This window comes from Salvia splendens, chromosome 17 (assembly GCF_004379255.2).
Source record: "Salvia splendens isolate huo1 chromosome 17, SspV2, whole genome shotgun sequence".
Taxonomy (NCBI): Eukaryota; Viridiplantae; Streptophyta; class Magnoliopsida; order Lamiales; family Lamiaceae; genus Salvia; species Salvia splendens.
The window spans coordinates 10,903,756-10,970,303 of NC_056048.1; the positions used below are offsets into that span (position 1 = coordinate 10,903,756).

The following is a 66,548-nucleotide window of genomic DNA, read 5'->3' on the forward strand; positions in this document are numbered from 1 at the left end:
TCTGTGACGTTCGAACAGTATTTCCTGATGTGTGATTGACCTATCAAATGGTCGAATTTTGATATAAAATTTTACTGAGTAAATTTCAAGGTGATTTCTGTGTCTCGTATAAATTTCAGCTCTTTTTGTTGAAAAATGAATTTTTGAAAAATGTTTGAAGTTGACTGCGCAATTCAGCCAGAATATTTTGTTCTCGCCCAGAAAGTTCCGTATTCTTTTTGACCGACCAAATGACCTCCGTTTGATGTGATTCTTGGACTAGATGAAAATTTGAAGTGTCTTCTGAGTCGTGAAAAAAATTTCAGTCTTATTGGACATCGTATGAATTCATGGTGAATTTTTCAAACGAACTGCGCAATGCTGCCAGAATATTTATGTTCCAACCAGAGAGTTTCATAAATGTTTTGACTGACCAAATGATATGATTTCGGTGTGAAATTTTAACTGGGTGAACTTGAATGTGTCTAATGTGTTGTGATCAAATTTTAGCATCATATGAGGACGGATGGATCTTTGGTGATTTTTACAAACCAACCGCGCAGTTCTGCCATATTTGTTGTTATGTGGAAATATCACTTGTTGCCAAGTTGAGTGAATTATACGATGCATGTATGTTTTAGGAATGTATCCTATGACTTGATGCATGTGTGATTTGAGAAAAGTATTATGACATGTCTTTCTTGTGTTGGTGAAAGTTGGGATGGGTAAGAGAACAAAAAAAAAGGGAACAATAGGACATGCATGATAATATAAGTTTACGAAAGGCTGATTTGTGTTGTCGTTGGCAAGGGTGATTGAGTATACGTGAGCTCGAGGAACGAGGGTTGCCTTAAATAGATATTGAATGGTTTAAGCAAACGAGGATTGCTTTCTTTTACTAAACCCTTTTTCGCTTTCAAACGTATGATTATGGTGTAATAAGGGTGGTTTAAAGTGTTATGTCATGCCATGGATTGTTTTGATTGAGATTGTGTGCCTGATGCCTAGTTCGTCTGAGTTTACTCCGTTAGGCTTTATGGCTGTGTAGTGAAACGAATTCGGGTCTGAGTAGGGCCGCAAACCCTATCAGGCTGTGTACACAAGTGGGATCGTGAGCCGTCCTTGCTAGTCGGCCGGTCTCGTGGGCGAATAGTGTGGCCACACTTTCGTCGCACTATGGAAAGAGAATGTGATTGAATGATTTATGAGAAAGTGGGGAGATTGACTGTCTGGGCAGACTTTGAAATGTTTTTGTGTTCTCGTGATATTTCTTAACTACACATAAAACTCGAGATCACTGGTATGGATGACATAACTGTTTTATTAAAATGTTTTCGGCATGAGCCCATTGAGTACAACAAGTACTCAGCCCTGCATGTGTTTTCCCTATGTGCAGGTTGAGCAGGATGTTGCGGTGGATGTTGAGTCGGTCTAGGGAATTTGGATGCGTTGTGTCTTCATACATAGGCGTCATCCTTGACTCTCTTTGAAACCTTATTTCCGCTGCTATATTTTTGAACTAAAATACTATTCTTTTAAGCTACTTGAGTCTTTCTTATAAACGGCTATCCTTAAATGTTATTCTTAAATGTTTGTCCCTGGGTCACGATCGCCTCGTTTGTAACACCCCTAGTATGGGCGGTCGTGACAATATGGAGCATGAGCAAGACTAGTATGATGACTAAGTATGTTTTATATGTGTGAAAGTACTACGACGTGAGCATGTGAACATAGGATGATGGAGTGTTTTACATGAAGGACGAAAGTTGATGAGTTGTTTTGAGAATGTTAAAATTTTTAGAAAATAAATGAGTATTCTAAGAATGTTGTTTCAAACATATATGTGAAATGCATGAGTGTTTTGTTTGGAATACAAATGTGTTATGAGTTTTGAAAGATTTGCATGGTTTGATATGTAAAAAAAAAAAATCTTTGAACTTTAAATGAAAACATGTTTCTTCTTTCTTTTGGAAAAATTAATTGTTCAATGGAAAATGTTGTGTTTATGATTTGTAAAAAAAAAATTGATTTACCTTTTTGATTGGAAAATTGAGCCATGGAAGTATGATGTTATATATGTTATGAGGTGCGAAGTATGAAGCGTTATTCTATGGAGTGTTTTATACGAGTGATGAAAGTTGATGTGAAAGTACGTTTTAGTTTGAGTCAAAACTTTTACTTTAAAAATGAGATGTGGAAATTTTTTTTTGGAAGGTGTGAAAGTGTAAAGAACTTTTGTTTCAAAAGTTAAAGAAATTTTGTTTCAAAAGTTTTGAATATAATTGTGAAGTTCGAAAGTGTTTTGCTATGGATGTGAAAATGTTGTGTGTTTATCTTGAGGTCTGAATGACGTAAATTGTGGTAGATGATGATGATTGAGATGACGAATTGTGTTGTGAACTTAGAATACCTAAAATATAAGCCTAGTTGACCGCGCGAATCGTAGTTCTAAGTTGAAAACTTAACTATTGCTTCTCTGAGCAATAAAACGTACGAGAACATGAAAGTTGAGGCAAACTCTTAAGTCAAGATGCGAGACAAGAAGAGCTGAAGCTAAGTGATATTTTCATGCAACGACGAGCGGTCATACTCGCGATTTAAATTAGTATAGTATAATCTTGCGTAAGTGGCAAAACGATGGAGATGATCTTCATACCATGCTAAGGAGCACGAGGATGACAACAATATCCTACGAGGATAATCATTATGACATGCAGAGAACTTTATGAAGATATGGACTCCGACTATCATTATTAGAGGCATTGACACGAAGAATCTCAACTTGGAATCCGCAGTTTCGTAGAACGATGTTACCATGTTCGGCCTCAGAAGGATGAATGAAAGAGTGTGACCTTCGTAGCTAGAATGAATGATTTTAATCAACAGTACTTACTTGGATTATAAGAAATTCTTTTTGGAATCTTTCAATTAACGGTGAGCCCTTGTCTATTTACGACCTTGTTTGACTCACAATTCGCAATTATTGCACGTTATTTCTTTTCCTATATCGAGTCATGACTCACTTTCAGTTCTTGAAAATTTGTGTTTGCCTTCGTCATTTTGGACATCTTGATTAGTAGTCTTCTTTGATTCATCTTTTGTAAGGACAATATTTTGACTTTATGAACTTCCGCCTTTGAACTTCATTTCTAAAGTTGTTTGCAGTTATGACCTTCAGTACGATCCCATTCCCAAACATGTTTCTTCCAAGGATGGAATATTCTTCTTGGAACTTTTGTACACCTTTTTATTTCGTAACTATACATGCGGCAAGTTCTTCCTTGCAGAAGTGAAATTTTTAGCTCAGTTTCACTACATATATTGTTTCATGCTCAATGATTTTCTTTCTGCAACACCAAGTTAAGGCTATTGTGTCTCTTTTTCCTTAACGTGGTTGATCTAGCCGATCTTCCTAAAAATTTCACTTCACGTTGGTTGCAACCCTGTGAATCCATTGATGTGACATCATTATTCAGTAACATGATGTCGTCGAACCATGATCAGTGCTACCTCATGACATTTGTCTATGATTCTAAATCCTCCCACGATTAATCATCTCATGTCATGACATGTTTGAACCATCATTCATTGATGCCAAAATTTTGCAAATTTGATTTGACAATTGAAATATCTTATTTGGCAGCCTACTATGGAATTTGAGACCTGATTCAGTTTCATCCTGTTTTCAAGGCCTATCTCATATTCTTTCGAGCTCTCGTCAGAAGTAAAGTCTCAACCTTTATGAGTTTATCTAAACCTTAATTCCCAAAATGAACATGATAAGTTCAATGGAACTTAGACCCTGCTTTATTTTTCTTCAAACCAATTTTTGCAAGTTAGTGATGAGATCTAAACGAGTCAAGCTAGAAATGTTGTTCTTGTTTTCGCTTCGTTAATTGGCAGCCTTTCTGATTAAGACACTTTCAGAAGTGTTGTTACAATTTTGAAATCAGTTCATATCTAAGTAAGACTGTTTGATCAATATTTTTGAGTTCTTGGTACTAGACTTTAGTGGAAGGATGAAGTTGAGCTGTTCAGATACTCATAAGGAATAAGTTTCTATAGTCGACATAATTTTGGGAATGGATTGGCTTGCCGAGAATCACGCGACGATCCACTGCAAAGAGAGACATAATTTCTTTCCAAGCCCCTGATGATGAGCCGACTATCTTGTATGGGATTTCTTTGAATCGACAAACCTCCATAATCTCCGCATTGCAAGCAACCACGATGATAAGGAAAGGGCGTCCGGCGTATCTTGTGTACTTTAAAGGAGAGGAAAAGAAGGATTTGAGAGTGGAAGACGTGGCAGTAGTATGAGATTTTTTTTCTCCCAATGTGTTTTCCCGAAGCTTTGCCTGGACCGCCACCCGACAGACAATTAGAGTTCAATATTGATTTGGAACCAGGGTCTGCACCAGTATCGAAGGCGCCATACCGAATGGCCCCTAAAGAGTTGGCAGAGTTGAAGATTCAGTTGCAAGAACTGCTAGATTTGGGATTTTTTTTTTCGGCCTAGTGTGTCACCGTGGGGAGCGCCAGTGATGTTCGTAAAGAAAAAGGATGACACGATGAGGATGTGCATCGACTATCGTGAGCTAAACAAGATGACCTTTAAGAATAAGTACCCACTGTCGAGGATTGATGATTTGTTTGACCAACTTCGAGGAGCGGGCATATTTTTGAAAATGGACTTGAGGTCGGGATATCATCAACTAAAGGTCCGACGAGAGGATGTACCTAAGACTGCTTTTCGCACTCGTTATGGCCATTATGAGTTCGTCGTGATGCCATTTGGGCTGACCAATACCCCGGCCGTCTTCATGGACTTGATGAACCGAGTTTTCCATGAGTATCTCGACAAATTCGTGTTAGTCTTCATCGACGATATTTTAGTATACTCGAAGAACGAGGAGGAACATGGAGGGCATCTGCAAACTGTGTTGGAAACATTATGAAGGGAGAAGCTTTATGCCAAGTTTAGTAAGTGTGAGTTTTGGTTGACTCGAGTGAACTTTCTTGGTCATATTGTGACGGAAAATGGGATTCAAGTAGATTCCGCAAGGGTCGAGGCTGTGCAAAATTGGAAATCACCGAAAACACCGAGTGAAATTTGAAGTTTCTTGGGATTGACGGGATACTACCGACGCTTCATAGAGAGATTCTCTAAAATCGCGAGACCAATGACACAATTGATGAAGAAAGGAATCAAAGTGGTTTGGACGCTGGAATGCGAGGCGAGTTTCCAACTCTTGAAAGAAAAGTTGACCACAACACCTGTTCTAGCGGTGCCGGTAGCCGAGAACGACTTCGCCGTCTATACTGATGCATCAAAAGTAGGACTTGGATGCGTGTTAATGCAAGATGGGAAGGTGATAGCATATGCTTCCCGACAGTTGAGACCGAATGAGCTGAATTTTTTAGACCTATGATTTGGAACTAGCAGTAGTGCACGCACTGAAAATTTGGAGACACCATCTCTATGGAGTGTGATGTGAGATTTATACGGATCATAAGAGTCTCAAGTACTTCGAGCAGAAGGAGCTAAACATGCGACAACGACGTTGGTTAGAAGTCATGAAAGACTATGACTGTGGTATTCACTATCATCCGGGCAAGGCGAACGTAGTAGCCGATGCTTTGAATAGGAAGAACCAACCGCAATTGGCTTATTTTCCTAATGCAAGAGGAAGCGTTGATTCGCGAATTCGATAGAATGAGATTGGAAATAGTAAAAGCACCCGAGACAGTAGGAGGAAGAATGGCGACGCTAGTGTTTGAGCCAGATTTGAGAACCAAGCTCATAGAAGCCCAACAGCGTGATGAGAAGTTGGAAGAATTACGTGTGAAGGTGAGAGCCGAGAAGCTCGATCATTATCATGAGGAGGTGGATAATGCTTTGACGTACGATGGACGATTGTGTGTGCCGAGCGATGAGGCGCTAAAAGATGAGATTTTAAGTGAAGCGCACGACACGCCTTACACTGCTCACCCCGAAAGCACGAAGATGTATCAAGATTTGAAACAACGTTTCTGGTGGAATGGAATGAAAGGGGACGTGGCATCGTATGTGGAACGATGTCTAGCATGTCAACAAGTGAAGGCCTTACACCAACGGCCATATGGGAAATTGTAACCGTTCGAGATTCCCGAATGGAAGTGAGAGCATATAGCCATGGACTTCGTGATGAGTTTGCCAAAGTCACAAAAGGACAACACTGCGATTTGGGTGATCATCGATCGACTAACTAAAAGCGCGCACTTTTTACCAATTCGAACTACTTATGGCGCGGACAAGTTAGCAAAGCTCTACGTGAATGAGATTATGTGTTTGCATGGGGTGCCAAAGACCATTGTGTCCGACCGTGATACGAAGTTCACATCAAAGTTTTGGATGAGTTTGCAACGGGAATTGGGCACACAACAAAACTTCAGCACTGCTTATCACCCGCAATCGGACGGACAGTCAAAGAGGACGATTCAAACGCTTGAGGATATGCTACGAGCCGTTGTCTTAGATCGAGGGAAAAGTTGGGAAACTGTTATACCGTTGGTGGAATTCGCCTACAACAATAGCTACCAAGCGACGATCGATATGACTCCATATGAAGCTTTATATGGCAGGAAGTGTCAATCCCCACTATATTGGGATGAAGTTGACGAGAGGAAGATGTTAGGACCCGACGCTATAAAGGAAATGACCGAAATTGTGCATCAAATCCGCGCAAGGATCAAGGAAGCTCAAGATAGGCAGAAGTCGTATGTTGACGTGCGTCGAACGGAAATCAAATTCGATGTTGGTGACAAAGTGTTCTTGAAAGTATCCCCGATGAAAGGAGTTGTGAGGTTTGGAGTGAAGGGCAAGCTGAAACCGCGCTTTGTAGGACCGTACGAGATTATCGATGAAGTAGGTCCTGTAGCGTATCGTTTGGCGTTACCTCCCAGTTTTTGGAATGTGCACAACGTGTTCCATGTGTCGCAGTTGCGCAAGTACGTGTTCAATCCCAAACATGTGATTCATCAAGAGGAAGTGATCCTAACCCTCGACATGAGCTACGAGGAAATGCCAGAGGCAATCCTAGATCGGAAGGTGCAAGAGTTTCGAAACAAGTCGATAGCATCCGTGAAAGTGTTGTGGAAACACCATGGTTCCGAGGAAGCCACGTGGGAGTAGAAGATAGAATGAAAGAAAAGTAGCCCGAGTTGTTTATGTGAGACGATCAAATTTCGGGACGAAATTTCTTTTAAGAATGGAAGAATGTAACATCCCAGATTTTTGTAACTTTTATTTAATAAGTTGAATTGAAATTTCAATTATGAAATTGATTGTTTCTATGTGATTAAGTGAATTATGTGAAATAATTCTCGTTGGTGATATGGAATGAAGTATTTGATACTTTTATTTTTAATGTGGGAAAATCGACTCTTTAGTGTTGTTTTTCATATCTAATCTCTTTTACCTCGCGTTGTGATCGAGTGTTATGTTTAAAGTAAGTATCATATAGTTCTTTTAGCATTGAAGAACTAATAGCTAGTTTGTGAGGTTCTTTTTACATAAATGTCCAAAAGCGTTTTTACAACGAGTTCGATACTAGAATAGAATAAGAACACGATTTCGGACATCACAAGAGTCGTGCCGGGACGGACTCGCGCCGGGTAGCCGTGCCGAGTGCCGGGTAGCCCCGGGACTGCCTGTCTTCTGTCCTCCGGGTCTTGCTCGATCACCACTTTTTGCACTCCCGATACCTACATGAAAGAATAGACCACGTATCAAATACACTTTTGACATCAAATCAAGACGAAAAGTTAGATAAGAACCACGTCGCATCATGCACGTTTTCCTAACGACGGCCGCATTAATTACTCGTCGTATCGAAACGAAAAGACGTGAATTTTTGTCTTTTATGAAAAATAATTTACATTTCCATTTTTTTTACTATCTCTTTGTCTATAAATATAACTTCCATCCACTTCAAATTATTTTACTTCACAACAAAGAGCTACCATCAAGATTTCCGACCCCTCTTCATCCTCTTCAAATTTTCCTTCCAATTCTTGTTCTTGCAACCATTGAAGTTTATTTTCAAGAGTCTCCGACGAATCGCATCGTTCATTGTTTCTACCGATTCATTTTTGTCAAAGAAGGTATATTTGCTCACTTTTCCTCATTCCTTTCGTTTGAACCATGTTCTTGAATCCTACATGCATGTAGTGGGTGTAGGAATCATAGATCGCAAAGTTAATCGGTGGGAAAGTGGGTTTGCTTGAGAACTTTGATAGTTATGCGATTTTTGATTGAGTTGTGTGAAGTTTGATTTGAATCATTGGTGAATGATCTAAGTTTATGTGCAAACATGTTTAAGAGAGTCTTATCAAGAATGATTGTGTGTTATAAGCATGAGAATTTGTGTTTGGATGATTGGGAAGAAACCCTAATTTCGAAATTTTGAGTATGAAATCTGTGACGTTCGAACAGTATTTCCTGATGAGTGATTGACCTATCAAACGGTCGAATTTTGATATAAAAATTTTACTGAGTAAATGTCAAGGTGATTTCTGTGTCTCGTATAAATTTCAGCTCTTTTTGTTGAAAAATGAGTTTTTGAAAAATGTTTGAAGTTGACTGCGCAATTCTGCCAGAAAATTTTGTTCTCGCCCAGAAAGTTCCGTATTCTTTTTGACCGACCAAATGACCTCCGTTTGATGTGATTCTTGAACTAGATGAAAATTTGAAGTGTCTTCTGAGTCGTGAAAAAAATTTCAGTCTTATTGGACATCGTATGAATTCATGGTGAATTTTTCAAACGAACTGCGCAATGCTGCCAGAATCTTTATGTTCCAACCAGAGAGTTTCATAAATGTTTTGACTGACCAAATGATATGATTTCGGTGTGAAATTTTAACTGGGTGAACTTGAATGTGTCTAATGTGTTGTGATCAAATTTTAGCATCATATGAGGACGGATGGATCTTTGGTGATTTTTACAAACCAACCGCGCAGTTCTGCCATATTTGTTGTTATGTGGAAATATCACTTGTTGCCAAGTTGAGTGAATTATACGATGCATGTATGTTTTAGGAATGTATGCTATGACGTGATGCATGTGTGATTTGAGAAAAGTATTATGACATGTCTTTCTTGTGTTGGTGAAAGTTGGGATGGGTAAGAGAACAAAAAAAAAGGGAACAATAGGACGTGCATGATAATATAAGTTTACGAAAGGCTGATTTGTGTTGTCGTTGGCAAGGGTGATTGAGTATACGTGAGCTCGAGGAACGAGGGTTGCCTTAAATAGATATTGAATGGTTTAAGCAAACGAGGATTGCTTTCTTTTACTAAACCCTTTTTCGCTTTCAAACGTATGATTATGGTGTAATAAGGGTGGTTTAAAGTGTTATGTCATGCCATGGATTGTTTTGATTGAGATTGTGTGCCTGATGCCTAGTTCGTCTGAGTTTACTCCGTTAGGCTATATGGCTATGAATGAAACGAATTCGGGTCTGAGTAGGGCCGCAAACCCTATCAGGCTGTGTACACAAGTGGGATCGTGAGCCATCCTTGCTAGTCGGCCGGTCTCGTGGGCGAATAGTGTGGCCACAGTTTCGTCGCACTATGGAAAGAGAATGTGATTGAATGATTTATGAGAAAGTGGGGAGATTGATTGTCTGGGCAGACTTTGAAATGTTTTTCTGTTCTCGTGATATTTCTTAACTACACATAAAACTCGAGATCACTGGTATGGATGACATAACTGTTTTATTGAAATGTTTTCGGCATGAGCCCATTGAGTACAACAAGTACTCAGCCCTGCATGTGTTTTCCCTTTGTGCAGGTTGAGCGGGATGTTGCGGTGGATGTTGAGTCGGCATAGGGAATATGGATGCGTTGTGTCTTCATACATAGGCGTCATCCTTGACTCTCTTTGAAACCTTATTTCCGCTGCTATATTTTTGAACTAAAATACTATTCTTTTAAGCTACTTGAGTCTTTCTTATAAACGGCTATCCTTAAATGTTATTCTTAAATGTTTGTCCCTGGGTCACGATCGCCTCGTTTGTAACACCCCTAGTATGGGCGCTCGTGACAATTTGGCTATTTCCACTCATGTGGGGGATTGTAGAAATCATGGTATTAAATATGCCCGGTCAATGGATTTTGACCAAATAATAAATGTAACGAGACATTTAATTTTATGAAATTAAATGACATAGCGTCGATCTACATTTTACGTAGATAAATGTAGTATATTCACTTTCTCAAATCCGATTTCCGGTGAGTGAGAAATAGTGGATTAAAGTTGGGCATAATTAGCTTTTAATTAAAGCTTGGAGTTGGAGCTTAGGGAATAATTAACTAGTGTTAATTATCCCACATAGGAGAAGTAACACATCTTTTAATGTGTATAAATTAAGTGACTTTATGTTACTTAATAATTATAGTGGACCAAGATGGGTGAAAGAGCCCACACGCGCGCGCCGCCGCCGCCGCCCGCCAGCCCGAGCCCGTGCTCGCGGTCGCGGGCCGCGGGCCCGAGCCCGATCTCGATCTCGATCTTGATCTTGGACTTGGACTTGGACTTGGATCTTGGCAATTGGTCTTTGGGTGGTCTTTGGGCTTGGTGCTTGGCCCAAACTTAATCTTTTTAGACCACCGCAGAGTCAGCAATCCAAGTGGCTTGGTGCTGCCACGTGAGAAAAGCACACGTTCCGCACGCGAAAGGCACACTCCTGCCACACGCTCGTAACCGTCGGCGGTTACGAATCTGCCATCATGAGCCTTCATGGCTGTTGACCCAAAGCAGTGGACTGAGCTCTCTCCCTCCCTGCATCTGCACGACAACATTCACAACTGTTTCACGGTTAAGAGGCCAAACCGAGAGCACTACCGGGGCGTATCTCGTCTTGCGGGAAGAGGCCTCCTCGACTCGGCTAACAACTGTTTCACGGTTAATCTGTTTCAAATTTCAGTTGTAATTTCATTTAGTTCAGTTTCCATTCTGTATTCCTTTTTTTGGGTTGTATTACGCCCGCTTGTTATCTCTTGTAATCCCCAGAAACCAACAAAAGTGTCATTCAAATCATAATTTTTAGTTTATTTTGATGAATCCCATTTTCAAATATTGTTAATTAAATTGTGATTTTACTTAAATTTGCAATTGCCCATTAGAGTAATTTTTAATTAAATTGGTGCTGACATAGGAGTCGAAATTTTCAATGAAAAACCTTTAATTCGCAACTCTGAAGCGAAATCATGGTTCTACTTTAATCCACATTAAATTCACATAAGTGTTATCTCATTAAATAAGAGCCACATAATGTCTAGAGAGATTAGTTTTATAGGATAATTGCTAATTGTAGTAATATTATGGTTTAAATTATTGATATTGAAAGTTATGAGATTTACCATAAGTCTACTGAATTACTCACTTTGTCGTATCACCGTGAAGGGATTATGTTGATGCGGACTTGGCGTGTTATGATCTTGATGGGGAAGAAGTACAACCGAGTATGGATTTAAGTATAGTGGTACTGCTATTTCATGGACTTTTAAGTTGCAGAAGACTATCGTTTATCTAAAACAAAGTAAGGAGATGGCGTGGTTGCAAAGTTTCTTAGATGAACTTGAGATGGAGAATAACAATAATACTACCTCGTTCCATAGTAGTAGAATCATTTTGCCATTTTGGTACGCTCCATGGTAGTTAACTCATTTATTTTTTTAGTAAAAGTCAACACATTTCTTCTCACTTACTTTTCCCTCTCGCTTACTTTCTTCTATCTACTTTATCATCTCTCATACTCTATTATCTTTCTATTTAATCTCCCATTACACACATTTTTCTTAATCTCCGTGCTGAAAAGAAATGCCTCCACTACTATGGAACGGAGGGAGTATAATTTACAATGACAGTCAAAGTATTATTTTAATTCTTGCCAAATAATCCAATGTTTCATTCTAAAAGAAAGCACGTAGAGTTGAAGTATCACTACATTCGACAGTTGTTGGAGACGAAAATCTTGCAATTCTTGAGAAGATACTTGGAAGTAAGAATCCAGCAAACACATTCACTAAGGGGGTGACCTTAGAGAAATTGAAGTTGTGCATAGCTTCGAATGGCCTAAGAACTTGGAGTGGAGATAAGACGATGCTAAGCGGATGCGGGGAGGAGATCACAAGGATATGATTGTTTGGAGTTGTCAGTATTCAAGTGGGAGATTGTTTATTATGGAGCTTGAATATCTCTTACCATATTTTAGTGTGAAATTAGGGTTTTGCTTATAAATGGAGATGGATTCTTTCATTGTAAAAGCATTATGAAAATTATATAGTGAAATTTCTAGCTTAACATCGTCCTCATGTGCAGCTACACATCATATCGAATTGGGTAAAAAGTTCTTGTGTTCTTCTCTTTTATACTTGTGATTATATGTGTTTATTTCTCAACACGAATGTGGAGATGAGCCAAACACCAAGTAGAAGTCATCTAATCAGGCAAACGCGGTGGTGAAGCACAAGGGGAGAAAAAGGAGACGACCACATCTTCGACTCCCTTGACTAAGAATGTATGTGCAGTGACAGTGGAAATGAAACGAATCAATAACATCGACTTCCTAGTTATGCACTAAACAATAATGACTAGAGATTTGTTTGGTATCAACGAAGAATAGATCGATGAATGCAATACATTTGCTTATACCATAAATGATCATTACCTGGATCCTATGACTATCTTCATTATTTAATTATGTATTTTTAGTTTTTTTCTGAAATTATGAAAATTTAGTTTTTGTTAATAAAATTTCACTAATATTTCGTAACATATATTTAAAATTAGAATTATAATAACAAAAAATAAATGTAAATAGTGTTAAGTACTTAAGATTTAAGTGATTTTGCATAGATTGAGATGCATAAAATTAGGGATGTCAATCGGGCCAACCCGTTCGGGTTCGGGCCAACCTGTTCGGGTTGTCGGGCCATTCGGGTACGGGCTATTCGGGTTATGATTTTTCGGGTTATAAAAGTTCGACCCTAACCCTAACCCTTCGGGTTTCGGGCTAACCCACCGGGTTATTCGGGCCAATGAGTATTTTTAATTCTTTTAATATTTTTAAAAAAATAATACTTATTTTAAATTTTCTTTAATTATATACATATTTTTAATTAATCATTCAACAATGAAATACGTATTTTTAATTTTCTTTAATATTTTAAAAAAGATTAAGTTATTTAAATTTAAATAACTTATTCATTACATAATTATTTACAAAATATCTATCAATAGTATGTTTATGTTTATGTATTTAAAACATAAATCAACACTTTGTTTCAAAATTCAAACATAAATCAATTCGTAGAAAATTAAATAAAATTTTCATAACGTTAGAGGTGCATCGTAGATGTAACAAAAATATTTTGAATTGTTAAAGAGTGAATTATCAAGATGCTAGCTAATTGGAGTAACTCTAAGTTTTCTTGAATTATGATTGGTCAAATTTAAGTTATTCCAGCTGTAAATAAGTCAAATAATAATTTATCTTTGTTTTAAGAATCATCAAAGTACGCATAATTCAATGACGAAGCGGTGTCAAAACACTTTGCACTATTATATTGGAAATATACTAAAAGAAAGCTTTTATATACTAGTATTTATGAATCCATGAACCACATCGTGATTTTTTTCGTGATCTTATATAGTCGGTTGACATATTTGGATTTTGCATGGTTTTAGAGGGTTGTCTTGGATGATTTTGATTATATTTCTATATTTTGGTATGTTTACATCTTTGTTGAGAAATGATAGAAAATGGATTAGAAAATGTACACAAAATATGTGGATGTGCAGCAGCCTTGTTTGAGTCAATGTTTCTCGCGATTTTGAAGTCTGATAAACCTCTAATACATATCTCTCTTCGTCTTCGAAAGAGCTTCGCGTGGATATATTGCACGCCTCAATCGAAGCTTTGTAGAGAAAGTTATGACCGTTACAAAAACTGCTCGTTGTGCAGAAGCCTTCAACTCGACGGGCCGACCCATAACCCGAACGGGGGTCAGCCCGCCTAACCCGACAACCCGAACGGGTCAGCCCGAATGGCCCGATTTTAAATTCGGGCTGCGAAATTACAACCATAACCCTGTATTTTTATCGGGTTATTCGGGCCGGCCCGAGGGTTCGGGTTACATTGACATCCCTACATAAAATAGAGATAAGCACTCAAAACAACTAAGTGTCACTTTAAAAAATTGGGCTAGAGATGCCCTAAGTCACCACTTGCGTAAGTGTACGGACTTGTAAATTTTTACCAGCGAGAATACTGTGATTAAGAAGTTTAAACTTGTTAATTTTGACATACATAATCATAATTACAAACATAATCATTTCCATTATCTAAAATGGAAGTTAGATTAACAAATACTCACATTGAATTCCCTATTTATATCATGTCATTGAGAACTACCTAAATGAAACAGATAGATATTTATAATTTTGAAGGATATGAATCAAATAATTATTCTTATTTGAGGTCTAGAGTCTAGACAACAATTATTTGAAAATGGAGTGAAATAAAAAAAATGTGGTTAGCTTACAAATCTCATTTAATCACAAAAATTAGAAATATATTCAATTCCTATTCAATACTACTGTGCAGTCTGAGCTAACACAATCAAACAAACTTTTATACTAAGATTCTAACATGATAAATTCCAGCTAACACATTTTATCTCTAATTTTGATTTCAAAAAGTGTAAATGGAGATATGACTAAAGAGAATAAACAAATAAAAAAGGTCAATAGAAAGAGACAGCAAATGTCCATTTCCAGTCCTTGACGCTTTGCCGTAGTTTGACTCGCCGCTACAGTAAGTTGGTGGTGGTCCCTACACATGAATTCATTCCACTCCTCCTATCCTATCATCATACATTCAAAAAGTTTGGCTTCCTCAATTTACTGCTCCAATAAATAACTACTAAAAACACCAATCCAAATTTCAATATTCATCCCTGTCTCACCAGCCCAGCTCCACCGTCCATCTCTCTAAATTCTAATTCTCTCTCTGCTGTCTTCTGATTTTGCATGATTGTGCCTGATCGATGATTGTGGAGCTCGCGATTTGGTGGTGCATAAATTTGGGGATTCTTCAGCGCGTTTTGTTTTTACGAAATGGAGAATATTGAGACTTTGCTAGCTGCTGTAGCAGCTCAGCAAGGGTTTGGCGACGACGATGACGACGATGAGGTGGGGAATTCCGCTGCATCGGTGGCGAGTCGACCGGTTCCGGCTCCGGGGCGGGCGATCGGCGGGGGGAAGCGGAGGAGAGGGCGGCCGCCCAAGCCACAGCACGCGCCGAAGCCTCCTCCGCTGCGTAAGCGGCGGAAGGTTGAGGATGAGGAAGACGATGTGTGTTTTATCTGTTTGAATGGTGGTTCTTTGGTGCTCTGCGATCGCAAGTGAGTTTATTTCGATGTGATAAATAAACTGTTTTCTTCTGATAATTTTGTTGAACAAATTTCTGCTGAGTTTGTGTTAATGTATATTTGGAGTTAGGGCGAGGAATGTGTGTTTTGTTGCTTTAATTAGATCGTTGTATTCTCTGGTCATTTATGGCTGCTTTCATATCAATGTGATTAGGGGCTGTCCAAAGGCATATCATCCGGCTTGTATTAAGCGGGACGAGGCATTTTTCCAGTCGACGGCAAAGTGGAACTGCGGTATGTTTGTTACCTCTTTTGTGAGAGCTTTAAGGAGTCTGTATAGGAGTATAACTTTTAGTAACTTCACATTCATAAAGATCGAAAATGTTGTCGAATACCCTAAACCCTAACATGCAGTTGCTGCAAAATCGAGCTTTTTGGCTTAGTTAAATGAATTAATTGATTCCGTAAATCTCACACTTGTCGACAAAGAGGTAGTACGTTGATTTTCGTTGTTTCGTGATGAGCTCTTTGTGGTATGGCGTTATTTACTTATTATTATGTTGATATTTCTTTCAGGGTGGCACATATGCAGTGTGTGCCGAAAGGCATCGTCCTTTATGTGCTACACTTGCACCAATTCGTGGTGCAAGTCATGTATTAAGAACGAAGAGTTTGTGTGTGTTAGAGGAAACAAGGGGTTTTGCTCGACATGCATCAAACCCATCATGCTGATCGAGAATAAGGAGCAAGCTACCGATGACTCGGTATGGTCTTGTTTCTTCTCATGTTTTCAAGTTTTAATGATTTCTTAATTCGAATTTCTTGCCTTCCTTGCATAACTTTGGTGAGTAAATGTGCTTCAGTTAGGGTAAAACTTCATTACATGTTACTTCTTCATTTTCCATCCTTCTGGTCCTGTTATGGTTATTATTTTCTTCTTTATACTCCTAGTTCTTACCAATCATCAAACTAGCATTTATGAGGACTTCCGTTCGTTGATCTTTCTGGTTTACTAGTTTATAATGGTAATGTCAAAAACTAGCTTTAGATATTCTAAAGGGCAGGGCAGGGCAGGGCAGGTATTAATTTTATTAGGACTCGATCTAGTTCTGTAGTTCTATTGCATCTTATGTCGTATTTAATATGGGAGGAACCAACTTAACTATTGACAGCATCTTAGATGTCCAATTTAACTAGCTGTTTCTTTTATGGAAATTTCTTTGGGTGAAAATAAAAGCGGAAAGCGTGGAATTATATTTGCTTTAAACCAACTTTTATTTGTCCGGACATACTATAGTGTGTATATGGCATGACGCAAAACGTTATTGACAGCGTGACATACAGAAGCCTTTTGTGTGAATCATACGGAAAGGCGTGACCTTTTACTCTCGTCTACCACGTGGAAGTCTTATCACATTAGTACTAATAAACAATCTTTTTGACATTAAATTAAACCTAGGGGTGCCATAATTATGAATCTTGGTTCTGGAAATAATATAAAGTTAAAAGTACATTTTGTCGTGTTGTATTTAGTTGAAATAAAATTTGTCACAAAAGGAAATCTGTCACAAGCCTCAAATACTAATTATTTATGGCGATTAAGCTTAAAACAAAAGACCCATTTATTGCGAATGAAAATCATCTGACAGCAAACAATAGTGTAGTTAGCTGGAAATTGGTGACATTTGTGACCTACTTTCATGCTAAGTTATTTTGACTATTTCGAGCTAGCTGGAAGACCTTGATTTCTATATCTAATTAAAGTAGACATAATGTTCCTATTATTCTTAATGTCATTTGGATGCGATACTCAGGTGATAATTACCAATTTCTTGCACAAACACATTTATTTCGGTGATTCATGATTCTTTTTTTTCGTACTGGGATTATCTTTGCAGAATAAAGTTGATTTTGATGACGAACTTAGCTGGGAGTATCTTTTCAAAATGTATTGGCTACTCTTAAAAGAGAAGTTATCATTAACATTTGACGAGATTAATCAAGCTAAAAACCCCTGGAAAGTTGTGGCTTGCAAGCCACAATTTGATAATGTGCTTCCTGTGTGTGTTAGTAGAGAAGTTTCTGCGTCAAATAAGACTACTGAACACTTGGAGCTGAACAAGCCCTGTGTAGATATTAATTTTATTCCGCATGATGGTTTGAGGACTTCAAGCAATGTTGACCACATCGAGAAACTACTCAGCAACAAGGAGGAAATAAGGTCACAGTGCAACAAAGATACTTTGAAGCCATACATGGACAAAGTCACGGTGCAACATGATGGTTTGAGGACTTCAATCAATGGTGACCACATCGAGAAACTGCACAGCAACAAGGAGGAAATGGGGTCACGGTGCAACAACAAAGATACTTTGAAGCCAAACATGGACAAAGTCACTAACCAGACAAACACTGAAAAAGCAACCGACGATACCAACATGCTATGCATCTCCCAGAACATGAACACCAGAGAGTCGGACAAGATTGCAGTTGACAGTGAATGGGCGTCCAAAGAACTCTTGGAGTTTGTTGCACACGTGAAGAATGGTGATACACAAGCTATAACACAATTTGATGTTCAAACACTGTTACTTGACTACATAAATAGAAACAACCTACGCGATCCCCGCTGGAAGAGTAAAATTATATGTGATCAAAGGCTAAAAAGTTTATTTGGAAAGTCACGTGTTGGTCACATCGAAATGCTGAAGCTTCTTGAATTTCATTTTCTCATTAAGGATGATTCTCTTAAAAGTTCTTTCATTCCTGCTGGATCTGTTAGTTCTGTGGAAAATGATGTGGAGAGTAATGGTAAAATGTTTGTATTGGCAATGCCGGCTAGCAGTAGAAAGAGAAAACATTGTAAAAAGGGTGAAGACAAAGGACCGAAGCATGATTTGAATGAATATGCTGAAGTTGATGTTTATAACATTAGATTGATCTATATGCGCCGCAATTTGGTGGAGAAACTTCTGGATGATCGTGAGAACTTCAATAATAAGGTTATTGGTTCTATTGTAAGGATTAGAATATCAACGAATGATCATAAGACTGAAATTCACAGGCTCGTCCAAGTTGTAGGTATGGTCTATTCATTTATCACATTCACGCTTTAGTTTCTTTCATTTAATCTTCCATACTGCTTATTTTTACCAGATTATGCTGACACCAATTATACGTTAATATCGGTGATTCAGGGACTAGTACGGTGTCTGAGCCTTATAGAATTGGAAATAGGACAGCAGATGCCATGCTTGAAGTTTTGAATTTAGACAAAAAAGAAGTAGTGTCAATTGATGGCATTTCTAATCAAGAGTTTACTGAGGTAACCAGGGATGATTGCTTTTTAGAGTTTTTTTTTTGGAATGTACTGTTATGGTACTAGAACTATTAGTTTCGTTAGCATTATAATATCTTTCTAGCATACTGGTTCCTTTATAAGCTCTGAAAATCATAAATTTGTAAAAATTGTAATGCATTGATCTGTTCTTTGCTCTTCATGATGCAAGACACTTTTAAAACTAAATATATCCTGCTCTTCAAATTCAGATTAAGATGAATTTCTACTCTTTTTCTTTGAATGTTCCATATGACCATTAATAATCACTCCCCCCCCATTCAGGAAGAATGCGGAAGGCTACGTCAAAGCATTAGATGCGGTCTCGTGAAACATTTTACTGTTGTAAGTTCTCATGTTTCTTTGCTTCTGAAATTGATCGTGAACTTCAAAACCACTGGACCCGGGTCATAAGCATAAGCTGTTTGCTTGCAGGGGGAGGTGCAAAATAAAGCTGTGGCGCTTCAGTCAGTCCGGGTCAATGATGTAAGTTTATGGTTCTTATCAGCATGAATTTGATTTAGTAATCAGGCTCCATGGTTCATGCTTTAAGAAGCACATAGAGATATAATTTTATGTTGATATCCTGTTACTCTGAACTTAGTGGCTGGAAGCAGAGATATTGAAGCTAAATCATCTTAGGGATCGAGCTAGCGAGAGGGGGAATACGAAAGAATATCCTTCGTTTATGGCTACTTCATATACACCCCGTTTCGATTGTTAAATGTCATTCTATCTTCACTAATCCATGCTGCAGTTCTCAATATATGTACCCAAAATTTGGGAGTACATATTGAGTACTAGTTGTATGATAAGTTAGTACAAATAATTTGTTCTGGATTTCCTTGACAGTCTTCACGCTTCTAGAATGTGTGAAGGAATTGCAGCTTCTCAAATCCCCTGAGGAGCGAAGGCGCAGAATTGCTGAAGTTCCAGAGATACATACTGATCCAAAAATGAATCCAAATTATGATTCTGAAGAAGATGACAGAAGTGGTGTCGATGGTAAAAAAGGTACATTACTGGGGTGTGGAATTCTCCTGGATAGTGGATATACCTCGGTTTTAATAGTAGTTGGTTTTTTCAATGATGGTTTAATTATGCAGATGAATATGTGAGGCCAAGCCACTTTCGATTTCCTCGAAATGCACAAAAGACGAGCTCCAATAAGAAAGGTAACATTATAATAACACTAAGGCTCCGTTTGGTACATGGAATTGGAGGTGTGGAATTGGAATTGGAGCCTTCAATTCCAAATCCAGTGTTTGGTATCATAAAAATTCTTGGATTTGGAATTGTAATCCGTGTTTGTTATCATAAAAATTCTTGGATTTGGAATTGAATTACAATTCCAAATCCTCCAATTCCACAATTTGAATTCCAAATCAAAAGTAGTGGAATTCCAAATATATATTAAATTACACACACAATGCACACATTCTTACAAACACACAACACACATACATACACACAATCACAGCATACATTCACACACACACACAACAGCACACATTCACGCACACACACACACAACAGCAGCACACATTCACACACACAAACAGCACACACACATACATTCACACACAAACAGTACACACACACACACACACATAGCACACACACATACACATGCACATGCACACAACACACACACACACACAAACATACACAGCAGCACACATTCACACACACACACACATACGCACATAGCAAACACACATACACATGCACATGCACACAACACACACACACAAACATACACAGCAGCACACATTCACACACACACACACATACACACACAGCACACACACAGCACACATTCACACACTGCTCACATTCTTACGCACACACACTGCACATACACATTCACACACACTGCACACACATTCACACACACAGTGCACATATTCAATTTTTTAAATTCAATTCCATATCAATTATTTCATTTTGCCAAACAAAGAATTTGGAATTGAATTCTAATTCAATTCCTTCCAATTCAATTCCATAGAATTCCAATTTCAATTCCGTGTACCAAACGGACCCTAACATGTAGGATTAGATAGTTCAGTGGAAGTTATTTTCTTCATTGAGATTAAATCAGAAATATTTGTATTAAATTTTATTCAGGTAAAGAAGAGCGATATACTGAGGCGAAGGAAAAAATAATAGAGAATACTGATGCAAATGGATCAAGTAGTGGCACGAATGAGCAGGCCACGCAAAGATCTGATTTAGAGACTTCTACTTCAACTGTCTGCACGAGAAACTCACCGTGTGCAGAAACTGAGAAACTGTGGCATTATCGCGATCCCAATGGTAAGATTCAAGGACCATTTTCCATGATGCAGCTCCGGAAGTGGAATACAACCGGTCTTTTTCCACCTCATATGAGGATATGGACGAATCATGAGCAATACGACTCGTTACTTCTCACTGATGCACTGAGCGGGAAACTCCATGTACCATCAGATTTGTCACGTGCACGGTCTTCAGGTTTGCAAGGAAACAGGCCTCCCGATGGAATTAATGCAAGGGAAGAAACAAACGGGACCAGTAGAGATGGTAATAAACAAACAGAGGCTACTGGAATTCTGAAGGTGGGTGACTCGAGCTCCCCTAGCCGGCCACAATGTTGGGATTTGCTCAAAGATAGTAATTCTATTGTCGATGATATCAAAGTGCATACTTTGCCTCCTCCGTCAAACCCTGAAATGATACCTGCAGCTTTGACTGATCAATTCCAGGGGGAAGATGATCCCAACCAGAGTTCACAAACCGAAGAAAAGAACTCAGGTGGGCTAACTGAAAGTCCTATGACTAGAGGGCTTGAGGAGGATCGATCAGGCAAACCTTCTGAAGAGAATTTGAGACCTTTAAATATTGACTTAGGCTCAAATGATATCGAATCTGCGCCTGTGTTAGAGCCATCCAGCTCGTGTAAACCAGCTGAGGATGTAAATGTCTTGTTTCTCCCAAGTCCTACGCCTGAGGTTGAAAACCAGCCATTTGTATCTGCAGATGTCCCTGCCGAGAACTCTGGTGTTTTGGAGCTGCTAAGTCCACCAAACTCTAACAATGAAAATGAGGGAGCTGAGGCAACTCAGACCAAACCAGATGGGCTTGTAAATCTCCCCATGTCGAACTCAGGGCCAATCTGTAACGGTAGCAACCAACTTCCAGAAGTAGCTGACGAATGGTGTGGATATTCTCCGACGCCTGCAAGACCATCAATCCAGGAATGGGATCCGGCCTCCATCTCTGCATCTCCTTCAAAACATCCCGAAGTTAAGGTTGATAATATGGACACCATGCCACCAGATTCTGCGTCCCATCCGACGTCGAACATGCCTGACTGGCGTGCGATGATGAATGAGCCGTTCGAGTTCATTGATTTAGGGGAAAATTCGGTGTCAGACTTGTTAGCTGAAGTCGATGCAATGGAATCGCAAGGAGCATTGTGTTCACCCACTTCAGCTATCAAATTTGCTAGGGAATTTCTGTTAGATGAAAGTACAGATGATAGCTCTATTTCAATCGAGGAATTCAGCTCGGTGCTGGAACCTCGAAAAAGCAATGTCTTGAGCTCCACCAGCGACGTGAATTTGAGTCCCCAGTCATCAGAGCCGAGCAAGCAGAGCGGGACGTCTCCTGTCGACGCCTTCGATTTCTTCCGGAGGTCATGTAACTCGTCTGCAAGCAGTGAGGGGGAGACGAACGCTCCTGTCCATGGCAGCGACGCCGGTTCGGAGATTCATCCCCCGACACCAACCTACGTGAATCAAGTGATCACTGGTGCAGCCGTGGCTCCCGGGACGGGGTCCGACAAATCGGACCCTGGATGGGGTACAATGCAGGGGAACATTGGTAACATAAACCTGGTGACAGTGCAAGGCAGTGTTAACCTTGTCCTCGGAGAGCCTAGCCAGGGAATGGCGAACCTTGGGTGGGGAACGAACACGGGACCCACATGGCCAAACTCCAGTACCAACCGCAGCCCAAGGGATGGAAGCTTGCCTTGGGACGGCCAACGGAAATACAGCGGTGAGAGGTTCAATAGTCCTAGAGAACGGGGTGGTTACGGGAGCGGAAGGAGTCGGCCAGCATGGGGTCGGCCGCCATATGGAGGTGGAGGTGGCGGTGGTGGATATTCGCGGCCACTGCCGAGAGGGCAGAGGATATGTAGATTCTACGAGGGTGGTCACTGTAAAAAGGGGGCTTTCTGCGACTACCTGCATCCATGATCTGTTCACTTTCTTCAACAATTTGTTTTTTTTAATTAATTGTGTGGAAAATTCTCAGTTAGTTCATGTAGTTATTTTTTTACAGTTCATTGCACTTTTAATAAAACTACAGTAGTTCGAAGCTTGAATTGAGCTTTCGATTGAGAGGATGCTCAAGGGTATATTTTGTTTATTTTTTGAGAATCTGATGATGTCGAGCTCAACGCTGTTTGTACGAATGTATGATGATCCGAGTTTGAATTCAAACTCAAATATGACATTATCAAGTATCACATGAACCATATATATTTTCTCACTCTTGAATGATGCCTAGTTGTATGAGTATCTCTCAATTAGAAAGGAATTTGAATAATACCCAAAAAATTAGTAGATTGAATGCAATGATTTATTATAACTTTGGATGTCATTTGAATTTTTAGCCAAATTTGGAATTGGATGCACAGGTCAGTGTCGTGACTGTCTTCACCCAAAATAACACCAACTTCCCGATTTATTTTTTATTACACAAAGTTTTACAACTTTAAAAGCCCAAATCTGAAATTTCTCATTGTTCTTTCTTGTTATCTCTGCCTCACCGCTAGCTGTTTCTGTGCTCGTTTCTCGTTTTCTTATTGCTCATTCTCATTATTATGCATTAAATACATACAACTAATATCTAATGTTTACAACTTTTGGCATCATTTTTAAAGTCTCAATCGGCAGTTTCATATATAAATATAATTTAAAACTCTCAATCGGAGTATTTTACAATACAATTCGATGCATGATTGCATATAAAGTTTACAATTTTAATTCCCATTAATATTATGAATTAAAATGCACTCAAATCCTATTATGGAGTATGTTTTATTATGAAATATATTGGGAAAGTGAAAGTTTTATTGTGAGTATTCTAATTAGTATACTTCTATACTTTTTTTACCAGCAGTTTTATTTGTTTAACTTTTGTCATTTGCCACTTCCATTCATTGCCATAATTGAATTCACATCCTTATAGAGATCAAGCTGTGAAATTTCTTTTAAGTAGAATAAGATGTAGTAGTAGTAGTAGTGAGATTTAATGCACAATCATATGACAAATATTAAATATGAGGAGACTACTCTTATCAAATGCTTTGAAATCATAGAGAATATTTTAACTAACAACAAATATGGGCAGAAATAGTGCCAAATGGTGAATGAATAGTTTCTGATGGATATTAAAGATAATTTTTTGTTCAAAATTATTCATAACAAAGAATGATTATGAATCTCATGATTCAAGCTACAGACAAAATTGGTCGAGAATTTTATCAGTTAAAACTTGAAATGGTTTTATATACAGTGTCGAAAGAAAGGGTATATAAAAATGAGCGTCATTTCCTCCATCAACCACACACAACAAACACTTTCATACTCTCTCCCAAATTTCCCAAATATTTACTAAAAGCTTTCCATCAAGTATCATTCAAGTTAGTGGCGGACGCATGATTTTAATATTGAGGGTCCAAATTACTATGTACTTTTTTCGTCCATAAAAAAATAATTTCTTCTTTTCATTTTCGTCCGTCCACCAAAATTAGTCTCATACTAAAAATAAGTCTAATTTATATTATATATTTCTCTCATACTTTATCCATATATTACGAATTAAAATTCGCGTTGTCCATTAATTAAAATATTTTTCACAGATGCGGGAGAGTATTAACAATCAGCGACGGAACCGCGGGGGCTTGGCCGGCACCAGACCCCGACCCCACCTTGTACAGCCATCCTCCGAGTAGTCTCCGCTCCAAAGCAGCCCTGCACTCCAACCGTACTCCAGCCGCAATGCCGCTTTTTGAAATTGAAAACTGAATTAGGATTTAGGAAGAAGACGACAATTTGGGCTTATTAGGTTTGGGCCAAATAGTTGGGTTGTTTCTTATGTTTTCTCTATTGGGCTATTATAAACTAATGTTGCCTTTATTCCTTGACATAGTTAGCCTCACAAGTTTACGCTTAGAGACTTTACGAGTTACGCACAACGCACGGTTGTCCCTTGTCGGATAGTTGCAGGCTTGCAGCAATAGTTTAGTGCATTACATCTCATGTGTTTTATAGAGAATATTTTGTTTACCTCATTGTTTATTTTTATCGATATTTGGATTTGAACCACTTGGTAGTTTTAAATTTAAATTAATATAAAATTATTTATACTGTGGAAGTAGTAGTTAGTAGATTTATTCGTGTCTTAATTAATATATACCTAACACTAAGAAATCTTCTTACTATTGATTTATAGTTATGTATCAGTATTTTATTGTAGGAATGATTCAATTGCAGGTGCTTTAATGAACTTATTAAAAAAATTTGCGAATTGAACGAGAGTCAGAATGGATGAATGATATCTTAGTTATGTAGTATAATTTTTTAAAAAAATTGAAAATGAGACTATTCTTCGATCATTTCATGACATGGCGACTCGTGGAAAATAGTTGTCACCTAATGTGTCGTAAACGTTGAACAGACATTACATGTAAAATTAAATATTTTAATATTCTCATTAAAAAAAAAATTCAGCCCCGACTCCGTTAATTTTCTGGTTCCGTCACTGTTAACAATTGTTAAATATTTGTAGTGTCAACAACCATCATAAACAACCCGACAAGATCATTATGGATCTAAGAGAGAAATGGCTAATGAGAGATAAATAATTTGAGAATTAGCAATATAAATTAAAGTTACTACATAAATTGAAGTAGTGTGAGAAAATAAAAAATGTGTAAATAAATTAATTAGTAGCTAATTAATTAAGTATGGAAAATTGGGAATCATAAAAATAAATTGTTTAATATACAAATGAATTAGTATAAGAAATTTTTTTAACAAAAAGCAGAACTCAAAAGCGGAGCTAGAGTGGATCGATCCTAGGCTCTTGTGGATTAAAGACAGCACAGCCAACTAAGCTTAAATGGGTGGGGGACTATATTTGTAAACTCATTATAGTGATAAAGAATTATAACTTTATTACAGTATTTTGAATTTAAGTAAAACATTTGAATTATGTATTCTTCTAAGTATAAAATATTACTCCAACTATTATTATGATTTTATTAAAGTTATGTTTTTAATAAAGTGGAAACAATAAATAAATAGTACTCCTAGTAATATAAATTAATTGGAAAGATATAATTTGAAGGCAATTGATACCCCAGAAAAGGAGGAGGGAGTTATTTTTAAGATTTCTAACAATATATATGTACATACACTAACAAATAAAATCCCCAAATAACAACACAACACAACACAACACAAATTGCATTGCAGCAAAAAATAAAAAAAGAAATTGTGGTACAGTAGCTAAGCTAAGCTAAAATGTCGGAATCACCCAACTCCGGCGACTCCCCTACCAATTCCAAACCCAAAATACCAAACACCGACGATTTCACTACGAAGAAAACGAATCATGGTGAAGCCTCTGTCTCTGGCAGTGGCGCGAACAAGGGAAGATCCTGCAAAGGCTGCCTCTATTATTCTTCGCAATTTAAATCCGACTCCAGGAATCCTCTCTGCCTTGGCCTCTCCCGATCCCTCCCTAATGGTATAATACCCCTAATTTCTCCCCATTTTTTCGATGTTGATTTCCGCCCCCTCTCTTTAGCTCTTCTTTTTCGTGTGTGCTTAGTTCCGATCGATCAATGGATTGGGGATTTTCGGTTTTCACACAATCACACACTTATTCCGATATGTAATTGCAAATTATACAGCTTTTCAGCTATGGTTTTACTAAGTAGGTGTAATGAGCTTAACATTGTTTGCTTAGAACAGATATTGTTTAATGAATTTAGAATGTTTAGGAATTGTTTGTCATTGGGCTCTTTGCCTGTGTTAATTGGTTGTTGGAGAAATTGTGGAGCATATCTTATTGATTAGTTTAAGAAGATGTGCTTAAAGTTTTGGTGCATTTGTCGTGGATGCATGAAATACTGGAATTCTTGTGCTTGATTTCATATTCAGTAATGTAAGCATGCAGTCTCATAGTAGATAATGATTTCATGTTTGATTTGGTAGCTCCCCGGTATATTGTTGGGACATCTGAGATGGAAGCATCTAAAGAGGGTATGATCCTTAGGGATTTTAAATACGGCTGCGTTGGTTATTCTATTTATGCCGACCAAAAGAACCGAGCCTCTGATCCACAACAGTCTGAACCAGAATTGCCAGTATGCATGGGAATTGAGGTTAGTCACAGACTGTTTTTCTATTCTGGGTGTCCTAGTTGCTTCAGCTGACTATGATTGTAATTGGTGCTTTTTGAATTTTCAAAATACTATCATTATTCAAGAAGAATGAGTAACTCTTTTTTTTCCTTCCATGATGACACCTTTTGTGTGCAATAAGATTTTGCATAAAAAAACAATTTTATGGAGTGATTGCATAGGGTGCCTGGTTGGGAGAGGAGATTTGTCTGCTTATTATCTGTATGGCTTTAAGCTTTTCATAGTGAAATTTATCATCAATAAGTCCTGTCTGCTCGTTTCTCTCCTCTATCTGTCAAATCTTCATCTTACACGTACTCAATTGATATAGATTTTTCCTTATAACCAGGTACTAGTGGATCGAAAAATCAAAGAATCTTTGGCTGGTAAGTGTCCTGTCTTTGTGATAAGCCAAAAGTTTGTTCAATGTGTTTTTTATCTGCATTAATTGTTAAAGTTACAAAAGCGTGAGCTGCACATACGTGACACCGTGACAAACAATTAATGGAATTCCGGTGAATCATCTTAGCACTCATGCAGTCATTCTTGAAGGTGCTTTTGCTCTACTCAGTATTCTGATATCATCACTATGGAGAAGGTTATTAGAATGCACAAACTAGGATTCAATGGTACTATAATGCACTTTTTTGCATGAAGTCGGTCATGAAATGAAAATGTGATACGGATTGGAGGAGGGGAAGAGAGAAAGATGGTTGGGCCGGCAGAGAGAAAGGAGGAAGCAGGTGGAGAAGATTAAGGGAGAGAGCTGATTCATATTTTTATGCTTTTCAAATATTTGTTATTCGGTTTCCTTTATTTTAGCACTAGAATTGCCTATATATAGAGAGAGTCTCCTAATAGAGAGATCATCTTGGAGAAATCATTATTGGACGAGTTTTTCTCGTAGGCCTCCTTCGTGAGGATTAGGCCTCTGCGGAGGATTTCCCTTTCTTGTTTTGCTATTCAGTTTCTTTCAATAAAGCCGAGCATTTCTGATTCCAGATTCTATATTATATTCTTGTTCATCAGCCTTTACTCCTAACAATTGGTGCGGTGAACGTGGATCAACTCTAGGGGCGATCACGCCTAGACGGTTTGGAGAAGGCTACTGCAAAACTCAACGCCCAGCTTCAGCAGACGAACGAACGGGTCTCGGCGTTGGGGTCAAAACTCGACTCCATGATAGAGGAAGTGCGTGCGGGTTTCGCGGCCCTCAACCACAAGTTCAGAGCAACGCCGGAGGACGGTGCGTCCTCTGAAAATCGGGAATCTAATTCGGTGTCAGCTGGAAACAAATCAACGTCGCCAATGCCAATTTTTGATGGATCTGAGGCTCTTGCCTGGCTTGCACGGGCAAACCAATATTTCCTCATCAACAAGACACCTTTGGATACACGTGTCGACGTTGCCATGCTCGCCATAGACGGACCTGCCAAGCCTTGGAAGCAATTGCTCGTTCGTCGCTGCCCCTCCTTATCGTGGGACAAGTTTGTTCAAGAGCTCTTGCAACGTTTTGGTGATACCATCACATCAGGAAGCTGCGTCGCTGGCAATTCATCCAAGTATAGTAGTAAGGATCCTTTTTCTACGGTCTCTGTTGCCAAAAACCAGCCAAAAATTCCACCCAGAACCAGCAATAATTCTGCAGCTATCCTACCCATCGTGACAGCACCATTGCTGTCCTAGCCTGTCTACAACAGCCCTGCCGGAGATACCGCCTATTACCATGTCAACAATCCACCCTGATATCGATACCAAAGCGGACAATAGAACACCCCTACCCTTGGTAGTACAACATCCTATTCATATTTCTGTTTTAGTGCCTCTGCCATCTCCTACCAATCTGCCTACACCAACAGTGGTGACAACACCGCTGTGGTTCTATTTCACTGTTTCAGCCCTTCTTCCATTTGCTGCTACGTACAGTTCATGCCGTTGCTGATGAGCTGGCCACAATCATGTATCTACTTCTTCTTGTTCATGGGCACATTCCTTGGTTCAGCTTTTCACCTCCTGTCCAGAAGCATGAATGGGAGCCTCCACCGAACAATGTAATCAGTTTCAGTTTTGAGCTCAGCCTTGAGGGCAATGCTGTTTTGAGGGTGAGGCAGTTGATACGGATTGGAGGAGGGGAAGATAGAAAGATGGTTGGGCCGGCAGAGAGAAAGGAGGAAGCAGGTGGAGAAGATTAAGGGAGAGAGCTGATTCCTATTTTTATGCTTTTCAAATATTTGTTATTCGGTTTCCTTTATTTTAGCACTAGAATTGCCTATATATAGAGAGAGTCTCCTAATAGAGAGATCATCTTGGAGAGATCATTATTGGACGAGTTTTTCTCGTAGGCCTCCTTCGTGAGGATTAGGCCACTGCGGAGGATTTCCCTTTCTTGTTTTGCTATTCAGTTTCTTTCAATAAAGCCAAGCATTTCTGATTCCAGATTCTATATTAATTTCTTGTTCATCAGCCTTTACTCCTAACAATTGGTGCGGTGAACGTGGATCAACTCAAGGGGCGATTCACGCCTAGACGGTTTGGAGAAGGCTACTGCAAAACTCAACGCCCAGCTCCAGCAGACGAACGAACGAACGGGTCTCGGCGTTGGGGTCAAAACTCGACTCCATGATAGAGGAAGTGCGTGCGGGTTTCGCGGCCCTCAACCACAAGTTCAGAGCAACGCCGGAGGACGGTGCGTCCTCTGAAAATCAGGAATCTAATTCGGTGTCAGCTGGAAACAAATCAACGTCGCCAATGCCAATTTTTGATGGATCTGAGCCTCTCGCGTGGCTTGCGCTGGCCAACCAATATTTCCTCGTCAACAAAACATCATCGGATAGACGTGTCAACGTTGCCATGCTCGCCATAGACGGACCTGCCAAGCCTTGGAAGCAATTGCTCGTTCGTCGCTGCCTCTCCTTATCGTGGGACAAGTTTGTTCAAGAGCTCTTGCAACGTTTTGGTGATACCATCACATCAGGAAGCTGCCTCGCTGGCAATTCATCCAAGTACAGTAGTAAGGATCCTTTTTCTACTGTCTCTGTTGCCAAAAACCAGCCAAAAATTCCACCCAGAACCAGCAATAATTCTGCAGCTATCCTACCCATCGTGACAGCACCATTGCTGTCCTCTAGCCTGTCTACAACAGCCCTGCCGGAGATACCGCCTTTTACCACGTCAACAATCCACCCTGATATCGATACCAAAGCGGACAATAGAACACCCCTACCCTTGGTAGTACAACAGCCTATTCATATTTCTGTTTTAGTGCCTCTGCCATCTCCTACCAATCTGCCTACACCAACAGTGGTGACAACACCGCTGTGGTTCTATTTCACTGTTTCAGCCCTTCTTCCCTTTGCTGCTACGTACAGTTCATGCCGTTGCTGCTGAGCTGGCCACAATCATGTATCTACTTCTTCTTGTTCATGGGCACATTCCTTGGCTCAGCTTTTCACCTCCTGTCCAGAAGCATGAATGGGAGCCTCCACCGAACAATGTAATCGGTTTCAGTTTTGAGCTCAGCCTTGAGGGCAAGGCTGTTTTGAGGGTGAGGCAGTTGATACGGATTGGAGGAGGGGAAGATAGAAAGATGGTTGGGCCGGCAGAGAGAAAGGAGGAAGCAGGTGGAGAAGATTAAGGGAGAGAGCTGATTCCTATTTTTATGCTTTTCAAATATTTGTTATTCGGTTTCCTTTATTTTAGCACTAGAATTGCCTATATATAAAGAGAGTCTCCTAATAGAGAGATCATCTTGGAGAGATCATTATTGGACGAGTTTTTCTCGTAGGCCTCCTTCGTGAGGATTAGGCCACTGCGGAGGATTTCCCTTTCTTGTTTTGCTATTCAGTTTCTTTCAATAAAGCCAAGCATTTCTGATTCCAGATTCTATATTAATTTCTTGTTCATCAGCCTTTACTCCTAACAATTGGTGCGGTGAACGTGGATCAACTCAAGGGGCGATTCACGCCTAGACGGTTTGGAGAAGGCTACTGCAAAACTCAACGCCCAGCTCCAGCAGACGAACGAACGAACGGGTCTCGGCGTTGGGGTCAAAACTCGACTCCATGATAGAGGAAGTGCGTGCGGGTTTCGCGGCCCTCAACCACAAGTTCAGAGCAACGCCGGAGGACGGTGCGTCCTCTGAAAATCAGGAATCTAATTCGGTGTCAGCTGGAAACAAATCAACGTCGCCAATGCCAATTTTTGATGGATCTGAGCCTCTCGCGTGGCTTGCGCTGGCCAACCAATATTTCCTCGTCAACAAAACATCATCGGATAGACGTGTCAACGTTGCCATGCTCGCCATAGACGGACCTGCCAAGCCTTGGAAGCAATTGCTCGTTCGTCGCTGCCCCTCCTTATCGTGAGACAAGTTTGTTCAAGAGCTCTTGCAACGTTTTGGTGATACCATCACATCAGGAAGCTGCCTCGCTGGCAATTCATCCAAGTACAGTAGTAAAGTAGTAAGGATACTGTCTCTGTTGCCAAAAACAGCCAAAAATTCCACCCAGAACCAGCAATAATTCTGCAGCTATCCTACCCATCGTGACAGCACCATTGCTGTCCTCTAGCCTGTCTACAACAGCCCTGCCGGAGATACCGCCTATTACCACGTCAACAATCCACCCTGATATCGATACCAAAGCGGACAATAGAACACCCCTACCCTTGGTAGTACAACAGCCTATTCATATTTCTGTTTTAGTGCCTCTGCCATCTCCTACCAATCTGCCTACACCAACAGTGGTGACAACACCGCTGTGGTTCTATTTCACTGTTTCAGCCCTTCTTCCCTTTGCTGCTACGTACAGTTCATGCCGTTGCTGCTGAGCTGGCCACAATCATGTATCTACTTCTTCTTGTTCATGGGCACATTCCTTGGCTCAGCTTTTCACCTCCTGTCCAGAAGCATGAATGGGAGCCTCCACCGAACAATGTAATCGGTTTCAGTTTTGAGCTCAGCCTTGAGGGCAAGGCTGTTTTGAGGGTGAGGCAGTTGATACGGATTGGAGGAGGGGAAGAGAGAAAGATGGTTGGGCCGGCAGAGAGAAAGGAGGAAGCAGGTGGAGAAGATTAAGGGAGAGAGCTGATTCCTATTTTTATGCTTTTCAAATATTTGTTATTCGGTTTCCTTTATTTTAGCACTAGAATTGCCTATATATAGAGAGAGTCTCCTAATAGAGAGATCATCTTGGAGAGATCATTATTGGACGAGTTTTTCTCGTAGGCCTCCTTCGTGAGGATTAGGCCACTGCGGAGGATTTCCCTTTCTTGTTTTGCTATTCAGTTTCTTTCAATAAAGCCAAGCATTTCTGATTCCAGATTCTATATTAATTTCTTGTTCATCAGCCTTTACTCCTAACAATTGGTGCGGTGAACGTGGATCAACTCAAGGGGCGATTCACGCCTAGACGGTTTGGAGAAGGCTACTGCAAAACTCAACGCCCAGCTCCAGCAGACGAACGAACGAACGGGTCTCGGCGTTGGGGTCAAAACTCGACTCCATGATAGAGGAAGTGCGTGCGGGTTTCGCGGCCCTCAACCACAAGTTCGGAGCAACGCCGGAGGACGGTGCGTCCTCTGAAAATCGGGATTCTAATTCGGTGTCAGCTGGAAACAAATCAACGTCGCCAATGCCAATTTTTGATGGATCTGAGCCTCTCGTGTGGCTTGCGCGGGCCAACCAATATTTCCTCGTCAACAAAACATCATCGGATAGACGTGTCGACGTTGCCATGCTCGCCATAGACGGACCTGCCAAGCCTTGGAAGCAATTGCTCGTTCGTCGCTGCCCCTCCTTATCGTGGGACAAGTTTGTTCAAGAGCTCTTGCAACGTTTTGGTGATACCATCACATCAGGAAGCTGCGTCGCTGGCAATTCATCCAAGTACAGTAGTAAGGATCCTTTTTCTACGGTCTCTGTTGCCAAAAACCAGCCAAAAATTCCACCCAGAACCAGCAATAATTCTGCAGCTATCCTACCCATCGTGACAGCACCATTGCTGTCCTCTAGCCTGTCTACAACAGCCCTGCCGGAGATACCGCCTTTTACCACGTCAACAATCCACCCTGATATCGATACCAAAGCGGACAATAGAACACCCCTACCCTTGGTAGTACAACAGCCTATTCATATTTCTGTTTTAGTGCCTCTGCCATCTCCTACCAATCTGCCTACACCAACAGTGGTGACAACACCGCTGTGGTTCTATTTCACTGTTTCAGCCCTTCTTCCCTTTGCTGCTACGTACAGTTCATGCCGTTGCTGATGAGCTGACAACAATCATGTATCTACTTCTTCTTGTTCATGGGCACATTCCTTTGTTCAGCTTTTCACCTCCTGTCCAGAAGCATGAATGGGAGCCTCCACCGAACAATGTAATCAGTTTCAGTTTTGAGCTCAGCCTTGAGGGCAAGGCTGTTTTGAGGGTGAGGCAGTTGATACGGATTGGAGGAGGGGAAGATAGAAAGATGGTTGGGCCGGCAGAGAGAAAGGAGGAAGCAGGTGGAGAAGATTAAGGGAGAGAGCTGATTCCTATTTTTATGCTTTTCAAATATTTGTTATTCGGTTTCATTTATTTTAGCACTAGAATTGCCTATATATAGAGAGAGTCTCCTAATAGAGAGATCATCTTGGAGAGATCATTATTGGACGAGTTTTTCTCGTAGGCATCCTTCGTGAGGATTAGGCCACTGCGGAGGATTTTCCTTTCTTGTTTTGCTATTCAGTTTCTTTCAATAAAGCCAAGCATTTCTGATTCCAGATTCTATATTAATATCTTGTTCATCAGCCTTTACTCCTAACAATTGGTGCGGTGAACGTGGATCAACTCAAGGGGCGATTCACGCCTAGACGGTTTGGAGAAGGCTACAGCAAAACTCAACGCCCAGCTCCAGCAGACGAACGAACGAACGGGTCTCGGCGTTGGGGTCAAAACTCGACTCCATGATAGAGGAAGTGCGTGCGGGTTTCGCGGCCCTCAACCACAAGTTCAGAGCAACGCCGGAGGACGGTGCGTCCTCTGAAAATCAGAATTCGGTGTCAGCTGGAAACAAATCAACGTCGCCAATGCCAATTTTTGATGGATCTGAGCCTCTCGCGTGGCTTGCGCGGGCCAACCAATATTTCCTCGTCAACAAAACATCATCGGATAGACGTGTCAACGTTGCCATGCTTGCCATAGACGGACCTGCCAAGCCTTGGAAGCAATTGCTCGTTCGTCGCTGCCCCTCCTTATCGTGGGACAAGTTTGTTCAAGAGCTCTTGCAACGTTTTGGTTATACCATCACATCAGGAAGCTGCGTCGCTGGCAATTCATCCAAGTACAGTAGTAAGGATCCTTTTTCTACTGTCTCTGTTGCCAAAAACCAGCCAAAAATTCCACCCAGAACCAGCAATAATTCTGCAGCTATCCTACCCATCGTGACAACACCATTGCTGTCCTCTAGCCTGTCTACAACAGCCCTACCGGAGATACCGCCTATTACCACGTCAACAATCCACCCTGATATCGATACCAAAGCGGACAATAGAACACCCCTACCCTTTGTAGTACAACATCCTATTCATATTTCTGTTTTAGTGCCTCTGCCATCTCCTACCAATCTGCCTACATCAACAGTGGTGACAACAGCGCTGTGGTTCTATTTCACTGTTTCAGCCCTTCTTCCCTTTGCTGCTACGTACAGTTCATGCCGCTGCTGCTGAGCTGGCCACAATCATGTATCTACTTCTTCTTGTTCATGGGCACATTCCTTGGTTCAGCTTTTCACCTCCTGTCCAGAAGCATGAATGGGAGCCTCCACCGAACAATGTAATCGGTTTCAGTTTTGAGCTCAGCCTTGAGGGCAAGGCTGTTTTGAGAGTGCGGCAATTGATACGGATTGGAGGAGGGGAAGATAGAAAGATGGTTGGGCCGGCAGAGAGAGAGGAGGAAGCAGGTGGAGAAGATTAAGGGAGAGAGCTGATTCCTATTTTTATGCTTTTCAAATATTTGTTATTCGGTTTCCTTTATTTTAGCACTAGAATTGCCTATATAGAGAGAGTCTCCTAATAGAGAGATCATCTTGGAGAGATCATTATTGGACGAGTTTTTCTCGTTGGCCTCCTTCGTGAGGATTAGGCCTCTGCGGAGGATTTCCCTTTCTTGTTTTGCTATTCAGTTTCTTTCAATAAAGCCGAGCATTTCTGATTCCAGATTCTGTATTAATTTCTTGTTCATCAGCCTTTACTCCTAACAATTGGTGCGGTGAACGTGGATCAACTCTAGGGGCGATCACGCCTAGACGGTTTGGAGAAGGCTACTGCAAAACTCAACGCCCAGCTTCAGCAGACGAACGAACGGGTCTCGCCGTTGGGGTCAAAACTCGACTCCATGATAGAGGAAGTGCGTGTGGGTTTCGCGGCCCTCAACCACAAGTTCAGAGCAACGCCGGAGGACGGTGCGTCCTCTGAAAATCAGGAATCTAATTCGGTGTCAGCTGGAAACTAATCAACGTCGCCAATGCCAATTTTTGATGGATCTGAGCCTCTCGTGTGGCTTGCGCGGGCAAACCAATATTTCCTCGTCAACAAAACATCATTGGATAGACGCGTCGACGTTGCCATGCTCGCCTTAGACGGACCTGCCAAGCCTTGGAAGCAATTGCTCGTTCGTCGCTGCCCCTCCTTATCGTGGGACAAGTTTGTTCAAGAGCTCTTGCAACGTTTTGGTGATACCATCACATCAGGAAGCTGCGTCGTTGGCAATTCATCCAAGTACAGTAGTAAGGATCCTTTTTCTACTGTCTCTGTTGCCAAAAACCAGCCAAAAATTCCACCCAGAACCAGCAATAATTCTGCAGCTATCCTACCCATCGTGACAACACCATTGCTGTCCTCTAGCCTGTCTACAACAGCCCTACCGGAGATACCGCCTATTACCACGTCAACAATCCACCCTGATATCGATACCAAAGCGGACAATAGAACACCCCTACCCTTGGTAGTACAACAGCCTATTCATATTTCTGTTTTAGTGCCTCTGCCATCTCCTACCAATCTGCCTACACCAACAGTGGTGACAACACCGCTGTGGTTCTATTTCACTGTTTCAGCCCTTCTTCCCTTTGCTGCTACGTACAGTTCATGCCGTTGCTGCTGAGCTGGCCACAATCATGTATCTACTTCTTCTTGTTCATGGGCACATTCCTTGGCTCAGCTTTTCACCTCCTGTCCAGAAGCATGAATGGGAGCCTCCACCGAACAATGTAATCGGTTTCAGTTTTGAGCTCAGCCTTGAGGGCAAGGCTGTTTTGAGGGTGAGGCAGTTGATACGGATTGGAGGAGGGGAAGAGAGAAAGATGGTTGGGCCGGCAGAGAGAAAGGAGGAAGCAGGTGGAGAAGGCTGTTTTGAGGGTGAGGCAGTTGATACGGATTGGAGGAGGGGAAGAGAGAAAGATGGTTGGGCCGGCAGAGAGAAAGGAGGAAGCAGGTGGAGAAGATTAAGGGAGAGAGCTGATTCCTATTTTTATGCTTTTCAAATATTTGTTATTCGGTTTCCTTTATTTTAGCACTAGAATTGCCTATATATAGAGAGAGTCTCCTAATAGAGAGATCATCTTGGAGAGATCATTATTGGACGAGTTTTTCTCGTAGGCCTCCTTCGTGAGGATTAGGCCTCTGCGGAGGATTTCCCTTTCTTGTTTTGCTATTCAGTTTCTTTCAATAAAGCCGAGCATTTCTGATTCCAGATTCTATATTATATTCTTGTTCATCAGCCTTTACTCCTAACAAAATGACTTGCCTAGTTCCCAGATAATAAATTATTTGTGCTATATATAATATATCATATATGTGTGTGTGCGTGTGTTTTAGTGATGCCTTGAAGCTTGTTTGGTTATATTATTGTCACAACGAGCTAATACCAGTATAATCTGTATTTTGCTATTCTTACAGATGGAAACAGATCACCAGTACCACAGCATCGGTCGCCTCAACCAGCTAATGTTAGTCGCGATGAGTTTCTAAGCAGGCAAGTGCATCTATTCATACTGTGTCATGTGTGTTATACGGCTGGTTAAATTTTCAACTAGGTTCCCATGGTGGACAGATAGGGATACGATTAGTGCTGTCTCATGTGACAAAGGGCCACTCATCAACTATAGGTTTAGCTTAGTTAAATGGCCGTTGTATGGACACCTCCTCTTACTTTGATGGGTTGCAGGTTTAGCCTTTTTTCATCTGCGTAGGTTTGGGATCTTATTCCTGGTTTATTAACACTATGCAAACTTATCACCTCATGCATTCAAAAAACAACTTTGCGACTTCATGATATCACATATCCTGCAATGTCCACCAAGAATTTGGATTTAGAGAGTGTCAAACTTTTCCAGGAACCAATCAAGGGAATTTTGATCTGAAAATCATTATGTGCATTGGCATTGATATTGTCGACAGTTTCATATTTTCTTTCTTGGTGCAGGTTTACTCGAAATGCAAACCTGATTGCAAATGGGGTAGCAAAGAACATCCGTAGAGTAGGGAACCAGATAAAACAAAGCATCGATGATATTATGTACCCCTATAGAAAAAGACCAAAGTAAGTGGAGGTGTCCATACAGTGGACGTCTGGGAAAATGAAATGGGGGCAGGAACAACGCCTTGAGCAGTCACGCACACCTGCTGTCTCGGGCAAGAGACGATTTCTGCACAACTTCCAGTCATATGTTTTACTACTTATCTGTTGCTATGTTCAATCTGAGTATTGGAGTAGCTATTTGTAGGGTGCGTTTTTAAAATCTATTTTGGCACTCGAAATTAGTCTATAATTCTTACAATAAAATCAACTACAGAATATGTTAAATTAGCATTTGTGATATATGAAGCGTGCCTCATTGCACAAGGCTCTCTAAGGTAGTGGGTAGGCCTGGGGAAACGGTTTAACCGAGAACCGAAAAATTAAGGTTAGGGTTCGGTTTCGGTTTCGGTTAGTAAGTTTAAGCTAATCTCGGTTCTAACAGAACCGAGAGGTTAGAACCGAATAACCGATATTTTTTTATATTTTATTTTTATATATTGATTTTAGTTTTGTTATTTCAGTTTTGAAAAGTAAAAAAAGAAATGAAACAGTAAAAAACCAACCTATAGACTATAGAATCGTTCGTAGCCCGCTTAGGCAGTTAGCATATTTAGCTAATATGAATATTTTAGAATTTAAATTTTGTAGTGTATTTTGTGATGATATTATGGTTTAACTATTATTAAAATCATCAGTATTCTACAAATATGAATATATGATTACGATTTATGAATTTTGTATTTAATGTTTAACAATTTGAAGTCTTGAATTTGAAGATGGAAAATTATAGATCAAATCCCAGTGCATGCAAACAATTTTTTTTATTGGCTGTCACTGAATTTCAGTACCTTCTGTGCAACCGATAAGCTGTCGGTCAGGACCGATTGGTTCCTTAAATAACCGAACCGACTTAAGGGTTTGTTCCAGTTCATGTATGCAATATACGCCTTTTACAAAACGTTATATATGATGGCCTCTGTTGGACACTTGATTGTCTGTCCAATTGAGAGGCTGGGGGTGGCACACTGCTCAAACGACAACTCTCCCCGGGCTTTGCTTTCATGCCAATCTGAAGATGCCCTTCGCTCGCAACCGTGGATGCAAACCTAGGCTAGGAGTGCCTGTTGGAAACGATGTAGTGAACCAACAGAGTCATTGGTTTGGTTCTCCTCACTAAACATAATGGTAGAATTTGAGAGAGAAAATGGAGACAAAGAAAATGAATTGGTGTGAAAATTGAAGGTGGTCTTTAGTTATAAATAGGGATGACAGAAAGGTGTAAGCTAATTCGCTGCGAGGGCATGGATGAAAGTCACGCCCTCTTTCGCTCCAAATTGGGACACCCGTCATGACAAGCCATCTACAACGCAACCTGTCTATCGCTTGACCGACACTTTATGAATGCACAAATTATCATATTACTGTCCCCCTCGACACTCACCAAGACTCTGCTTTATGAATGATCTAACAATCAATATGGCTTCCAAAAATAACGTGAAGGTCCTCAAAATTTATGGCTATAGTGGAGATGAAGTAGGAAATGACACATGGTAGAAATGTTTAACCACTTTTTCGAATTCTTGATTTTCTTTCATTTTCTTATAAATAATTCCAAGTCTCCAACCTTCAGCACAAATAGGTTGTGAACCCATCTTTGAATTCAGTTATCATTTCCTCTGCAGAAACTTCCCCTCACCTTCCATATCTCTCAATCACGATTTCCCCTTTTTCTCTCCCGCCCCCTTTTTGTTGTTTGATCAGCAGATTAAAGAGCAAAGAGAGCCAAAAATTTGATCTTTGAGCTGATTTCAGCCGATTGTGTTGATTAGAAGCGAAACCCGTCTCGATTTTGATAAAATCTTTCGCAGTTGAAACCTTTAGAGGAGGTTTTGTTTAATATTTTATTCTTGATTGGAAGTACCAGTTGGATTAGAATGACTGCGTACTCGGCGGCGTGTAAGCGGGTGCTGAGATTAGGACCCGGGTTGGCCGCGACCCGACCCATTTCCGAACTTGCTAAATCCAACGGCAAACGTATCTACCTCGTCGACACTCTGGCCCTTGTAATTATTTGTTTTTTATAATAGGGTTTTTGTTATTTGGAGTTGAAATTGGTGTTTTTGTTTGATTGTTTCAATAGTTTCTTTCGATTGCCGTTTACAAACTTGTGTTTTTCTGTTTTGATGTTCTTAGCTACATTATTGCTGTTATGCTGATTTAGTTACATTAAGCCTTTTTGTATTTTTTTAAAGGTTTTATTCACATTTTTTTGCCCTTTTGTGTTGTGATGGTTTAGATACAATCTTTCCTAATGTGATGTGATGATTTTGGTTACATTTTTGCTGGTGATGGTTTTGATTAGGTGAGGAAACTCGAGGCACAGGGGGTGGAGTCGAGGCAGGCGCAGGCAATAACCGAGGCAATGATGCAGGTGCTGAATGACAGCATGGAGAATGTCTCTGGCTCCTATGTTTCTAAGAGTGAAATGCAAAAGGTGAGTTGTGTTTGCATTTCTTTGTTTGGTGTTTGTTGGCAAAGAGGGAATTTGTAGTGTTAACTTCTTTATCTGTTTTCGAGTAGAGCGAGATGTTTCAGGAAAACAATCTGTCCATGTTCAAGACAGAAGTCAAGAGCTCACAGGTACAGCAAATGCGACTTTTGTTTCTTTAAATGTTGTGTTCGGAACTGAGGCTTGTGTATGTTAAGGAAGTGACTCTTTTTTCGTTGCTGGAGTGGGAATATATGTTATATTTAGCTACTATATGATCAAAGCTTGTGATTGCCTTGTTATAAATTTGATTGTTAAATATGTAGAGGTCTAATATTGTGGCTGGTTCTTTGTCCACTATCCTAGTTGATTCTTGTGACGGTAGATGACTCATATCATGTCGAGCCTATGAAATTGGTCGATAATGTTATTCTTGGACGGGGTATAACCCTTTCTGTTACTAAGATAACTATTATATTCGAAATTGATCAATATTGCTAATTTGTTATATAGTGGTCTAGTAAAAAGATAATTTCGTACAAAAGAAAAGAGGGTATATTTGTAGATGACCATGAAAAACAATACTACCATTTATAATAATAGACAATTCAAAATAGAATATTGGACCATACAATTCACTTGGAGGGAGTAAATCTGTGAACCACTCCAATCTCAGAGAAATGTGTATTTTAGGCAAAGACGAACGTAATTGATTTAATTCCAAATGCAGGACCACCATTTCTCCATGTTGCAACATGAGATGGAAAAAATCAAGAATGATATAGAGAAAATGCGTAGTGAGTTAAGGTAATGTAGATAAATAAACTCTGTCTATGAAGGACTTCTTTTTTTATAGTATTTCATTTAGATATCACTAAAAACAATTTTGGAACAGGTATGAAATCGACAAAGTCACAGCCGGGCAGCGCTTAGATCTTAATCTTGAACGGGGGTAAGTTATTTACCTAAGTATTCATGAGAGGGATCAATGAGTCCCCTTCATCGCAAGCCCTATTTTTATTAATTCACTGAACGTATAAAGTTACTGATTCGCTGTATAATTTATTAAACTTGATATAATGAAATGTACATAGATTCGAATCTGGAGGCATTTGATTTTTTTTTTACTTTTTGAGTTCAATGAATTATACAACAGATTCAGTAATTTCATACGTTGGGTGCATTAGTAAAAAATGGACTCACAGATTCAGGATAAGAAGAGAACTTATTAACAACCATCCCCCATATAAAAGTACTTTTAGCTTTTAGCTGAAATATGCATCTGCCCTTATTTGCAGGAGGATCCGAGACGAGCTGAACAATCAAAATCAAGAAACAACCAACCTCACCACCAAACTTGATCGAGTGAGTAACTTTTACACGAAGTTGCTGAATATTGATAGTTCTTGAACTTGTATTTATGCTCGACACGTTGTGTCGGTTGTGTGATCTCAGGAAATCCATACACTGCGAGCTCAACTGGAAGCTGCAAAGTATGATGTGATCAAGTATTGCATAGGTACGCTCGCTTCTGTCTCTGCAGTTGGTCTTGCTGTACTCCGTATTCTGATGTAGCCAATGGGTGCCATTCGACTGGTTTTCGTGGGGATTTTATACTCATTTTTTTTTATGTGTAAAATCCTTGTCTAAGTAGAAAACTAGACTCATTGGTCAGGAGGATTCAAATAACAATGTACCTATTGATTGGCTTTTTTTGTTTGCAAGCTTGTAATAGTTTTCTTGTTTAATTCAAGATGTTGTGCAATTATTTACTCTTATGAAAAATCTATTATTATGTGCAACGAATGCAAAATTTTTTACTACATTTTTAATCTTTTACTCTATTATTTCATAGTGTTCTTGAAGACGAGGTTTTTTATTTTATCAAATGAATAATGTGTGGTTAGGGCTGCACAAACAGATATCGGGTAATACCCGATCCTGACCCAATATCAAAATTACGGATATCGGTTCGGGATTGGGTGTTTAAGGAGTGGGTTTGTTGTGTATCAAGTAGCTCGATCGAGTACACCCGAATACCCGACTACTACCCGATTTAATTAATTTGTGGCTAGTTAATGATAATATTATTCATGTGCATATTTATTTGTTTGCTGCTAGTTACTAAAATCAAAATTTAATGCCTGAATTTAATTAGTATACAAAGGTGTTATCTCAAATAATCAAAATGTAATGAGCAGATCATATAATTCATCGTGGTGGAAATTAACTTTACCAATTTCATGTCCAGATTTTATTAAAAGACAATATTACTAAATAAAGAGTTAATAGTCAATTAAATAATGATGTTTTGTCTAATTTTGATCTATTCTATAAAATTTCAAATTGAAATAATAAATCATGAAGTTTTAATTCATATCCTCAATTGTTTCATCTATTACAAAACGTCATCTTTTAATGATATTTAAAATTATTTATTTTTAGTAAAAGAAAAAAAAGAAAGAAAAAGATACTTATTTTCATAAAACACGTAATTTTGAGCGTCATTCAAATACACATTTTGTATATAGATGGAACAATGGAAAAAATTTGAAAATTTATGATTTAATATTATTATTTTAAACTTAGTGGGATTAGCCAAAATTTGACCAAACTTCGACTTAAATATTGATTTCATTAAATAAAATCCATCTTGAAAGTATAACATGTGGGTGTTTGGTGTAGTCACTAGTAGTATGATTCTCGCTTCGGGTGCAAGAGGTCCCAAGTTCGATTCTTGGAACACCCCTTAATAATCCTTTATTATACAACATCAATTCGTTTGATTATTATGTCATAGTATAAGATTTTAAAGATTGATATACACTTGGAATAAGATGATTACCATAACGAAATGTGTTTGGCCCATTAAATGATTGTATAATCCTTAATGTGGGAGATAACCACAAACTAATTTTGTGGGGTTAGCATGTTTGATGTTTATCCAAAACCATATCACGTTTCTTAATTAACCTTTGGAGCTTCTTCTCAAAGAATATACACATAAATCATGCACTAATAACAGCTGCATCTCTTCAGTATAAAATTTTTATATGAAAATATTACCAAAAAATATTACCTGATATCTAACACTTTCACTAAACTACCAAAAATAAAATGCCATATGATACTTGAATTGGTTAAGACAACCTAACTAGACCTCCTCAATCACACAAATACTTCCTCAGTGAGTCCAAGTGTTTCACTCCCAAATCATCCCCACCATGAAGTAGGGCCTAAACCATCCATGTCAAGAGAACCCTGCTATAAAAAAAAATATATTACATCAATTTCATAAATCAAATATCATGTTGAAGCATAACATTTTAATTCAGTTTTCTACAGAGAGGCATAGAGAGTCCAAGAGAAAAGGAAAGCCAAAGGCGAGAAAAAGACGGGCCTCAATAAGCCCGCACAAAATGGATCAGATGTGCTTGAAATAATAGGCCATGAATTCAAGAAGAGCCAATAATGAAATGACAAATATTATACTCCCTCTGTCCCATTAGAAATGAAACGTTTTCCTTTTTGGTCTGTCCCATTAAAAATGAAATGTTTCTAAAAATGGAAATAATACTCTCTCTACTTTTTCTTCTCTCTTACTTTACTCTCTCTTCATTAACTCACAAAACAATACTACATAAAATCTTGTGCCGAAAAGTAAATGTTGCAAATTTAATGGGACGGAGGGAGTAATAGAGACTTGTATGGCAATGAAAGAGATTTTAATGTATGACTTACGGTGACCACCATGGGGGCAAATGGCTTGACATCTTTCGGCTCTAAAGGTATAGGCGGATAGCTCACATCATGAACTTTAAACCTTATCTGCAACCAAGCAAGAAAATTATGTAGTTGCATACAAGGTTGAACAATTATCAAAGCAAAGAATCGGATTGCGGGCAAAATAACCTCATCCTCTGCATCCACTGAGTAATCCTCATGCATATAATTCCAGATCCAATTAACCCTATTCCTGATACAGAAAAAGAAAAGCTATAACAAAAGCTGATGAAAGAACCTAGGCACAAGTACAATCTCTATTAAATGTAATGAAATGAGAGAAGCTCACTTGTGTCCTGGGACTGGTTCATTGCGGTTAGGAGAGAACAAAAAAGGGACAGGTACATATATATCATCGAAAAACCCAAGCGATACTGCCAAGGAAAATTCAATGATTAACATGACCACCCACCATAATTTTTTGGTAACATAATGCTCTTTGTGCATAACTATACATGCAAATATAACATTATGTATACAACACACAACTTTTCACTACTGACCAATACCATGAAGAGGAAAAGTCCATATCACATGCCATTTTATGCATGAATATACTGAGGGGTTTGTTCAATAAAAGTCCCAAGAATAAGAAACTATAGGTTCTCTAAGAAATAATATATCTTAGGACGTAGTACAAAGCAAATGGTGCAAAAATGACTAAGAGGTTAGAATGAACAACAAAATAGGTTCTCTAAGAAACAATATTCACATTAATATAATATGGCTCATATTATGCTTGTTACAACATTCTTGAGAACTGCTTAACCTCTTCAAGAATAATCTAAGCCTGTGATACCAATATTAGCAGTAATCCAAACCTGCATTTTCTGTCTAACATATTAATGTAACCTAGTAGGATTTTCTGTTTCGCCAATAGATGATCAGATGCAAGTTTATGTTATGATTAAGAGATGTCACTCCTTGTGGAGCTTGTTTCTCTCTTGATGCAGTACTGACTAAAGCATCATAAATGATAAACAGGTGTTTCCACTTTCAAGTGCTAGCTCTGCAGGAACGAAATCATGAAATAAGTTGTGAGAAAGAGAACTGAAAATGTATGTCCCTGATCTAAAGACAACTTCACCCCCAGGTGTTAGCTTTAAAGGAACAAAATCCATTACAAAACACTAGAGCTCTGAAGTGTATAAAAATTTGGGTTTCTTGAGTTCCCGTCCAACTATTATACCATTATATTTGATAAATTTCAATCAAACACACACTTTTGTTAGTTAGGCATTGTATTTCCACCCTTTAATACTTCCCCCGTTGCTGCGTTTAGTAATTTAGTTCTTTTTGCATGATCAGATGAAAGCTCTGTTAGAATTCAACATTGGTGCACTCCAACAGATAGGTAAAAGGAAGAAGATGATGCAAGAGTCTTGCAATTAAACTACCAGAAACACACCACAAATTACACAGCAAAAATAACGCATGACCCTGCTCGATATAATAACCACATGATTAGAACAGAATAAATAACAAACCAACGATGGATGCACCACTTGTGAGGTCCTTGGCCTCAAGCCAATTCCAAATAAATTCCTAGACGAGGCTTCTCTTTTTCGACATCAAGGGTATGCATAGACATGATTAAATTCTAAAAGAAGAAGGAAATCCTAAGATATACATAAGTCTAAAGATAAACACAAGGCTCAAAAGGAAAAGAAATCCTAAGATAAACATGACTCAAAAGATACGAACAAGACTAAAGATACTCCTATATCTAAGACTCCACTAATCCACCAATAAGAAATACGACCAATTAATAAAGATAAAGACAAGAGAGCAGGGAAGCTATTCATACTCATGTATAAATATTACTCTCTCTGTAGACTTTTCATGCTTATGGAAAATCATGACAATGATCATAGAGGCACTTATAAATGAAAACTCAATAAAAAAACCAGAACATGTAAGAAGTTGTAACTTACATCGTAAACCATCCACCGTAGATTCTTTAAGCCGAGCTATTATGATCTCTCCCACAAACGGACGAAACATTACCAGCCTGAACTTCACCTGAATGAGACACACCAAGTTAAACTGTCACAATTCCGAAACCCACTCAACCAGTGATAAAATGACAATCTCTACAGTTTCACTATTTACACGACATGATAACGCATTGAATACTTGTGAACTATGCTAAATAAACGGAATTATACTTGTAAACCAACTATTTTGCGATGTAATATTTGGAATCAAAGAAAAGCTACTTATGGAGTGTGAATTTTGCAGCAATAGGTAACTCTGTTGGACTTCCTGCAGTCACTATTCCTGTAAAATACATTTGTAATATACTTTGATGGCAGGTTGGATATGATAGATGTGGATTTAGCGTCGGTTTACAAGTATACTTAATTTCTTTCGTATCATTGAAAGAAAACAACACATTGCAAACAAATTGGTAGTGAAGCAAAATATGTTTAGCATTTAAAATCGATAATCAAATATGTTAAGCATTTAAATATCATAATTAACCTTTACCGTGTAAGTTGAAGCCCCATCACCAGGAAGTATGAAACCGCCACTAATTGACCGAATATCGTACACACTTACACATAAGCCATGTTTATCAATAACCTAGAAGAAACAGAGCGTGTAAGCAAAGGGAGAAACGTAGAGAGGAAGCAGAGAGAGAAACCTTGTCGAGGAAGATTAAGTCGAGCTGCTCTTTAATGGCTTCATCGAGGGGTCGATTGAGGAGGTGAGGGGGCAACATCAAAGTGTGCTCTATTTCACTCAGGAAAAACATTTTCTTGGAACTTCCACCGCGAAGAAAGTGTAGTGTTTGTGAGGAAAATGACTGAGTTTCACCCGGATTTTGCACACAGCAGTGTGACTAGTTCAGAAAAAGAATCTATATATATCTAATCTAATGGTGAAGTTGTGAAATTATCCCAGAAATTAGCATGAAGCTCTTTTTGATGGCAAAAACTGGTCCAATGAAATGATAGCTTCGTTTCGGAACAATTATAAAGCACTGAGTCTGCAAAAGAGGAAGAAGAAACGGCTGTGCTGACCCCCAATAATCGCGACGGCGACGACGGCAACGACAAATTGAATCTTGGAGGTGAAGAAATTTGTGTCAAACCAAATCATCAACTGCCGGGACGGAAGGGGGAAGAGGAGATGTGGAGGCGTAGTGTATTAATTACTGTATGTTGGGCTTTTAATGTTTTAAATTTTATAATAATATAGAATTTTAATTTAGATTGTTGCTAAATAATTTTAGATGGAGAAGAGCGGCGCCCACTTCTGTTAAATAATTTTAGGGTTTATATATATGTTGTGTATACTGTAGTGTATTGTGTTTTATGGAGTATGAGTAGTTTATTTTATGAGAGGGGATTTTTGGTTTTCTTTATATATTTATTGTGTATTCTGTTTTATTTTATTTATGAGTATTTTTGTATTAACGTTTTGTACTTCTCTCTCCAAACTAACACTACTCTTCGTAAAATGGAAAGGGAAAATCAATTAATTAATAAATATCAACCAAGTAAAATGGAAGGAGAAAATCAATTAATCTATACTAATATAGAGTTTTAGGCTGTTTTGAATAGTCATTTTATGCATGCAATTTAATAAAATTATTAAACTGGAGGAACCCATTTAATTTCGATAATTGTCATGTTTAAAATATATAATTAGCATTTAGATTACCTTCTATATTCAATCAATTTAATTTTGGTAAGATAATTATATTTGTAACTGTCAAATTGTATTATTAATATTCAATGCATTGTTATACTAATCTATATCTATATATAAAAGGCAAGTTTTGGCCAATATCTAGAAAATTTAGGAGTTTTGTAATTGCTGAATAATGCAAATCGCCACAATAATAAAATTACATAATGGTATTCAATTGAAACGTTTTATCAATTGAAATTGTATAATGGTATTCAATTGAAACATTTTATCCACCACATAAATGCTACTCCCTCCGTCCGCCATTATAAGTCTCATTTATGGGTGCCACGGGTTTTAAGAAATGTTAAGAAAAGTGAATGGAAAAAAGTTAGTGGAATATGAATGAGTTGTGGAATGTAAGATCCATTACCATTTATGGTAAAAGTGGACCGAGACTCATATTCGCGGACGGACTAAAATGAAAAAAACGGGACTCCTATTCACAAAGGGAGGGAGTAATATTTATGAATTGACCAATCTATCCCATAACATGACCTTAATGAGGGATTTTTGGTTATTTTAAGATAACTTTTGGTTATTTTAACATGACCAATCTCTATCATATCTTAAGATAATTTTATATTTTTAAAATTAAGATAGTTATGATACGAGCATATAACCAATCTATCCCATAACATGACCTTAATGAGGGATTTTTGGTTATTTTAACATGACCAATCTCTATCATATCTTAAGATAATTTTATATTTTTAAAATTAAGATAGTTATGATACGAGCATATAACCAATCTATCCCATAACACGACCTTAACGAGGGATTTTTGGTTATTTTAACATGACCAATCTCTATCATATCTTAAGATAATTTTATATTTTCAAAATTAAGATAATTATGATACCAGCATATAACAATGCAACGTATACATGTTGTAGAATTAATAAGATTATAAAACGTATACATGTTGTAGAATTAATAAGAAAAATGTTATAAGGGAAATAATAAAAAAAAAGAATATAAAAAGGAAAAACAACCAAAAATCCCTTATTATAAAAATGTTATGAAAATGTTCAACTATCCACTTACAATACTTTAACCAAAAATGTTATAAGGGATTTTTGGTTATTTCTTATTATTCTTTTGCGAGCCCTAACATGACGAGGGGTCGAGGGCATTCTAGGAAATCCAAGGTTCAAAGCTGAGATTCCTCATACTAATACAACTAACAACTACTTCTCACATCATCCAAGCCCCTTGGCCTAGCGGTAAACGGTGCTGGATACCGCGTCTATCCTGTAGGTCTCGAGTTCGAACCCTGGGTGTGCTTTTTCTCTTCCTAATCCTCTCAGCTGGCAGTTTGTGAATTATACAAAAAAATTATTGAGTGTGTGAACTTTGGAGGGAGAGAAGTTTTGGGCTCAAATGTTTTTTATTACTTTCTTTTTATTCAATTTGGTTTGTAATTAACTTTAATTCATTTATTTTATTTCTCTTATTTGTAAAGATAAATTGGAGTATTATTTGTTTTATAGTACCTTCATGTTATTCCAAACACCTAAATATAAATTAAATTATTTACACTCGATCAAACTAAAGCTACTAGTATGTCGTTTGAGATATCACAACGAGACATAATTCAACAAGAAAAGTCAATCACACATTTTTTGCTTAAGTGGGAGAAATAAAAAAAATAGCAAAAATGACTCCTGACTACTTTAGCCCTTCACTACATCTCAACATTAAAAGGCGGGTGTTACATTCTATCAATTTTAACAAAAATGAAATTTGCAAAAAGGTGTTACATATTGTTTTAGCCAAATACGAAATATCTACATAAAAAAAAAATATGAATGAGGAGCGTGGAGCTCCTTTTCTACATGACATTGACAGAAATGGAGTAGCTGAGTAGGAGATGATGGTTGATGTGATCCGCTCTAATTTACGACATTGTTTATATGCTAGTATCATAATTATCTTCAGTTTAAAAATATAAAATTATCTTAAGATATGATTTACCCATTTTTTTTTGTTCATGATTATATATTGAAAAAAGGTGTAGCATAATCCAATCGCAGTTCGAGCTTATAATATTTGGAGAAGTCCCAAATTACTCTCCCCCCAATATCAACTTTCTCCTCTTTCAATTCAATTCTACTCCATTCGTCCCATAAAATTATGGGTATATGATATGACACGTGAATTAAGATAGATTGGTATAGTAAGAGGGATGAGGAAGGTTAATTAAAGTATTATTAGTGGATAGTGAGACCCACATTATTGTTAGTAAAAGAGAAAAAAAAAATCAAAGATTGTAATTATTTCCTAAATAAGTAAGACGACATCTTGGTTGGAACGGAAAAAGAAAAGTGTGCCATCTCTTCAGTTAATGTGGCTGATGGGAATAGCCTCAAATGCAATTCCATGTGTAAAGGATTGAAATGGTTTTTGCAAGGAAGTTGTTCTTCTCTTACCTTTGGATGCTGTGAATGGTTCTGGGCATCTAGTGGATTTGCCAATTTGGGAGTTATTCAGTTGGATTTCAAAATTTGACTATGGATTCACCTTGAATAATAAAAATGCACTTGTACTCATGTGAATGGAGAAATTTGTAATCTAAATTTTAGGTCATTGCCTGTTAGAAAATATATCAAAAAATTGTTGTTGTTTAGTTTTCATTTTATCCTTTTGTTTGTGTGCAAATAATTAAGCTGCTAAACAGTGGTCTCGTTTAGTTTTATTTGCGTTTTTTGTTCTTCTGTTATTGGTGGTAGTAATGCATTTCTTATTATTATTGATTATTGATTTTAGGTCATTGTGTTACTAATTTCCACTTTGTTACGTTTTTAGAGCTGTTGGAAACCCTTCAACATTTTAGAATAACTTATTATAATTTATATCAAGGAGAAATATGTAAAACAATTGAGAAAAATTTATCCACACCTCAAGTAGGAATAGAAGAAACTTAAGGAAGCTACACTGCCAGTAAACAAGTCAGTTGGAGGACCACAGTCCACAGATAACATATATAGATGATCGGCGAGTTTTAAAATAAACAATCAGCGTCAAACATTATGCAAATGACAACAAAATTATGAAAATCGATGTGAAAAAGATGATAGCACACTCGAATGAATGAATATTACTTATGCTAAATTCATTTACTCATAAAAAAGCGACTCGCTTATGACAAGATGAAAGGAGTACTATTTGTGAAATGACTTGTATATAAGTTTTTAAAGATTGTTAAATACTAGAATGAGCTTTGTACTTAAAATGATTATCTTGAAGAAATGTGATTGACCCATCAAATGATTCTATAATCCTTAATGCGGTGGCACATCTCAAACAGATATGACCACAAACTGATTTTAGTAGGGTTTGCTTGTTTGATATTTTATCCAAAACCATATCATGTTTCTTAATTATCTATGGAGCTTATCTCAAAGAACAAATATACTACTATAAATCATGATTCATGCGCTAGTAACAGGTGCAACTCTTAAGTATTAAAATTTTATCTCAAAAATTGAGGGTTGAACAATTTGAAAAGCAAAATTCACGGGATAATTCTTTTTTAGTTCGAGGGCGTTTTTTGAATTCCATAAGTGTACTAGTTTTTTTTTTAAATTTCGGCTTTGGGAGAGACACATGACCCTCATGCGTCGCCCGTTAATGAAACGCATGAGAGTCATGCGTTTAGGGTACGGCGCATAACAGTTATGCGTTTTTTAAATTTTTTTTGACAACGCATGACTCACATGCGTCTTAGAGTAAAACGCATGACACATATGCGTCTCTCTTTTGAATTAAATCACAAGGCAGAACGCAGAAACAAAAAAGGCAGCGGCAATTCTTGGCGATTTCCGGCGACTTCTTCACATTTTCCGTTATATTCCGGTAAGTTTTCTTCAATCCTTCAACATTCCTCACTTGTTCGTTGGTTATTGGCGTTTTTGTTTCAGTTTTAGGTGATTTTGTAAATTAGGGCTTTTGATGAAATTCCTCCAAACCATGTCATATGTAATTATTGATGAAATTCCTCACTTGTTCTTTGGTTATTGGGTTCTTTGGTGAAATTCCTCCAAACTCCTGTTCTAGGTTCCTCCTAAATTTCTTCTCATCTTACCCCTGTAATTAAATGTGGAATACCTTTACATGTTGATATCTAATCCTAGTTATTATATTCACATTTTTTATTTTCTGTTTCCCATTTACTTGGATTCAAATTACTTGAAATGTTAGAGTGCTTGTGAAATTAAGGTTATTGTAGGAATTATGCTAAATAGATATTGTTCGGGGTGCTTGTTTGAGTACAGATTGAGGGATTGAAATTGGGAAACCGGGTGTGCTTGTAATTATTGTTTTGTGAATATCTTGTAGGATTAGATGACAACTTCAAGTTCTATAGGGCAATTGTTATATGGACCTGGAGATCCGTCAGTTCTATATCTTCAGAAAAACCACATATCAAATAAACTAATGACGGATGACACATCACATATTTTCAAAGTTCACCGGACGGATAGTAAGATATTGGCTTAATATGTTTGGTTTCTGAGGCGTGATGGAATGAGGGAAGTCGATGAAGGTCGACAATGAGCTTATCATAGCTTTGGTTGAGCGTTGGAGGCCGGAGACGCACACTTTCCATCTACCGGTTGGAGAGGCGACAGTCACCTTAGAAGATGTGCAAGCGTTGTGGGGCTTAAGAGCGGACGATCGTGTTTTCACAGCCTGTGATCATCATGTCGGATATACCGATTGGCCCAGCAAGTGCCGAGGTTTGTTGGGATGGATACCCGATACACAATCAGAGACAAAGAAAGACGCTATACTGATGACCACTCTGATTAATTAAACAATGATACCTTTGGGTGATGACCTACCTACTTATGTCTACATCCAAAGGGCACGTAAACATGTCCTAATCTTGTTAGGAGGACTCATTCTACCTAACACGACGGAGTGTAAGGTTCCTTTTATGTGGTTGAATGCATTTGAGGAACCGGACGAGGTGCACAATATTAGTTGGGGAAGTGCGGCTTTGTCGTACATGTATCATTATCTGTGCGAGGCTTCCATGGATAAGAGGAAAGAGTTGGGCGGGCATATGATGCTTCTGCAGCTATGGGAGTGGGAAAGAATGCCCACATTGAGGTTGTCATTTGTAGTAGCGCTCGTGCACGAGCTGTATACGCAATTTGGAGCCAGATGATATATTTAAACATTTATTTGTTTATGTATATTGGGTTCTTTTTTAAATCAATTTTATTTATAGGTGGAAAGGAACTACACAACTAGGAAATGCTCCTAGATTTTTGGTGGAGCATTACCGTGATCAAATATCCTTGATTAGACCTGGCCAGATGAATTTTATTTTTATGTTGACTTAATTTATGAATTTATTATGAAGTTACTTTGGCATTTGCATTGTTGGTTTATAGTTTCTGTGGATGCCATATGCAGATTGCATACTGCCTGACTACTGCAATGATGTGAATGGATGCTCCATGTGCGACACTTACTTGGTGTGTTGGGCCTATGTCGAGGCACATGGGGCTGGACGAGTGCGCAGACAATTTAATCAGTACCAGGATATTCCTCAATTCGTAGATAGGATGCTAAAAATGCCAATCATTTGGGTAAAAATGATCGGCGTGGTAAGAAGGGTAATAATTGGGAAAACACGCATCAGTTTTACATTGGGGAGTGAGACATGAGGTATGAAAGGTTCCAGGCAACCGTAGACGCCACAACGATATCCATGAACATTCCATTGAGTCCAGGGTATATGGCGTGGTATAACATGATTACAGTGACGTACCTGACTCAACCCGGGGTACGGTCAACTGCTGGGATGAACGAGTCGGCTTCTTCGATGAGATTACTTGTAAGTTTGTTATATTAAACTATATGCTTTCATGTGTTATAGATTGTTTCGTATTGATATTTGTATGAATTTTTTTATCTAGGTTGAGGGTTTTCAGCAAGTTTGACATTTAACTAGAGAACAGGAAATGGACCCAAGAATGCGACAGATTCGAGAAATCGCTAGGCATGTCCTTCAGTCTACGAACCACGCCGATGTTATGGAGTACCCGGCTTCCCAACACCAAGATGTGGTCATGCCTTATGAACCACAAGTAATTCCACCACGTCGTGGAGTGACAGGTGTTCGGACTAGTGGACACGGTTTCACAAAACAGTTTAGGATGTCACAGCCGCATCCCGATTATGTGGTACCAGAGCCTATGAATCCAGAGCATGACCCATCTCAGTGGTCTTTCTATCCGACGCATAAGTCTCAATCACAGTGAGGTCGTCCCCTCTATTCCCCAAGCCAACCTGAACCTGATTGGAATCGCCGCCCCTATTCACAAAGCCAAGATGTGACGCAATGGAGTGGAGCCCGAGCATTAGTCGATTCATTCTTCCAAAATTATCAGTTTGTGCCTCCTGTACGAGTTGAAGAAGAAGATGATGATGAATGAGAAGTAGAAAATGAGGAAGAAGAGGTTGTTCAGAACATCCATGTCCAACCTCGACCAGTTGCGGAGGGTTCATCACGCACCGGGGTTGGGAAGTACATAAGCAAAGTGATGAAGAGATTGTCAACCAGGAAGAATAAGGGAATTGAACCGTCGAAATACACCCCATCTTCATATAAGTAGCTCATTTTTCATTATATATTGATGTTTTGATACTTGATTAACAGGTTTATGGTGACATATTTTAAGATGAATTCTTGCAAATTTTTTTAAAAACAATCAATAATGATCACGTGCATATAAATATACTAGTGTAATCAACAATGATCACGTGCATATAAATTTTTTAAAAATTCATGCAATTTTTTTTATAAGAATGTCTTTTTTATGTTACGAATAATTTCTCATTTAATGCTTGTACGTGTGCTTCAAATAAACTAGTTTGATTAGAAAATTGTTTGTACATTTTAAAATATTTTTGTGAAATTAAGTAATAATTAGGATTTAAAATTTTATTTATGGACCACTATGGAGATTCTCAATATGTCACCATCACTAAATGTGGGAATATAGAATAAGACAAAATAATAGTGTACTCAATTAAGATTAAGAAAAGCTGTAGGTACGCCCAATTAGACAAAATAATAGTGTACTCAAAGCTCAATTACTCAACCAACCCATCCCAAAATGAGAAAACTATTACATAAAAAAGGTCCAGCAAGGCAACAACATGTTTTTTATCCAACCGCAGTAAAAACATTGTCTTCACCAACAACTCCTGTTACAAAAGAAAGAGTATGATTTCCCATAACACGATCCAACAAATAAAAGTAAATTAAATTAAGGAAAATAAAAAATTGAGAAGAAAAATATCTGCGCTGCAAGAAGTGGGAGGATCCTTTTGCAAATGTCAACAACTCCTACATAACACGACTGACTGAGCAATTTCTTCGGTCATGCCCCTCTACGCCGCAATTACTGCACTTGCGGGGAGCTCTCGGTTCATCTTCCTCGTGGACATCCATTTGATTAGGAATCCTCCTAGTTCTGCCTCGTCCGCGCTTTCGAGGAAGCAACTGCTCAGGGGTGATACGCAATTTCCATCCAGGTTTAGCCCAATAGTCTTTGTGTCTTGGTGCGAGAAATGGGCCACCAGAGTACTGTGCTTCCCATGTAGCTTTGTGGTTGTGTTTATCAAAGAGTTCAAACAAAGCGTTACCTTTATCTCTAGCAACGGTGCGAGCAAGTGAACAAGGAACTCTCCACATTTACCACTTCCCACAAGGGCACTTTGAATCCCTAAACTTGACCTCTTGTCTGTTGTTGCCCTTTGCCTGTCCATTTTCTATACGTGGACGACTCAGAATTTGGTAATGGCCTATTTCTCGGGCAATTTTCTGCCCATCATTGCACTGTTCTCCAAAATGTCAGATCAACCAAATCTCTAATTGGCAACTCTCTTATACCTTTCAACACTTTGTTGTAGCTCTCTGACATGTTTGTTGAGGTCACCCCCATCTCAGTTCATCATTGTAACAAAGAGACCGATTTTCTTTTTTGGCTTTGTTGAGCTCTTGTATCGCAACAAGACTTTCCTCACGTAGTGCACGCCACATTCTCATGTATTTATGTACTTGAGTTGTGACACCCAATGCCCATACCATGTCTTTCACATTAGTGCCCTTACATTTCGTCAAGATATTTTTCCTCAAATGGATCAAACAAAATTTGTGGTGACATATCGGCGGCTTTTTCCATTCATCAGAACGCATAGCCTTAAATATTCCTTTAAGCCTTAAATATTCCTTTATGCCTATCCGAAATGATGCACACCTCCCTTCGGTATTTCACCACATGAATTCTTACCTGATCCAAAACCACTCCCAACTGTCGCCAGTTTCTTCATCAACAACAACATATGCAATCGGCAGATATTTCCTGTTAGCATCAACACCACAAGCAACAAGCAACTTACCTTTAAATCTTCCTCGAAGGTGAGTCCCGTCTATTGTTAAAACTAGTTGGCACTCTTGGAAAGCATGTATAGCAGGCCTAAGTGCCCAGAAAACGTAATAGAAGACTTTATTACGTCCCTGGCTCAACAACTCATTGTGCCTCCACTCAACAATTGTGCCTGGATTCCTTGACTGCAGTTCAAGCATGTAGCTTGGCAACTGTCTAAATGACTCCTCCCATCCACCAAATACAATCTCTATAGCCTTTCTCCGTGCATACCATGCCTTGTTATAACTGATTACCACATGAAATCTGTCATGAACAAAATTTCTTACGGCTGCAGCTTTGTACTCGACATTTTTTAGCAATTGATGGCGAATACACAAAGCAATCATTGATGATGAAAAGTTAGCATGTCCTCTATCATTACGATGACCTTCACAACTATGGCGTCCCACTCACTTCCTAATTTTCCACATATCATCATGGGCCCTTTGTGTAACAGAAACTTTCCACGAACATTCATTCGTTTTTTCAGTGTCGGTCTAGCTGATAATAGCTACCCCATCTTCTGTCCTCCCTGGTGGATATTTGCATACGGCATGCCACTTTCTTAATTTTATCTCAACCACCCTAAATTACCAGTGTTGCCTCAGACTCCACATAGTAATAGCAGTCTTCACGTGCAACTTGCTATCAAATTTTGTTCCTAAATTAATCCGATACGGGTGTGCTTCATCCCAGTACATAGTACTGTGTTCATTACCAACATCAGGTACCCCAAAAGGACCACTCGATAGTCTGCGAAAATATTTCAACCCACTGTGAATGTATTCTGGAAGTGGTTGTTCACCTTGCACGACGGATTTACACGCTATCTTCTCATCACTAGAAACATCACCTGGAGAATCATCACTTAAAATAGCATCAGATGATGATGACGATAATGGTGGATCAAGGTCTCTTCGTACAACATCAACATCGACATTATCTTGAACATTCACTTGATTATTCATTCCAACATCAACAGCATCTGCTTGCTCATTCATACCAGAATCAAAGCTCATATGTTCAACCCTTGTAGATGATCCAACACCATAATCAACAACTGATGGGATTTCTAAATTTCCAACAGACGAATACTCAAGAAATAATTCAAAATGACGAGTAGAATTTAGAGCCTCATTGAACATAAACATCACACTTCCATCACTGTCAACCTCAGTACATATATAACTCATACCGGTACCAAAGAGACAATGCCTCCATGATATTTCGATGGAGTGTTGATATGAATCTATTCTTATCTTAGCACATATCATTGCAACTAATTCAGAGAATGAAACACACAAATTCAATACGATGGAGGCTCTCGCACGAGGTGGATCATAACCAATACCCACTTGAGGAAGTTGAACTATTCTACCACCCCAATATAAACTCACAAATACTTGCATGATTTCTGCAAAAAAAATATACAAACCAACAACAATTAGAGACAATTTTTTTCTATAAACCCTAATTTAGTAAATTTAAGATAAATTTATTAGAAATCCTAATATTATGCAATAAACAACAAATAAGGTAGGAATGTTGAAAGATTGAACAAAACTTACCGAAAGATAAGGGCAAATTGCCGGAAATCACCGATAATCGCCCTAGAAATTGCCTGTCCCTTTTCTCTCTTTCTCTCACGCTGAAATGAGCTTCTGCCTCTGTTCTCGTCGTTATGTTTAAACAAGCGACGCATGTGTGTCATGCGTTTTACCCTAAGATGCATGTGAGTCATGCATCATCCAATTTTTTTCTAAAAAAAATTATAAAATGCATAACTGTTATGCGTCATACCCAAAAACTCATGACCCTCATGCGTTTCATTAACGGGCGACGCATGAGTGTCATGCGTCTCTCCCAAAGTTGGAATTTAAAAAAAGCCTAGTACACTTATAGAATTCAAAAAACGTCTTAGAACTAAGAAAGAATTATACCCAAAATTCACCTTGAAACAAAAAAATCCAACACTAAACTGAAATGGAAAGGACAAAAAAATCTATTGAGATATGAACGCCCTGAACCATTCATTTGTTAGTAGTACTATATCACATTCTACCTTATGAAGAAGAGGTCAATTATTGAAGGCTGGTTATTTCCTTGAACAAAATAAAAAAGAATAATCATGACAGAAAAAGAAAAAGAAAAAGAAAAAGAAAAAGAAAAAGAAATTAGGAAATATATATAGTGGAGGTGAGAGTTGTTCCCATCTGTGCAGTGAATAATAAAGTGAAAAGTTATATCACGGGAGACTCAATCTAGGCTTGTCCTTTATCATCGTCGTTATCTTACTATTACCTTTTAATCCATTTATGTCACACATTATTTTCTCTATATGTTTTGCATGAGTTTTATATGTATGTATGTAGAGTTAGTACACTAATGTTTTGTTGAACGATTGTTGCCTTTTTTATGTTTTATTTGTATACAAATAGATACCTTTATGTTTTATTTCATTCGAATAGTGATGGATTAGTTTTTTTTAGTGTATTTCAGCTTTTTTTATTTGAATTTGAATCTGAATTTGGATATTGTGTCATATAAATCATGTTTGAGAATTAAGTTTAAGGTATGCATTCCGTAATACTCCATATAGTAGTAATAAAACAAATTGGAACAAAACAATTCAATCGGACGACAAACTTGTCCAATAATTTAATTTTCACTCGAATGAAATTCAAACACCACTAAATGGTGAGCCCACTTTTGTCATGTGCATTTCAAGCTAGAAAAGTCAAATTCTGATATATTGAATGTAGTGTTCAATTCGTTAAATAAGATAGTAATATGATATAATATAAAATAAGCCATAATAAAACTTTTTGAAGATTAAATTGGTCATGAGAATAAAAGTAAGATGATCAATTCTAAAATATAGTATAATCTTAACATTTTAAACTGGTCTATGTTTTTAGAAAAACTCAGTAAACAAGAGATAAGTTTAGTTATATATTTAATCATAAATAATCACGATAGCCGGACAGACTTATTAATAGATTGAAGCTTGTATATAAAAAAATTCCCGTTCATTAAGCCACAAAATTACACAATAATATTCATAAACAGTTACACTAATGCAAACATTTAAATCTAGGAGAAAATAATAAATAAATTTATCGCAAAATAAAATTGCTAGGGACCATTAAAGGCTTTGCATTGGTAAGTTGACTTTTGTACCCCTCCCTCACAAAAGAAAAATCTAACCGGACACCGGTACAAGCAGTTATCCCCTAACCGAACCGTTAGAGAACCCGCTTCCAAATCCAAAAACCCGCCCGGGATCGCCCCGAACAAGTAGTTCCCTCCCAACAACAGCCTCTGTAATTGGGCCGACCCGATGCCCGAGCTCAATACTTTCATAGCGTATTCGACCGGGATCGGGCCGGTTAGCTCGTTATTCTCCATAGAAAGGGCCGAGAGCCGGGGCATAAGCCCCATGAACCCGGGTAGAAACCCGCGTAACCGGTTATTACTCAAGTCAACGGATATGAGGGAGCTGGTCAGACCCGACCCGGCGGGTATTTGAACCGATTCAAGTTGGTTAAAGGAGAGTGTTAGCTGCTGTAGATTTGGGTGACTGAACAAACTCGCTGGTACTGACCCAGTGAGTTTGTTGTGGCTGAGGTCCAGCACTTGTACACTCGGTGCCGTCAATGGCGGGATTTCGCCTTCGATTTGGTTGTTCCGCGCCACGAGCTCCACGAGCGACGGCGGTAGGGAGGGAGGGAGGGCGTCGGATAGGGAATTGTCGCTGGCGTCGAGGAAATTGAGGTTTGGGAGGCGAGTTAGGTCAGGGAAGGAACCGGTGAGTTGGTTGGATTGGAACTCGAGGCGTTTTAAATTGGGGAAATTGAGAGGGGGGAATGAATCGGTGAGGAAATTGTTGTCGAGGTAGAATTGTTCGAGGAGGGGGAGGGAGAGGGAGGAGGGGACGGGGCCGGAGAGGGAGTTGCGGGAGAGGGAGAGGAGGCGGAGGCGGGGGAGGAGGGAGAGGGAGGAGGGGATGGGGCCGGAGAAGTTGTTGGAGGAGAGGTCTAGGGTTTGGAGGAAGGGGAGGGAGGGCCAGGGGATGGAGGAGAGGGAGGCGGAGTAGCCGGCGGGGTCCAGGGAGAGGTCGGTGACGCGGGAGGTGGAATTGAGGGCGGTGTCGCAGCGGAGGCCGCAGGTGAATTTGTCGGAGAAGAGGGAGTCGCAGGGGTCGGCGGAGAAGTCCCAGGAGGAGATGCAGGAGGAAGGGGGGATTGAGGAAGGGGAGATTGTACGTTTGAGCTGCTTTAGGGCTTGTACGTCTTGCCAGTGGGTGGTGGAGCGGGCGTGCATTGCGAGGGAGAGAAGAGAGAGAGTGAGGAAGAGAGGGAGAGGTGAAGTTGCTGCCATTTTTTTTCTTTTTTTTTGGAGGAGAAAGAGATGACAGAAATGGGAGTGATGATTTTTAGAGAGAGAGAGAGGAGCGAATGGTGATAGATTCATGTAATGCTATAAATATACGTATAGATTTATAGATATGAATGCAATAATAATCATAGGAATTTGTTTGTTTTTTTTTCGAATGCAATAATAATCATAGGAATTTGTTTGTTTTTTTTTCAACACTATCATGGTGGGGTTAAGGCAGACCCCCAATCTGTTTATATCAAAAGTCACGAAAGAAACATACATCAACCAAGTCCAAAAGTGACTCGATCCACACAAGAGATACAAATCACAAGATTTAACAAAGCTACAATGGTATCCCCACAGACCGGGTACTAACCATCTAACTAACGAGAAAACTAACATAAAAAGCAAATAAAAAACAAGGATGATGACCAAGGGTTGGCCAACTCCAAAGGAAACAAATAAAAACCACAAATCAAAAACCACGAGCCAAGTGTAGTAGTCATCCATCTCGATATCTGAATCTGATAGCTCAACTGGTCCATCCTCACGAGCGACTTCAAATACCGATGCACTGAATCCGCATCATAGAAAGTGATGGCAGGGGTATGTACCCCCTACCTGCCAGAAAATCGGCTGGTCGGTTGCCCTCTCTGAAGATGTGAGAGAACCTAACCTGCAACTATGAGAGCAAAGTGCGAATGCGAGCCATGTGATGTCTCACATCCGCTGCTCCCCCGCGTCCTGAAGTGAACACTGCGACCACTGCTGTTGCATCCATCTCGACCCAAACCTGCGAAGAGAACTGCATAGCCAATGTCAACCCGTGAAGAAGAGCGCAGAGCTCCGCCTCGAAGGCCGACGCAGCTACGAGGGGCGTGCAAAAGGCCTCCAGGAGAGAACTGTCTGAACCAGGAACCACTCCCCCACCGCCAGCTTGTCCCGTCGAGGTGATAAAGGCCCCATTGGTATTCAGCTTCACCCAAGGGTCGTCGGGTGGATGCCAAAGCACACTCAAGGACCTCAGAACTCGCCGGCGAGGAGGAACCGAAGGCATGAAGTCGACAGCCGGAGTGCAACCGCGCCAATGAGGGGGTAGGAGCACACCCGCCGCCACCAAGATCCGCAGGTGCCGAATAACCTGCCAAATACCATGAGAAGAACGAAAAGAAATGCCGCGGTGCTTGCAACTATTCCTCTCCGTCCAAATAAATCAGTATACCAAACAATGGATAATGAAGCTGATGTACAAGGCATTGGCCCTGTGAGAGGACCTCCACAAAAACCTAATCTATGTGCAATATCAGTGCACGTGTGAATGTGTGTGCTGATGTAAGGGAACCAGCCATCGAAGAAATCCCAAACCGATCTCGCCAAAGGACTCGACACAAACAAATGCTGAAAAGACTCGACTGAAAAAGAAAAGACACAACACAGACACTTGGATGCGAGAGAGATACCACAGGTCTGAACATAACACTTAATAGGGACCCTCTGGAGGAGGAGGCGCCAGATGAAGACAAAGATAGTCGGGGTCAGCCCAACATTCCAAACCATGCGAAGTCCGAAATGTCTAGGGGACCGTGTCCGGATGAGCTCCCAAGCTGAGGCCGTCGAGAACTCGCCATCGCCAGTCAGGCTCCATCGCATCACATCCCGCCTGCCCACCTCAATTGGAACAGCCTTAATAAGATCCAACACATACAAAGGCACACCATACAAAGCCAAATAATCATGCAGTTTTTCAAAATAATCATAGGAATTTGTTAATGTTCGATGAATGTAGTATGACGTCACTTTTTATGATTATGGAAGGCAGGACACCAAAATCCATGAAAATTCAGGATTCAACTTAGCTGCAAATTAAAAAAAAAAAACTTAGCTGCAAATTAATGATAATAGTGGAGTAAGGCCACTCACAACGCGTCACGCGGGTGGCTCGTAACCCGTCACGCCGGGACGAGACGGCGGCGAGACGCGTTGCAGCGTCCCATCTCGTCCCCAGCCCGCCGAGCGTCCCGTCCTGCCGAGACGGATGGCGAGCCGTCTCGCCACGCGCCCGCGCGACGTGGCGCGCTCCGGCGCCATGCGTGACGCCCACTCGCCGGCCCACGAGTGGGCATCGTCACGCTGACGCAATATATCATTTTTTAAAAATTTCGAATTTAAAAATAAAAAATCAAAAAAATCAAAAAACTGTAATATTACCGTTTTTCCGACCGTTTGTCTTTTTATTTTTATTTTTTTACTCTATAAATACTCCTAATTCATCCTCATTTCACACACAAATACATATCTATTCTTCCCAAATCATCTCCATTTCCTCTCCAATTTTCATCTAACCTCTCATCACAAAATGTCCGGCGACGGAAACTCTGGCGGTGGCGGCTCTAACGGGTTTGACATCAACGCGTTCGGTGACTGGGGGGACATGTAGAATGTTCTGGTTGGTGGTTCCGGTTCGTTGACGCCGGGCAGCCAGGGCTCGTCGACGTCGGGGGTACCAACCACTTCATTTTAATGTGGATGCATACGCCCGTCCCTCCGCCCCGAGGTATTCGCAGGGATTATCCCAGATTCGGGAGGATTATTTGGTTGAACCCACTCCAGAAGGAGGCCGAGGCGGTGGAAGCTCCAGAGCGGAGGCGTAGGTGGACGAGGAGGAGGAGGAGAAGGATCTAGGCCGGCATCCGTACAGCTCCAAGGAAATGCTGGCTGTGTACAACGCCTGGATCAGCGTCTCGTACGATCCCATCGTCGGGAATCAACAATCCCGGAAGTGCTTCTAGGAAAAGGTCACCGAGGCCTACCACGAGATTAAGCCGAAGGGGTCCCGCCCCCGCACATTTAAGATGCTCCGCGCTCACTTTGACCGAGTCGACAGAGAGGTCAAAAAATTCTGCGCCATCTACAAGAGTGAAGCGGCTCATTACCAAAGCGGAGCCACGGGAGCTGACATTCTGAGGTCGGCTTTGCGAGTCTACTTCGACGACACCGCCAAACAATTCAAACATGTCGATGTTTGGGAGGTCGTCAAAGACGAGGAAAGGTGGGCGGGCAGTGTCCGGTCCAGCTCGGGCTCAACCTCGAAGCGCACGAAGCACACGGCGGGTGGCCAATACTCATCTAGTGAGGGCGTTTCGGGCAGCGCCGCACAAGAGTTTGCCTCGCAGAAGGTTGAGGGCACGACAGACGATGCCAGGGGGTCCTCCCGTGGGTGCGGTCGTCCGCAAGGGAGAAATGCGGCGAATGCGGCTAGAGGGAGGAGGGGCCGAGCCGAATCAAGCCAGGCGGGCTCGGGCTTGGGGGCACCCTCGAACTCCCTAATGTCCATGTACATGACCGCCACAATGGCGTACACTTCCCGCATGACGCCTCCCCAATACCAAGCCTATCTTGCTGGAATTGAGTTTATGGCAAGATAACTTGGTATTCCGCCTCCAGGTGGCTTCAGTGCATCTTCACCGCCTTCGGGGGATGATTCGCCGGCGGAGTAGTTTTTTTTATTTTCTATAAAATTATATTTTAAATTATGTAATTTTTATTTTTTTAGGATTTTAATTATGTATTTTTTTTATTTTTTTGAATTTTAAGTTTTTTTTTTTATTTTATGTTGTAATTTTATTTTATTTAATGAAGTGTCTTTTTTATTAATTGAATTTGTTGGAAATAAAAATAAAAAATGAAAATGAATGAATAGTAATTTAAGAGATGGTTAAGAGACGGATAATAGATGTAGGGTTGCAGGTTCTGTCCTTTAGTTAAAAGAAGTAATTTAAGAGACGGTTAAGGGACGGATAAGCGACAGCATTGCAGATTACCTACCTAGTAAGCAGATATATATAGGTAGATATATTTTCGTAAAACTTAAATATATCACGTCACTACATTTGCACTGCAATTTTTAATGTTTCAAATGATTCTTCGTTTTTAGTTTTTTACAATGGTTCATAGAATAAACTCTTTGTTATAATGAGAATCGAGAATCATTTTGGATAAATGCAGCGTCTATACACAAAATAACACTGAGCTTCTTAGTCAATCTTGATTAGTATGTTGTCCCAAAGGTTTAATTCAGTTTTAATTAAATAAAGATAATTGTATTTATATATAATACTTCTAAATTTAAAACTCAAATGAATTAAATTACAAATTAGTTTTGTTATTAATTTAGTATATTAGTATTTAATAGTAATAAAAAAATGATATGGAAAATTTATGACAAATTGCCATAGATTCAAACTTGTTTCAAAATAATTATTCAATAAAAAATTCTTTTTTTCTTAGATATTTAATTTAAAATTTTAATATTTTCTAAAACTGTTACTCATGTAATTTATTTTAAACTAATTAATATTTATTAATTATTTCATTATAAAATATTACAAAGTTCAGTTATATGGAGTACTACATTTATCACTACCCTTTACATTATACAGTACTCAAATAACCACGTCAACAGATATAACTAAAATTTGAGAATTTCAATATTGCTTTCACATGAAGCATCAATAAATTATCAAATGAGGTGTGTAAGAATAAAACCAACTATAATTAGCAAATACTTTTTGGAAAGTGCATGGATGTCAATATTTAAATCTTAAATAAATCAACATGCACCTTCCACACATAGTATGTCATCCTCGATGTATTGCACCACGAATATTATAAAAATAATCAGTTACCCATTTTCAGAGATAGTTAAAACAAGAGATGGGTAATACGGTATATAGATGAGCAAAATTACTAGGAACAAATTTTGTATTGGTATAGACACTTGTTTTCCCAACAAAAAGAGCTCCCACCAGCACAAGATTTGGAAAAGATAATATTCTCAAGTAATTAAATGCAAAGAGTTAACTAATCTAATCAATGATTAGGGATGACTTAATCATTCTAATCATCTACCCTAACTAACTACAGCACTTTGCAGCTAAGCATTTGGTGATGGAAACCAATAATATCTTTATTCTTATATTTCTTGAATTAACCTCCACTTTCTATTGCATATTTCACCATAGCAAGCGATATAAATAAGGTCAAAATAATATACTCCAATGCGCAAGGTCAAAATCCAAAGATTTTTTAATCTAATGATTAGCCCTACATTTAACTAACTGCCACATTTTTGCTATATTTCCACCATGGACCACACCACCAAATTTATGTCTATGTAATCAGCCATCCTTACTTTACTTAGTTTCTACTTCATAAAACAAACAATTGGTGGAATAATGATTGTCACATAAATAAAGAAGCAAAGACAGCACATCAAATTGTGTTGCTTTTCACTAAAAATAGGAAAAAATAACGCATTCTTTTCTTTTTCCTTTCTAAGAATCCGAATATATTCTTCATATTCAGCACCATCCTCCTAGTCCATACACACCAAATAACATAATTAAATAAAAAAAATATAAAATAAATTGAATATGTACATATTATTTACATGGCCACAGTTTTTAAAAAGATAGCAGTTGCTTCCATTTTCTTCAAGTAAAAATCAAGGCTAAAAGTGGCAAAGAAGCGTGTAACAACCTCAATAATTTCTAACACCTAGAGTACATTAAGATAAGAAAGTATACAACACAGAAACGAGGTTAGATTTGGACGAGCTCTAAAAACGGTATATCTACACTAACATTCTATAGAGGACCAATTTTTTTTAACTTGGAGGTTGTAAGCCTATACATTGACAGATACTATTAATTTACCAGGGAACTTTTTTACTAGTGGCGGATCCGGATCCCGGAGATGGCGGGGGCGGAATTTAATATTTTAAATATTAATATTTAAGTAGCACTAGCTTCGTTAATAAAATATAAACATGTATTAGCTTGCAAATATGTATTATTCATTTTAAAATATAAAATTATTGTAATTATTATATACATTCAAAACCATTCTAAATATTATATACAAAAATGATATAAGTAGAGTAGTAAATATTTAGATTTCAAAAATATTTAAAATGCTTATTTTGTTACATAGAGAATA

The 66,548-nt window shown here is 39.0% G+C and overlaps 5 protein-coding genes across 10 annotated transcripts; 3 read left to right on the forward strand and 2 right to left on the reverse strand.

The window, feature by feature from the left end:
• The first annotated feature begins 14,926 nt into the window (after positions 1–14,926).
• LOC121774671 (zinc finger CCCH domain-containing protein 44-like) lies at positions 14,927–23,119 on the forward strand. Its single transcript, XM_042171521.1, has 11 exons — positions 14,927–15,430; positions 15,612–15,691; positions 15,974–16,161; positions 17,296–18,478; positions 18,595–18,722; positions 19,020–19,079; positions 19,170–19,220; positions 19,339–19,409; positions 19,594–19,748; positions 19,841–19,909; positions 20,862–23,119. Exons 1-11 carry the CDS (start codon positions 15,144–15,146, stop codon positions 22,973–22,975), a joined length of 4,386 nt encoding a protein of 1,461 aa, XP_042027455.1. The 5' UTR covers positions 14,927–15,143; the 3' UTR covers positions 22,976–23,119.
• A 3,119-nt stretch (positions 23,120–26,238) lies between these two features.
• On the forward strand, positions 26,239–38,075 carry LOC121775541. Of its 2 annotated transcripts, XM_042172630.1 has the most exons (5): positions 26,239–26,537; positions 27,008–27,177; positions 27,545–27,581; positions 37,130–37,205; positions 37,656–38,075. In XM_042172630.1, exons 1-5 carry the CDS (start codon positions 26,312–26,314, stop codon positions 37,774–37,776), a joined length of 630 nt encoding a protein of 209 aa, XP_042028564.1. In that variant the 5' UTR covers positions 26,239–26,311; the 3' UTR covers positions 37,777–38,075. The 2 variants fall into 2 exon arrangements, with proteins under 2 accessions (XP_042028564.1, XP_042028563.1); XM_042172629.1 differs by lacking the exons at positions 37,130–37,205; positions 37,656–38,075 and adding an exon at positions 28,225–28,569.
• Positions 38,076–39,091: 1,016 nt separating this feature from the next.
• On the forward strand, positions 39,092–42,041 carry LOC121775409 (protein FMP32, mitochondrial-like). Of its 2 annotated transcripts, none has more exons than XM_042172491.1 (7): positions 39,092–39,301; positions 40,114–40,245; positions 40,332–40,391; positions 40,970–41,046; positions 41,135–41,191; positions 41,538–41,604; positions 41,695–42,041. In XM_042172491.1, the coding sequence occupies exons 1-7, from the start codon at positions 39,299–39,301 to the stop codon at positions 41,812–41,814; spliced, it is 516 nt and encodes a 171-aa protein (XP_042028425.1). In that variant the 5' UTR covers positions 39,092–39,298; the 3' UTR covers positions 41,815–42,041. The 2 variants fall into 2 exon arrangements, with proteins under 2 accessions (XP_042028425.1, XP_042028424.1); XM_042172490.1 differs by lacking the exon at positions 39,092–39,301 and adding an exon at positions 39,308–39,814.
• Positions 42,042–43,237: 1,196 nt separating this feature from the next.
• Positions 43,238–47,162, reverse strand: LOC121775237 (DNA-directed RNA polymerase III subunit RPC8-like). Of its 4 annotated transcripts, none has more exons than XM_042172279.1 (7): positions 46,670–47,159; positions 46,513–46,608; positions 45,957–46,044; positions 44,312–44,396; positions 44,152–44,215; positions 43,981–44,067; positions 43,238–43,500 (listed from the first exon to the last, which is right to left on the reverse strand). In XM_042172279.1, the coding sequence occupies exons 1-7, from the start codon at positions 46,778–46,780 to the stop codon at positions 43,453–43,455; spliced, it is 579 nt and encodes a 192-aa protein (XP_042028213.1). In that variant the 5' UTR covers positions 46,781–47,159; the 3' UTR covers positions 43,238–43,452. The 4 variants fall into 4 exon arrangements, with proteins under 4 accessions (XP_042028213.1, XP_042028211.1, XP_042028214.1 ...); XM_042172277.1 differs by having other exon boundaries at positions 43,238–43,503; XM_042172278.1 differs by lacking the exon at positions 43,238–43,500 and adding an exon at positions 43,711–43,730 and having other exon boundaries at positions 43,935–44,067; positions 46,670–47,161.
• A 12,016-nt stretch (positions 47,163–59,178) lies between these two features.
• LOC121774302 (leucine-rich repeat receptor-like serine/threonine-protein kinase SKM1) lies at positions 59,179–60,551 on the reverse strand. Its single transcript, XM_042171200.1, has one exon. The coding sequence runs from the start codon at positions 60,549–60,551 to the stop codon at positions 59,307–59,309; it is 1,245 nt and encodes a 414-aa protein (XP_042027134.1). The 3' UTR covers positions 59,179–59,306.
• Positions 60,552–66,548: the final 5,997 nt, after the last annotated feature.

Coding starts and splice junctions, on each gene's coding strand:
- LOC121774671 (XM_042171521.1), top strand. CDS start 15,144: ATGGAGAATATTGAGACTTTGCTAGCTGCTGTAGCAGCTCAGCAAGGG. Junction 16,162..17,295: donor AGCAAGCTACCGATGACTCG/GTATGGTCTTGT, acceptor TTATCTTTGCAG/AATAAAGTTGATTTTGATGA. Junction 19,910..20,861: donor GACGAGCTCCAATAAGAAAG/GTAACATTATAA, acceptor AATTTTATTCAG/GTAAAGAAGAGCGATATACT.
- LOC121775541 (XM_042172629.1), top strand. CDS start 26,312: ATGTCGGAATCACCCAACTCCGGCGACTCCCCTACCAATTCCAAACCC. Junction 26,538..27,007: donor CTCCCGATCCCTCCCTAATG/GTATAATACCCC, acceptor TTGATTTGGTAG/CTCCCCGGTATATTGTTGGG. Junction 27,178..27,544: donor CAGTATGCATGGGAATTGAG/GTTAGTCACAGA, acceptor CCTTATAACCAG/GTACTAGTGGATCGAAAAAT.
- LOC121775409 (XM_042172490.1), top strand. CDS start 39,686: ATGACTGCGTACTCGGCGGCGTGTAAGCGGGTGCTGAGATTAGGACCC. Junction 40,246..40,331: donor CTAAGAGTGAAATGCAAAAG/GTGAGTTGTGTT, acceptor GTTTTCGAGTAG/AGCGAGATGTTTCAGGAAAA. Junction 41,192..41,537: donor GATCTTAATCTTGAACGGGG/GTAAGTTATTTA, acceptor CCTTATTTGCAG/GAGGATCCGAGACGAGCTGA.
- LOC121775237 (XM_042172277.1), bottom strand. CDS start 46,780: ATGTTTTTCCTGAGTGAAATAGAGCACACTTTGATGTTGCCCCCTCAC. Junction 44,216..44,311: donor GAACCAGTCCCAGGACACAA/GTGAGCTTCTCT, acceptor TTTCTGTATCAG/GAATAGGGTTAATTGGATCT. Junction 43,504..43,980: donor TTGCCCCCATGGTGGTCACC/GTAAGTCATACA, acceptor TTTTTTTTATAG/CAGGGTTCTCTTGACATGGA.
- LOC121774302 (XM_042171200.1), bottom strand. CDS start 60,551: ATGGCAGCAACTTCACCTCTCCCTCTCTTCCTCACTCTCTCTCTTCTC.